At 36.7% G+C, this 72,089-nt stretch overlaps 4 protein-coding genes across 4 annotated transcripts; 3 read left to right on the forward strand and 1 right to left on the reverse strand.

The window, feature by feature from the left end:
• The first annotated feature begins 23,843 nt into the window (after nt 1–23,843).
• LOC139847448 (uncharacterized) lies at nt 23,844–27,979 on the forward strand. The gene is made up of 6 exons (XM_071837119.1): nt 23,844–24,152; nt 24,311–24,402; nt 24,630–24,729; nt 24,829–25,672; nt 25,896–26,029; nt 27,003–27,979. The coding sequence occupies exons 1-6, from the start codon at nt 24,058–24,060 to the stop codon at nt 27,238–27,240; spliced, it is 1,503 nt and encodes a 500-aa protein (XP_071693220.1). The 5' UTR covers nt 23,844–24,057; the 3' UTR covers nt 27,241–27,979.
• A 13,408-nt stretch (nt 27,980–41,387) lies between these two features.
• Nucleotides 41,388–42,326, forward strand: LOC139848844 (F-box/kelch-repeat protein At3g06240-like). The gene has a single exon (XM_071838533.1). It carries the CDS (start codon nt 41,388–41,390, stop codon nt 42,324–42,326), a length of 939 nt encoding a protein of 312 aa, XP_071694634.1.
• A 1,511-nt stretch (nt 42,327–43,837) lies between these two features.
• Nucleotides 43,838–47,151, reverse strand: LOC139848845 (uridine kinase-like protein 5). Its single transcript, XM_071838534.1, has 13 exons — nt 47,043–47,151; nt 46,855–46,946; nt 46,017–46,086; nt 45,790–45,905; nt 45,613–45,709; nt 45,363–45,442; nt 44,993–45,187; nt 44,807–44,890; nt 44,665–44,725; nt 44,508–44,568; nt 44,271–44,434; nt 44,108–44,190; nt 43,838–44,023 (listed from the first exon to the last, which is right to left on the reverse strand). The coding sequence occupies exons 1-13, from the start codon at nt 47,149–47,151 to the stop codon at nt 43,838–43,840; spliced, it is 1,398 nt and encodes a 465-aa protein (XP_071694635.1).
• Nucleotides 47,152–49,648: 2,497 nt separating this feature from the next.
• On the forward strand, nt 49,649–50,281 carry LOC139848847 (uncharacterized). The gene is made up of 2 exons (XM_071838535.1): nt 49,649–49,903; nt 49,994–50,281. Exons 1-2 carry the CDS (start codon nt 49,649–49,651, stop codon nt 50,279–50,281), a joined length of 543 nt encoding a protein of 180 aa, XP_071694636.1.
• Nucleotides 50,282–72,089: the final 21,808 nt, after the last annotated feature.

The raw sequence follows: 72,089 nt of genomic DNA on the forward strand, positions 1-72,089 counted from the left end.
TCTATTTCCTACTCTCTTTTCTTTTATTTCCATATAGTAAGGTACATTATAAATTGGTTGATAGCATGAATCCACTTCTATATTCAAGCGTAGTTGCATTCCTGTTCAATATACAAATTCAAATATTAATTAAAACCCGTTTAATTTGAAAACGAGTTTATGCTAGGAGATATGTTGCATTAACATATTTCAGAAAGCTTAAGGTGTTTTTTTTGAACACAAACTGCTTGTGTATATTTATGTTTATGAAACTTACTCATTATTATGCAATGTTCTTCCATGAACAAAGCCTGGCATGGTTGTCATGCGTTCTTGAGTTTTAGGACATGTGTGTAATATTGTATATATAGCGCCTAACGTTGTCCGTGAGTTGCGCTTAACCTAGAACACGCATCAGCTTACACTCATGAGTTGCATCATTATGGCTTCGTAGTTAGTCTCACAAGTTATGTTAGCGAGTTTGGTTTTCAAATAAGCTCATGTTTTTGTTGTCGTCATGATGATATGTAAAAAAAATTTCTTTACGATCATTTTTAGTGTAGCTTATTGCAGTGGGGGCTTCTATTGGCTTGCCGAGTTTTTGAAACTTGAGATGGATAGGGAGTACCGATGAAATGGTTAGGTTAGGAAGGTTTACCACTTAAACTCTTAAAATGGGTTAATTCTGATGTTTTGCCCAAAGTTTTTTATCTACATAAATCACTTTGAATAGCTAACGGGTGAAAACACTAGAGTTTTACACAGGTTAAGGAGAGCATTTTAAGAGGATTTTGTAAGACCCGAATATTTATTTTGTATACTTGTTTATTAAAGGCATATGAGATCGGGCTTCGTTGAATATTTATATATATTAAAATTGGAAAAGAGCTGAATCTGTCAATCTGCGCGCCGCGCAAAGCGGCCGCGCGCCGCGCAAACGCGCTGACAGAACCTATCTTGTTTTATTTATTTTAAATGAAGGGTATTTGGGTAATTTCACATGGGGCCGGATTTGTGGGCATTATCAGTTGGTTTAGATCCAACTTTGGATCATTTCACATCCATTCTTCATCCTCATCCATTCTTAGAGAGAGAGAGAGAGGTCTAGAGAGAGATTTGAGGTTTTGGGGAAGAAGAAGCTCGAATCGATCAAAGTCTCGGGTTTTAAAGTTGTTCCTTTCGTTCTCGGCTACGCGGTGATAGTATTGGTAAGCTCAAACTCCGAATTTCATTTATTTAATTTGATATTCAAGTTAGGGTTTTGAGTTAATTTGTTGTAATACCCTTTTAGGTGATGAAATGGGTTTAGTGATGCTAGTAATCGGGTTTATTGTTAATTGTTGGTGGATTTTGGGTTGGTGAACAAATTGGCCATGTTTAGAACTTGAAATTTAGTTTAATCACTTTAGTTAGCGATTATGGAAGTATTGGAACCCATTGGAGGTTGTTTGGTTGACTAACTTTGACTTTGAGTCAAATTAGGGTTTGGTGGTGACTATGACCCGATTGGCGATTTAATGAGGTTTATAAACTTAAAATGGATTAAGTTGAAGTATAGTACCGAGTTAAATGTGTTTTGGTGTCAAAACTTGTAAAGGATGAGATTTTGGCCTTTATGGGTCAAAATTAGGGTTTAAGTGTCAAAATGGGTATGACACGTGTTTAACACTTGAGTTCGGGTTTAATTGGCATATTATGACCATTCTCACTTGTGTTAGTGATTATTGGTTAATTTTGGGCGCGTTTTGTACTTGGAAGTGCATTTGGGTCAAATTTGCACTAAGTGTCAATTTGGGTTGATTTGTGAATCCATTCTAAGTGTATTGTTGTAATTATGATAATGGAATAGGTATTTTTCATTGGCGAGTTGCAGATTATTTGGAAGCTTTCATCAAGACTTCAAGGTGAGTGATAATATCCTATATGCATATGTATGTGTAGGATGGGTGCGGGTCGGGTGAGGTGATTCTCGGTTATAGAGCTCACTTCACATATAGGTGGATTTGAAGGACTTGTGTATGAGTCCAATTGGCACGTTTGTGCGTCTTGGTTGACCATCTTTGGCGAAGTACACGTTTGTGTGCACGTTATCACACTTGGTTGTGATTTGGTTGTTATAACCCTAATGGCGAAGGGTTGATATGGTTGTGTGGTGGATTTTATAATCCCGTGACCGTGGGTTTTAGTATTGTGAAATGAATCTCGGGTAGTGCGGATTCATGGTGACTCGGGTTGTTCGGTCACCTTATTGGAGGTAATGAATCTCGGGTAGTGCGGATTCATGATGACTCGGGTTGTTCGGTCATCTTATGGTTGAGAAGTGAATTTCGGGTTGTGCGAATTCACAAGGCTCGGGTTGTTCGGCCAATGTTCGTGTGTTTGAGGTTAAGGGGTTAACCTTGTTCGTTTATATTGTTATATATATATTAATGTGTTGTTGTGTTGTAGCTAACCCTCCGGGTGTAGCTATTTGGCGATGTTTACTTTGTCGTTGGTGGACTATCTTTTGTGTTGTATCTTTAGCTCGTTGCCTAGATCGTACGGTATGCTTAGTGTAGACGCTTTATACTTGGATGCTTCGGTATGCGGTATTTGTTTTGTGTGGCGTATTCATTTTATACATATATATGTATGTAGTATATTATCATTCACTAAGCACTAGCTTACCCTCTCGTTGTTGATTATTTTTATAGATTTCATGCGGACGGTGGCTCGGGTAAGTGCGAGGACTAGAAGACTTTCATAGCTTGCTTTAGAGACTTGCTTTTGGATCGTTTAGGATTGGGTAGCGTATCCCCGATCGCCATGCTCGGCTTTGTGTTGTATTAAAGTCTTAAAGTCGAAAATTGTATTTTGGTACTTAAGGTGGTAAAATGGGTCGATGTGGGACCCGCTTCGTAAACTTAATTTTATTAATTAAACGTGTTAGTTTTATATGTATGAATTCATGGTTAAAAGCGTTTTGGCTAAAAACGTCGGGAACGGGTCAAACATTTTGGCATTTTAAGTAAAACGGGACAGCGGGCTGCCAGACAGGTTCTGCGCGCCGCGCAACCTGTCGGCGCGCCGCGCAACCTGTCGGCGCGCCGCGCAAATGGGTCAGTCAGCAAAAAAAAATTTTTGTCATGAAATTTAACGGGGTTTTATACGCGGTATGGTTTGGGTTGTTACAAGTGGTATCAGAGCCTGGTCTAAGGGATTTAGGTGACTTGAGATAGGTGCCTAGACTTAGACTTTTGTGTGCGCGTAATTTATTGCGGGACTTGTAGGATTATGGGTCAGGAACGGGTTTAGTTAGTGCCTTGTTTATAGGTCGACTAACATTTATATTAGTAATGCGGATATTATTAATATATTATTTGTGTTGTGGTGTAAATCTCGCGTGTGCTTCTGTCGCGTAGAATTTTGTTTGTGTTTGTTTATAGCATCGAGCGAGGCGGTCGTTGTACTAACGAGTCGATGCGGCGTGCGTGCGTAATAAGAACTTGCAGACCTTATTACGGGTGCAAATCGTGTCTAACAAGTGATGTACGACGAGTGTTTAGCAAGATGGGGTGGTGTTGTGCGTGTCGTTTTATACGTGCGTGGACTAATCGTTTTGCATTCTTTAGAATGACGACGCGAAACGAGACCGAGACGAATGACACAGAATTTAACGCTAGAGTTGCGGCCGCCGTTGCGGAGCAAATGAGAGCGTTTCGAGAAGAAATGGATGGGAAGTATTCCGAATTCCAAAATAGGGGTGAAATGGAGCGTTGTCTTAAGAGCTTCATGAGGACTAGACCCCCGATGTATGATGGGAAACCGGATCCTTTGGTGAGTACGACTTGGGTTTCGGATGTCGAAGGGTGTTTTCGTACTATGGAATGCCCTCCCGAGAAAAAGACGAGACTCGCTACTAGTTTGTTGCGGGGTAGGTCGAAGGATTGGTTGGATGGCAAGATTGATCTTGTCGGTGGTGAGACGTTTATGGCATTATCATGGGACGAATTTAAGGAGGAATTCTTCGAGGAATTCCGAACTTCAGCCGATTTATCGGAATTGCGTTGTGAGTTGCGAAATTTGCAACAGGGTTCTATGGACTTGAATACTTTAAAGACGACTTTTATGTCGAAGGTTTGTTTTTGCCCGGAATATTTGGGGAACGATCGTTTGTTGATGGAGGATTTCTATCGAACTTTGAGCGATGACTTGAAAAGCAAAATTAGCCGGGGTTACGCGAAGTCGTTTGCGGAGTTATTTGCGGTGGCTAGAGGTTTCGAGTCTTATACACGATCGAAAAAGGACGAACCTTCAAGTGAGGGAAGGGTTGTTTCTTATGGTGCTCCGAGTAAGAGGACTAAGGGTCCGAGTGCGAGTACGAGTAAAGTGGTTGTAGCGACCCGACCAAAACCGTTATTGACGGCGCCGACTACTTAGGTCCCGTTACGTGGTCGTAGTCCCTATATGAGACTCGTTTGACCAAAATTATGTCGCATTCATTTGAAAAGTACAAGACTTACAAGTTTAGTTTACAAAACCGTTCGACAACAAGTCTAAGTTTACAAAAGTCATAAAGTATAAATGAAATAACTTGCGACATAATTAGTTTAAAAACACAGTTGCTATAAATAGCGTAAGTATGTAAACAATATGTTTGAATCCAAAGGTGCTATCACTAGCGTATGCATGTATGCTTGACTCCAAGCAAGAAATCAGAGTGTATGCATGTATGCTTGACCCCAAGCAAGTATGAATGTACGCGGAAGCATGTATCAAATAGCCAAGTATGAACCTGAGAAAACATATAGAAAACTGTCAACGAAAAACGTTGGTGAAATCATAGGTGTATTAATAAAAGTTATATTTTGAACCACAAGATTTAGTATTTCCATAAATTGTTCATCCAAAAGTTGCATTCCAAAAGTTGGTTCGCGAGCACCCAATTATCAAGACTTAACGTTTCCTTCCATAGAACCCCATCACAATAGTGTTAGAACATACACTGTTTCTCAAAAATATATTTCATCCGCATAACGGTAGCGAACCGTCCGAATGAGGGTTTGTCAAACCCGTATGGCCACACAATATAAGTTCTCGCTTACACCCTGCAAGTGTAACTAATGATAATCGAATTGAGGATTTTTGTTCTAACTCGCTGTGGAATGTTTGTTTTCCTTGTACTTGTGTTCAAAGTATAAAAGCAAGTAGTACAAAATGTAACAAAGTATATGTTTCTCAGCCCACAATTTAAAAGTATAAAAAGTTGTTGAAAAAGTGGGACTATGATCTCACCTCGAGTGCACGAGTATAAAAGTACTTCACAAAGTAACGTATGCATGAAAGTTGCTTAGCCTTGACCTAAACAAGTAAGTTATATCAATTAACCTGTTACGACACAAGGTCGGGTGAAATGTGTTCAATTAGTCCTATGGCTCGTTACGACTCGAATAGTATAGCATGTGAATCACGTTGTCAAGTTTCATGCAAGAATCAAGTATAAAAACATGTTAGAACGATTGTAATAAAGTTTGAGTTGACACTTCAAAACCTTACCATTAGAAAGGAAATCTTATTACGTTTCCAACGATATTTGATTCATCGAAAACGGAGTTACGGTCAAAAAGTTATGGCCAAAACAAGTTTGCTGAAGTTCGGATGAAACAGGCAATTGTCGCGGCGCGACAAATTGCTCCGCGGCGCGACAAATGCCTATTTTGAAGGTCAGAAAGCCTGAAAAACATGTTCTAAAATCACCCTTTGGGCCACGGCGCGACAAATTGCTCCGCGGCGCGACAAATAACGTGGTCTGGTGCCTGGTCAGTTTCAAAAGTTCAAGTCTTGGTCAAAACTTCAAACAACCATAAAACGCAAACCGTAAACAACTAGAAGACGTATCTTATACCGTTGGAAAGCTCTTTTGACAAGGAACACAACTAAGCACTTATCATCAAACAAAAACAACATTTTCCATAACCGATTTCTCGTCAAGTGATCGTTTAAAAGTCCATTTTCAAAGTTTCAAGTTCATCAATTGCATTTTAAGTTTCGGGAATCCAATTCACACATATGATATGCCGTTTTGAAGGTAATGAAGCATACATTACTACTAAACACTAACAATTAACATTCCATGGCATTTAAACATCCAAATGTTCATGTCAAGAACTATCAAACCCTAGTCAAACATCACAAAATCATTAATCGGGTTTTTGAAGTTTTCTTAATCAACCTACACATCCAAATGTGGCTAATGATACTAGTAACACAATTAAAACATGCACTTTAACAATTAAACAACATTTAATCATCCAAAATCAAGGATTAAGCAAACCCATTTCAAATGTTCAAACTAGTTACTCAAAACAACGAATCGAGCAAACAAAACATATATTCATGTTATACACGAGCCATAGACACTAACTAACACCATTTCAAGTCAAAAACACGAATTTATAGAAATCTAGAGTTTTTAGAAAGTTACCCAAATGAGATGAAGTTGGTATCAAATTGTAGAGGATGAAGAGAGGATTCCAAATATGTAATTTGTTTTGAAGTTTGCTTCCCGATCCGGATTTAGATGATGATTTATGTTTGTGTTCTTGAGAGAAAAAAAGAAAGAAAGAAAGAAGAAGAAATGGATGAATGAGGGGTGGAGGTGGTGAGTGGTTGACTAGTCAACTACTAGCCACCTCTTTGGTCAAGTGGCGGAACTAGTCCCTCAAGTTTCAGAGCGGGTGCGGGAATTAACCAAACGAATATTTTTAAAACGCTCGAGTAAACGGGTGATGTCAAAATTAAATAGCGGGAATATAATGAACGTTACTCACGGAAACTATTAATTTAAATACAAAAGATATTATTTAAAAAAAAAAAAAAAGACGGTGTTAAAAATAAATTTAACGGAAAAACGCGGGATGTTACATTATCCACACCTCAAAAGAAATTTCGTCCCGAAATTTAGTTGGAAGTAGTAGTTGTTGAATCTTCCTCGAGATCTTGCGTTGCCAATTCTACGAGTGAGGGAGAAGTACGTTCTAGGGTATTTCAACGAATTTTGACGGTCGGGACCATACGATGTTTTAAAGTTTGGCTTCACGATTTATGGTTTCAACCGGTCCTCCTAGGAAGTGAGGGTTATCGTCGATAGTGAGTTCATCAAAGGAGATAATAAGTTCTCGTTTCGCAAAACACGTCTTTGAGTTGATACATCGAATGTAGGATAAACGGAGACCCAAAATGAGTCGGAAAAGTCTAAACGGCTAGCGACGGGTCCAAAACACCCCAAGAATTTAAAGGATCGAAATATAGTGGATTTACATTCCTACGTTTCCCGAAACGGATTGCACCTTTCCAAGGTGCGACTCTTAACGTGACGCGGTTTCCCACGTGGAATTTGAAATGTTTACGTCTAACATCGGCGTAGCTCTTGGTGATTACGAGTCGCGTAGGGTTTTACCTGAATATGAATAAATTTTCTCGGTTGCTCATGAATAACCTCGGCCCCGGTGAATTGATCATCGTTTACTTGGTTCGACAAAGGAGAATGACGTTTTCGGTCACATGTGGTTTCAAAAGGAGTGACGTTAAAACTCGAATGAAAATCATTGTAGTACGAGGATTCGGTTAAAGGAAAATACTTTTCTCAAGTAAATTTGAAGTTAGTAATACAAATTCGTATTACGGTTTCCAAGGTTTGAATCATATGTTTGCTTGGTCCGTCGGTTTGTGGATGATACGCGGTACCCATGTCTAAACGCGGTCCCGAGGCTTTTTGTAAGGTACTCCAAAATCTAGAAGTGAAACGAGGATCTCGATCCGAAACGGGGTACATTTCCCTAAGGCATATAGAACAAGTTTGCTAGGAATTGAAAACGTTAGCTAGGACAAGTTTCTCAAGAAAATTCGCGTCGCGGAAGATTTATCGGTTTCCAAAAACGTTCGTCGGGGCAAGTTCTTATCGGGTTTTGAAAACGATTGTTAGGACTATCCACCCTCGCGGCGAATACTTGTATGACGTGAAGAGTCGCTCTCCATTGAGAATTTAGAATAAGGACCTCCTGAACCGGAAGTACGAGGGTGATGCAAAAGAAGTTTCCGCCCCGATGTGAGCATAACGAGTAAGTTGTAGTTAGTCAATAAGACTGTGCGAGGACGAGCTAGTATACCCGTGTGACATACGGTTGAAATCGAATGGAATCGGCAATTCATTCAGAAGCATAAATATAATTTGACAATAATTGAAGGTGTGTCCCCGGTATGGTTGTTATAAGTATTCTCGGAGTTTTCGGATGTCCAAACCTGAAAGGATGAAGTCATGTACGTGGCACATGGTGGTGTTTAGGTTGATCGAGTCTAACCACCATCACGCGTCACTAGAACTTTGGTATGTCTTACCGTAATATAACCACGTTGATCGAGTGTCGTTATATTACGCTAACTCATACCTCCATTCCCACATCACTCTATAGCTTCAAGTTCGTGTCATCGCGAAAATCTAAAATGAACAAAATGTAACGACGTCTCAAACGTGACTCGTATTAAATCGAAATAGTTTCTACAACACTAAGGAAGCGTTTCCCCGCGGGAAGTGTATAAATGATTGTTAACGTCAAATCGGTTCGATTCAAACAATAATGTATTTAGGTATGAAAAGAGTAACGAGTCATGATAACGAGTAGCACGCAACCGTAATGATAAATGTTGATGACGATACTCACCTAGAGTAGTGATGGTAGTAACACCAAAAAGTAGATAGTAAGAAACACCAGTGAGAAACCGAGAGTAAGTTGAAACGGTGGCAAATAACAATCCGGGAGACAGAGTTCCCGAACGAGTGTGACTAATGAAGTCGTCGTCATCCATACGTGTATGAATCATGAATTTACGTGTGTTACCAAAAAGTGGCGGAATACGAGTTCGTATGATGAAGGTTGGGTACCATTAAAAAGTTTGCCTAAGAATGATTCAAGTATAATGCACAAGTAGTCAAGTAAGTGCTATCTATAGCAAATGTATGTAAGAATGCAAATGCTAACTATCCGGTTGTAGTCTAGACTCACTAATGCGTCCTAACGACTCTGTTAGACACACTAATGCACGTCCTAGTTCCCTACAACCAACGCTCTGATACCACCTGTAGCGACCCGACCAAAACCGTTATTGACGGCGCCGACTACTTAGGTCCCGTTACGTGGTCGTAGTCCCTATATGAGACTCGTTTGACCAAAATTATGTCGCATTCATTTGAAAAGTACAAGACTTACAAGTTTAGTTTACAAAACCGTTCGACAACAAGTCTAAGTTTACAAAAGTCATAAAGTATAAATGAAATAACTTGCGACATAATTAGTTTAAAAACACAGTTGCTATAAATAGCGTAAGTATGTAAACAATATGTTTGAATCCAAAGGTGCTATCACTAGCGTATGCATGTATGCTTGACTCCAAGCAAGAAATCAGAGTGTATGCATGTATGCTTGACCCCAAGCAAGTATGAATGTACGCGGAAGCATGTATCAAATAGCCAAGTATGAACCTGAGAAAACATATAGAAAACTGTCAACGAAAAACGTTGGTGAAATCATAGGTGTATTAATAAAAGTTATATTTTGAACCACAAGATTTAGTATTTCCATAAATTGTTCATCCAAAAGTTGCATTCCAAAAGTTGGTTCGCGAGCACCCAATTATCAAGACTTAACGTTTCCTTCCATAGAACCCCATCACAATAGTGTTAGAACATACACTGTTTCTCAAAAATATATTTCATCCGCATAACGGTAGCGAACCGTCCGAATGAGGGTTTGTCAAACCCGTATGGCCACACAATATAAGTTCTCGCTTACACCCTGCAAGTGTAACTAATGATAATCGAATTGAGGATTTTTGTTCTAACTCGCTGTGGAATGTTTGTTTTCCTTGTACTTGTGTTCAAAGTATAAAAGCAAGTAGTACAAAATGTAACAAAGTATATGTTTCTCAGCCCACAATTTAAAAGTATAAAAAGTTGTTGAAAAAGTGGGACTATGATCTCACCTCGAGTGCACGAGTATAAAAGTACTTCACAAAGTAACGTATGCATGAAAGTTGCTTAGCCTTGACCTAAACAAGTAAGTTATATCAATTAACCTGTTACGACACAAGGTCGGGTGAAATGTGTTCAATTAGTCCTATGGCTCGTTACGACTCGAATAGTATAGCATGTGAATCACGTTGTCAAGTTTCATGCAAGAATCAAGTATAAAAACATGTTAGAACGATTGTAATAAAGTTTGAGTTGACACTTCAAAACCTTACCATTAGAAAGGAAATCTTATTACGTTTCCAACGATATTTGATTCATCGAAAACGGAGTTACGGTCAAAAAGTTATGGCCAAAACAAGTTTGCTGAAGTTCGGATGAAACAGGCAATTGTCGCGGCGCGACAAATTGCTCCGCGGCGCGACAAATGCCTATTTTGAAGGTCAGAAAGCCTGAAAAACATGTTCTAAAATCACCCTTTGGGCCACGGCGCGACAAATTGCTCCGCGGCGCGACAAATAACGTGGTCTGGTGCCTGGTCAGTTTCAAAAGTTCAAGTCTTGGTCAAAACTTCAAACAACCATAAAACGCAAACCGTAAACAACTAGAAGACGTATCTTATACCGTTGGAAAGCTCTTTTGACAAGGAACACAACTAAGCACTTATCATCAAACAAAAACAACATTTTCCATAACCGATTTCTCGTCAAGTGATCGTTTAAAAGTCCATTTTCAAAGTTTCAAGTTCATCAATTGCATTTTAAGTTTCGGGAATCCAATTCACACATATGATATGCCGTTTTGAAGGTAATGAAGCATACATTACTACTAAACACTAACAATTAACATTCCATGGCATTTAAACATCCAAATGTTCATGTCAAGAACTATCAAACCCTAGTCAAACATCACAAAATCATTAATCGGGTTTTTGAAGTTTTCTTAATCAACCTACACATCCAAATGTGGCTAATGATACTAGTAACACAATTAAAACATGCACTTTAACAATTAAACAACATTTAATCATCCAAAATCAAGGATTAAGCAAACCCATTTCAAATGTTCAAACTAGTTACTCAAAACAACGAATCGAGCAAACAAAACATATATTCATGTTATACACGAGCCATAGACACTAACTAACACCATTTCAAGTCAAAAACACGAATTTATAGAAATCTAGAGTTTTTAGAAAGTTACCCAAATGAGATGAAGTTGGTATCAAATTGTAGAGGATGAAGAGAGGATTCCAAATATGTAATTTGTTTTGAAGTTTGCTTCCCGATCCGGATTTAGATGATGATTTATGTTTGTGTTCTTGAAAGAAAAAAAGAAAGAAAGAAAGAAGAAGAAATGGATGAATGAGGGGTGGAGGTGGTGAGTGGTTGACTAGTCAACTACTAGCCACCTCTTTGGTCAAGTGGCGGAACTAGTCCCTCAAGTTTCAGAGCGGGTGCGGGAATTAACCAAACGAATATTTTTAAAACGCTCGAGTAAACGGGTGATGTCAAAATTAAATAGCGGGAATATAATGAACGTTACTCACGGAAACTATTAATTTAAATACAAAAGATATTATTTAAAAAAAAAAAAAAAGACGGTGTTAAAAATAAATTTAACGGAAAAACGCGGGATGTTACAGTGGTAAAGGGCGCGGTGGAATCTCGTGCGCCTAGATGTTTCAATTGTGGCGTTAGGGGTCACAAGTTGTGGGAATGCACGATGCCGAGAAGTGAAGGCGGAATGTGCTACTATTGTCATAAAGAGGGACATCGCAAGCCGGATTGTCCCGAGTTGGCGGCGGCGAATGCCGCAAGGAGACGTTGAGGTACGTTTCGTTTTGATAAATATGTCTTTGAATATTTATTTATGTGGCGTTTATGATCGGACTTGTTAATTGCATAGTGATTTGCATGTTATGGTTAAGGGTGACGTTCCTAACGGAAGTACCCTATGGTGATGTTTGGTTGTTGGACGAAGGGCGTAAGACTTGGTGTAACCAAGCATCCCTTAGTATTTGGGAAATGTTTCTACAAGCCACGGAAATGGTTTTGGTGTTCGATTGTTAAGCGCGTGTTCGCTTTTGGTGTTGAAGTGATGAACCATGAGGTTCGCCGGGTGATTGGAACCTTTGAGATCGAGTGTTTAAAATCTCGATGTGTGTTGGTAATGGAGTCTTTATGACGCGACATTAGGTGCCTCTTTTATACCTACTAGCGTGGTGTCGACTCCGATTGTGTTGTGGTTACATTGTACTTAGGGTCCCGGGAGAAACCCGTAGGTACATGAGTGACTAGGTGAAACTTGAAAAACTAAAGCAATTGGATAATTGCGAGGGTATGGTTTGTGTAATCGTGATACACTTTTCGTTCGAAGTGTTTAAGGATTGATTGAAATCCTTCGCGTGCTCAAGATTAGAGCAAGGTGTGGTGATGGGTCGTGTGTACCCAATTGTTGGTAAAGTCTACCTTTGGTAGCATCGTACGGGTGTACGAGTTGTGATATAGGAACGTGGTTCCAAGTGGGGGAGTCGCACTCCCGCACGAGGAAGTTTTAGTGTGATATTTCGGATGATGCTTTTGGTAGATCCGGACACTTTGTCGAGACCTAGTTTTGGTCGATTTGTGGTAGAGTACGATTTCGGATAAATTGTACTTATGGTTTAGATTGGAATTACCACCGAGGTGGTAATGTGGTAAACCTCGTTGAGAGATAATGGTCGTGTTTGGTGAGCAAGGTGAAATCCTTCGGTTAAGGAAGGTGTGTGTCGGGTTCTCTTTTGGAGAATTCTTGTTCGGTACCTATGTTTGATATAGGTGGTTCTTGCTCGATTATGGTATGTGGTTGATGAAGCATGACCTTCGGGGTCCGCTGACTTCATCGTAGTATTGTGGATTAATGAAGCATGACTTTCGGGTCCGCTGACTTCATTATAGTATGGTTACGTGATGGAGCATGATCTTTAGGGTCCGCTGACTTCATCATGGGAGTACGTGATTGATGGAGCATGATCTTTAGGGTCCGCTGACTTCGTCATGAGCGTGGTGTTGAGATCGGTGAGGCATGATCTTCGGGTCCGCTGACTTCATCCGGTATTGAGATTGGTGGAGCATGACCTTCGGGGTCCGCTGACTTCATCAAGAGAGTTGTGTTGTGGGACGTGAATATCGGGTTGTTCGTATTCACAATATTTCGGGTAGTACGATTGTCCCTGTTGGTTGGGCTCATAGTTTGAGGTAGTGAATGTCGGGTGGTTCGGATTCACTAAGGCTCGGGTTGTACGGCCATCCTCGGTTATACTATGTGGCGGTGGTAGTGAATATCGGTTTGCGCGTATTCACGATGACTCGGGTTGTGCGGACATTTCGTTGTGAGATATATGGATTGGGTTGGTGGATTTCGGGTTGTGCGAATTCACTAAGGTTCGGGTTGTTTCGACCATCCTCCATATGTGTTTTGGCTCGGGTTGTTTCGGCCATGTTGAGTTGTAATCTATTGGTTGTTTGATACACCAATGGTGGGGTCGTAAGGACCATGTTGTGGGAACTATCGGTCGTTTTATGCATCGATGGTGGGGTCGTGAGGACCACGTGGTATGATTAGTGATGCGATAGCCGTGTTTCGCTCACATGTTTGTTACGGGTGTGACGATGGACGATTTCGTACACCTTGGGATTTGTGTTCCCATAGCCGCTTTGGGCGCTATCGGTTTCTAACCGTGGATTGTGTTGTTACGGTAGTTGCGTATGGGTCGTATTGCGCACTACAATGGATGATTCGTGATTGGTGGTATCCGTAAGGATTCTTTTGGTTCGGTCTTCATTGTTTCGGGTCGTTGACCTTAGGTTGAGACTTGGTTGCTTTTAGAGTTGTACTCGGTATTAGTATGCTAAGGGATTGACATCCCGGTACGAGATTAGTTGAGTTTTCCCGATGTTAGGGTAAGAGCATGGTTTTAGTGCTCGGATTGTGGACTTGAGAAGTCGCGGGTGACGATTTAGTTGTGGAAGGCGATTCGTTGGAAAGAATTGCTTAGGAAGTCGGATTGAGACTTATGTCGAGGACCGTAGGGTGAGGTCTGTTTGGTTAAGTGATGAGGATCACGAGGACGTGATCGAGTTTAAGTGGGGGAGAGTTGTAAGACCCGAATATTTATTTTGTATACTTGTTTATTAAAGGCATATGAGATCGGGCTTCGTTGAATATTTATATATATTAAAATTGGAAAAGAGCTGAATCTGTCAATCTGCGCGCCGCGCAAAGCGGCCGCGCGCCGCGCAAACGCGCTGACAGAACCTATCTTGTTTTATTTATTTTAAATGAAGGGTATTTGGGTAATTTCACATGGGGCCGGATTTGTGGGCATTATCAGTTGGTTTAGATCCAACTTTGGATCATTTCACATCCATTCTTCATCCTCATCCATTCTTAGAGAGAGAGAGAGGTCTAGAGAGAGATTTGAGGTTTTGGGGAAGAAGAAGCTCGAGTTTAACTGTTTAGTTAATTGAAAAGTAATTGTATTCACCCCCCCTCTACAATACTCCTGTCGTTATTAAGGGACCAACAACCTATGTGAAATATTAGATTATTTTGGGGCGATGTGGGCCTTTTTCGGGGACTTTAATGAAATTAGATTCGTATCCGAAAGAAAGAATACCGAGTTTTGTGAAAGAAAAGCAAAGTTGTTCAACGAGTTCATCAAAAACAATTCATTGTTAGATTTACTGCTTGGTGGAAGAACTCATACGCGAATTAGTGATAATGGCAGAAAGTTCAGTAAACTCGACAGATTTCTAGTTTCAAAAAAAAATTTACACCAATGGCCGAACATTAATGTTACTGTTCTCGACAAAAACACACGCACATTGCCCGCTACTCCTAAAAGAAGGAAATGTGGACTTTGGTCATAAACCTACTAAAGTCTTCGACGAATGGTTAAATCGAAAGGGTTCTTACGATGTCATTAAAGTGGCTTGGGAGACAAACGTCAAAAGCAATAAACTTGATTGTATCTTTCGTGATAAGCTGAAAGTTGTCAAGCTTGAATTAAAAAAATGGTTCTCAACATCCCATGGTAAATTGAGTTCAGAAATAGAGGATTTAACGAACAGTGTGATTAATTGGGAGAAAACGGCTGAACATACTGATCTCTCGGAAGAACAATTTAAGACGTGGGTGACTGATCGTGAATTGCTTTTTCAAAAAGAAAAAAACACAAGTGGAGATGCTAAAATAGAAATCTAGATTTAAATGGGCCCTTGAAGGAGACGAGAATAGCAAGTTCTTCCATTCATATATCCGACGACGAAATCAGAAAAATAACATACACGGAATTCACGTCGGTGGGGGTATGGACTTCTAACCCTTCTAAAATTAAATCCGAAGCTTTTAATTTTTTTCAGGGTCTTTTCACAAGAAGCAACTCAGAAGCGTGGTTTCTTAATAATTGGGAGGGCCTTAAACTGGAAACCAATATGGCCGAAGCACTTGAAGCTCGATTTACGGAAACTGAAGTCTTTGATGCAATCAAGGGATGCGGGAAAAACAAAGCCCCGAACCCGGACGGTTTCAATCTTAAGTTTTACTCCAAATTCTGGGACATAATCAAAGACGACTTACTCAACGCACTTAATTGGTTCTGGGAAACGGGTACTATTTCTAATGGTTGTAATGCTTCTTTTATTACCCTTATCCCTAAGGTTAAAGACCCCCTTAACTTTTCCAACTTTCGGCCAATTAGCCTTATCAGAAGTTACTATAAAATTCTTTCAAAAGTGCTTGCAAATCGAATCAGAAAATATATTCCAAGGCTAATTGGCGATGAACATAGTGCCTTCATATCCAATAGATATATCTTAGATGGTGTTTTGATCGCACTTGAATCCATTGATGACCTTAAATCTAGAAACCAAAAAAGTTTTATTTTTAAAGTGGATTTTAAAAAGGCCTTTGATTGTATTGATTGGGACTTTCTTAGTTCTATTATGAAGTCTATGGGGTTTTGGGGTAAATGGGTCAAATGGATACTATCATGCCTAAACTCCACATCAATCTCCGTCCTTATAAATGGGTCACCCACAGATCAATTTTTCCCCAAGCGAGGTGTAAGGCAAGGAGATCTTCTCCCCCTTTTCCTCTTTATCATCGCGGGGGAAGGCTTAAACCAACTTTTAAAAGTAGCTTCTAGTAAAAAATTAATTAATGGGGTCGAGGTGGGAAACGATAAAGTTATAGTATCTCATTTGCAATACGCGGATGATACTATCATTTTCGAGAAATGGAACAAGGCCAAAGTGAGAAATATCCTAAAATTTTTAAAATGTTTTGAAGATTTATCGGGACTAAAAATAAATCTTTCTAAAAGTTGCGTTTATGGCATTGGAACGACAAAACACGAATTGAATAGTCTTGCAACTTGGTTTAGTTGCAAAGAAGGCACTTTCCCTTTTAATTATCTAGGTTTACCAATTGGTGCGAACATAAGGTCCCATTCAACTTGGTCCCCCATAAAAAACGACTTTCCGATTGGAAAGCTAAATCTATATCATATGGGGGCCGACTTACTCTCATCAAATCCATTCTAAGTAGCCTCCCACTCTACTATTTTTCCCTCTTTAAAGCTCCCGCAAGCGTAATAAAGGAACTTGAAGGTACACGTCGTGATTTTTTTGGGTGGTTCTTTTGATGAAAAAAAAATGGCTTGGGTCAAATGGAGTCAAATTCTTCTTCCCTACGAATTTGGTGGCCTAAATGTGTGTTCTTTAAAACTAAAAAAAAAAAATTCTTCTTCTATCCAAATGGTGGTGGAGATTCTATCAAATGAAAACGCTTTTTGGGTTCGCGTCATTAAAAGCATTTACGGGAAAAGTGGAGGCTTAAGTTGCATCACACCCTTACCCGACAACGTGTTGAAAAAAATTTCGGGGCGGGTTTGGGCGAACATTATTAAAATTGAACAACCCCTAACCTCGTTAGTGGTTAATCTTTCTAACGATTTTATTAAAAATGTAGGTAATGGTGTTGACACTAGCTTTTGGAACGATAAGTGGGCCGGTGACCTTATCCTTAAAGACGCTTACCCGAGACTGCACAGATTAGAAGCTGATAAAAGCGCATCGGTTGCTGATACAATTATTTTCGAGAACAATTCAGTGTCATTTTCCTGGAATTGGTGTACTGACCCGAAATGGAGAACCCTAGATGAACTCCTACGCTTAACTGAAAGACTAAAACAACTTAATTTTTCTCCTGATAAGCCTCCAACATGGACCTGGAAGCATAGTCCCAGCGGACTGTTTTCTACTGACAGCATGATGACCCAGTTAACTGATCACAGCGCCCATGTAACGTAGGTCAGCCCACTGACCTCAACCCATTTGTCCCGCATAAAATTGCTATTTTTATTTGGAGAGCGAAACAAAATAGACTTCCCGTTAGAACCGAATTAGATAAAAAAAATGCATTGATCTTCATTCAACAAGATGCCCAGTTTGTGATAAAGATATTGAAACACTTCATCACTCCCTCATTACGTGTGATTTCGCAAAATATATATGGGAAAGGGTTCGTAAATGGTGGAATCTTGACAACCTCCATATTCCGTGTCTGATTGACCTTGCAAAATGTCCTCATCCGCAATTAAATACAACCCTTGGAGCATCCTTATGGCAAGTAATAGTTTGAGTTTCTAGCTATTTCATTTGGCACCATCGGAACGATTGCACTTTCGGGTCTAAAAACATTAGTGCATCAAAGGCAATCTCGGATATTCAAAGTAAATGCTTTGAATGGATTAGTACCCGTTGGAAAAAAGGCTCCTTAAATTGGCTCAAGTGGATTTCAAATCCCCGATGGTTCGATGCAAATCATGCTAAAGTTGGTATTGGTTAAGGGTAGGTTTTTTATGCCGGATCCCTACAGTCTATTCATGGTCAGGGTCTAAGTGGTTGTTCGGTTCAGATGCTTTGTCGCTGTAGTGTTTCAGTACTGTGTCTTAATCGGCAACCGGCTTGTATAATCATGTTGACCACCCATGTTGAAGCCGGAAGGTGAAGGCTTTTTCCTACACAACTTAATCAATATACAAATAGATAGAATTTCACTCGAGTCATGTAAATTGTCTATATTTAGTGCTCCAGAGATTGTATGTTATTTAGTTGTCAAGTAAGAGCCCTAATTGCTCTTCCAGTTTGTAATCTCTTTTTTCTTTAATATAATTTTTTTGTTGGCTTTTCAAAAAAAAGGGAGCTCCCAACCATGATAGTACTTTCTCACCAAGACTAGCCGCCATATCAGTGTCACGTCATCACTTTTCACCAGGACTAACCTAGGTTAAACACTCTCGACCATAATATATTTCCTCATAAAAATTAAAGCTTACTATATTATTTATTTAATTAAATGTACAAGTATATAAGCAAAAAGTACTATTAAATATCCCATATCTCCCTCCTTTTCCTCGTCCTCCACAATGCGTGAAAAAGAAATAGATTAACGCGAAAGTGACAGGGCGGCCGGCAAGGCAGTTTATTGCCATTGGCGGCCGACAGGGCGGCGTGGAAGGCGGAGGTCATGACACAACCATTGAGAGCACTGAGAGCACTCTAATGATGATGGATGGTTTATGATCAATAGAATGTATGATACGGATTACGGATTATTATTTTATCAATGCAATTTTATTAGCATCATTTCCATCAAGTGGAACCCCTCATATCTTGTTAGTATATACATACGGGTCAAACAATATTGAATTTTCGCATTGCAATTTCAGTGCATGTACTTCCACACTTAGGGCAAATGGCCCGAAAGGGTCACCTATGTTGTCAAATTTGACAATCAAGGTAACCCCCAATTTCAGTAAGCCCAAAAAGGACTCAATTTTAATTTTTGCTCGCAAAAAGGACTCCGTGTTCAAATTTTTTAAAATTGAGGTAATACCAGACAATTTTTTTTTTTTAAAATCGCGAATTACTTCAAATTGAGACTTGAAACAGATTCCTAATGCTCTGAATTTCATTTTTTGTAAAGCAACTAGATCCAAAACATCACGAAAAGCAATGAATCGAGATGAACAAGTCGAGATGAAAAAGTCGATTCAACCTTTTTCGTGATGTTTTGGGTCTAATTGCTTCACAAAAAATGAAATTCAGAGCATTAAGAATCTGTTCCAAGTCTCAATTTGAAGTAATTTGCGATTTTTTTAAAAAAATTCTTCTGATATTACCTCAATTTTAAAAAATTTGAACACGCAGTCCTTTTTGCGAGCAAAAATTAAAATTGAGTCCTTTTTGGGCTTACTGAAATTGGGGGTTACCTTGATTGTCAAATTTGACAATATAGGTTACCCTTTCGGGCCATTTACCCCCACACTTAACGTCGTTGATACCAATGGTGATTTTATATAAGAATGAAACAAGTGTTTAGAATCGATGTTCTATTTTTATCCAAATAAACTAGTATGTCCAAAAACAACAAAAGAAAGGAAATACTTGAAGAACTTATAAATGTATCTATATATTCATAACATTCAAGTTACGAGTAGTACGTAAGGTTTTAATACGGAGTAATTAACAATGGAAGAACTAATTATTTGATTTACAAAACTGATCACTGTATGTATTTAGAGACGGAGCTAACGTCTATCCAATCAAGTTAGTAATATATACTCTGATAATTGTAACTTTACTATTACTATGACAATTGCTCCGTAGTAGCAAGTAGCAAGTAGCAATTAATTGTAATTTCGAATACATTCACTTATTAACTCATTGATTTTGCGATTAAAAAGGTTTTGATCAGAGGGGAGCTTTTATAATATATACATGTGACTTTAATAAATTGAATTTTACTCATGACAACCTTAAATTTATTGTTAACACGTTTAAAACATTTATATAAAGGAGTTAGTTATTATCTTTAATGTGACGATTACCTAAAAATACAAGTATTTTAAGTACGTTAATGACAATCCGTTAACGATAATCCTAATGACTATTGTTAGCAAAATCATAATAAATTATCATAAAACCTACTGAAGAAAAATGTTAAAATCGCAAGAATTGGTAGTTTAGGGTTCTTTTTGTCTATTTTCAAAAGTAAGAACGCAAATTATAACAATAAGACCCATTTCAGACATGAAAGGGAGGCGTCAAAATGACGTGTCATATTATGACGGAACTAACGCCTACTACGGGTTGTTAGTATTGACATACTTGGGCTTTAGTCACAAACTCGACGGGCGAAAATAAATTTAGATACCCAAACGATATCTGATATCTCAATTTTATTTTTTTCACTCAACATTCAATCATATCTTATCACTTCAATCAAAATATTCCTAAAATAATGACACTTAATTTTGACAGTCACAATAAGACTCGAATTTGACACTCACCAGTCGCTATAACACTTAATTTTGTCGTCAAAAGGCTCACCCTGGATTCCTTCTTTGGATAGCATCTTCCATCACGAATCATGTGGGGTTTTTTGTTGGGCTATATAACTTCAATACTTGTACATATAGGTTTAACACTTATAAACTAGTTTATTTAATTAATTTGATGATGTCAGGTTATGGTGAGGAGTATGTCATTATGTCAGTGTTCATGTTCTGGGGAGAAAATGAGGACAAAATGTTGATATGACGCTTTGTTCTTGAGAGAAAAGATGTTATTGTTGAGAGTGGTCTATATATAGGAAGAATTTTAGTATAAACTTTTTTTTTTTTTTTTTTTTTTTTTTTTTATAATTAAATGCATCCAAACTGACTCATCTGTTTACTTAAACACTCACAGTAAAAAGAAAAGAAAAATGCACTACTTCCCTGTTATACACCGCATCCAATGCTTGATCATTAAGCCAAAAACTAAACATAAGATTATTCTTGGCTAATATTGACACACCAATCATTTATGCAATTATGTCTTTAGATTATTATATTTGAAGTTAAATTGGTACCCAAAAAGGAAAACAGTAGTATTAAAAGGATTTAGTGTTGGCGTTACAGAAAAATTAAACAAAAAAAAGGGTATATGCACATTTGAATACAAAAGTTTTGGTCATGCATGTGTACAAAGCCACATGTGAGTTTGCTTTGGGTTGGTGTTTTGGAAGGATGGTGGGGTTAACAAGACAAATTATGTAAATTGTATGTCTTCAATTCAAACCTCTATTATTTTTGTTGGATTCAACAACAACATGCTAAGATCATGCTTCGCTGTTTAATCATTTCTCTATAACTCAATGACGAGTTGTAGTTTCAGGCCCATTATCCATCAAGTGACCGCATCCGCATGGTCTATTTGTTATTCGGGTTAACAACTTCATGTCGTATGAGTTATAGTTTCTAGCCCAAAGTTACCAATTTTTTTATATTTGTTTTGCACTTGGCATTGCAAAGTACTTGGACAAGCGCCAAAGGCCAAACCCTCAAGTTATTTTTAACGATGCAATGGAAACACAAAAAGTAATAATATTAATCAATAACATGAATTATCATAAGTCGCAAAAACAAGACGGACTCAGTTCCTCTCACAAGTCACAACTCTTAGATCAACATATATGCGCCTTTATCCGCCTCTGGAGCTTGGGCACGAAAAATGCCTAATGAGACCCTGAACGGTTCAGCGGCACCACCCAAATCCCAATGCACAAAGCGTATGTCCTTCGATTGGTTTAGTAAACTCCTGAAGCATACCGATTTCTTCCAATTTCACATTTTCTACCTTCAATCTTTCAATTATGTAAGTTATCAAAATGAGTTATCTGCTTTGGTTGTACGGTTGTGAACCATCGATCTCCATGTCTCCATGCTAAAGAAGCGTTATGTGGAAAAAAGGTATGCGCTTCATGAGTAAATTTTTATTATTAAATAAGTATTATGCAGTTAGTTCTAATTAGTTGTATGAATATGAAATATGAGATATAATAAAAAGAACTTGATATATCCACAATTATTTTTATACATCCATCATAAATATATGATGTACATATGATGTACGTCATTTTAATGCATATGCTAAGGTAGACGTATCAAAATGAATGATTAGATATAGCATTTTAATAACATGGGTTAGTCATTGATCCACTTCTCATGACGAAGATTTGTATTAAGAATAATACTAAATTAGTAGTTAACATCAAATACAAAGTAAAATACATCATTCACAACACCCATCTTCACAGCCACCGACTACTCACCGATGATCGTATTTCCCTATTTTGTCTCGCATTTTCTTTTCATCTCACTCCTCTCCTAACTTTTTCACCGACGTTGACATCTTTTAATGAACGATTTCTTTCTCCGGTTTAAACATTGGTGAAGAAGAGAGAACATTCTCACATGTGTTCTTTCAATTTTTTCGCCGTAAATGAATGATTTCTTTCTCTGGTTTCAACATTGGTGAAGAAGTGAGAACAAACTCACATGCGTTCTTTCAATTTTTTCTTTGTCTTTGTTTTTTTGGTGATTCTATTTAGGTTTTTTTACGCATCGTCGCCTCCCTCCTCGTCGTTTGGACTTTGGTATATACGAGGTTAGTGATTCTGGTGGTTGTGATGTCGTTTGTTCGATTTTTTAAGGATTCTCTCGGATTCGTGTGACGTTGGAATTCAAGTGAAGACGTTATGTCATCGAGCTAGGACTTCGCATGTTTAAACTCTTCAAAGTTTGCTGTTGGCGGGACTTGGAGGTCATCGATGCTTCTCTAAACCCTACTCGATAAGCCATGTTCCCCGATTTACTTTATCACCTTTTGTTGGTTCTTCTTGTCGTTGATCCTTCTCCGGCGACTTCTTCTTGTAGCGCAACCCCTCTGCCTAGACACTATTCACTTCTTGGACTTTTCTTAGTGTTTTCCATTTGGTTAGTGGTCGTGGTTTTAAGGATGTTGTGGCATCCATTTACGACTTTTTGACGGCGACAACCAATATATATTTGGTTAGTAACCCACTGATTTTCTTCCTACTAGTGTTGAGAGGGTTGTGCTGGTGGTCTGGTGTTTATGAGGTGTAGTTTGGTTGACTCTTTGCGTAGGTTCTGGTTGCGATTGCGATTGTTTAGCAATTTGAGGTTCAACCGTTTTTTCGGTTGATTTAGGATCTTCGTTTTTATAGGGATATCGATTTGGTAGAGTTTGGAGATTTGGATGTTGTTAAGTGTGTTTAACGTGTTGGTTTGTTCAATTGATGTACATTAGTTTTGTAGAAGCAATATTGGTTTTCATTGGTTGATTTTGTGTTTATTAATGCACTAGTTAAATGTAATGAGATAGTATTAGGGTCCAGGTCATCAGATATAACAAACATCGTTCGAGTCTTTAAATCAGACGCCTCGAATCAACTATAACACAACTAGATCTTCCTACCGACTTCGATTTTAGTTCATGTTTTTTTAGAAAAGACGAAACATAAGTAAATAATACTTTTAATCGTAAAAGAGTCATAACTCATAAGATTCACACTTTTTTGAAATGACCTATGTTCGGTAGTTTTTTTTATGAAAGAATAGAAATAAAATAAAAGTGAAATAGAATGAATTGAGATATTTTGATTTAAAAGGAAAGATTGAAAAAAAAAACATTAAAATCATCCGTCCAGTTTCTTTTCATTCTAAAAATAGAAAATAGATAGATCGTTTGAAACTCTAGCACCTAGTAATTTTTCATAGATCAAATAGTTATGCTTTTTCTAATTAAAAAAAAAAATGTTCTATTAAAAGGTTCGGCAAAGTTATTATATCAGGGTCTGAACTTGTATATGTTATAATTACGAGGGTGCCTAAGTAAATTGTACCAGACGTATAAATAGGCGCTAAAATTTTCACAACACGAAGAGTGGAAACAGTAGTCAACGGTGGAAAACGCCCCGTTTAGTTGAAACCTTAGAATACCCAATTTCGTCACTAAAACCAAATTTTTTCTTTTTCATTTCGTTTTTAAATTCGGTAAATTAATTCAATAAATGATAATTACGTAATTATCGCAATCCAAGCATCTAAACAAGGAGTAGCAGATCCAAACATTTCACATACGAATATCTGAAGAAAACTCGCCGGCGATTCGAGATCACCGATGGATTCATCGCCGGAAACTGACGTAAAGAAACCGAAACACCGACCGATAATTCGTATCGGTATGTTCATCATTGCTCACAGCTTCATAGTTAGGTATTACTCATCTCACCTTCATTCACTGATACTATTTGCTCTTAGCTGTACATGTAATATCTAAGTCTTTAATTGAGTTATTTATCATTTTAATTGAGTTATTTAGCATTTTAATTGAGTTAATTGAGTTATTTAGCTTATTGTTATGTTGTATGTAGTGCTGTTTGCTGTACTGCTGGGATTTTGGCTCTACTACTGCTACCTGTTCTTGCGAAGAAAACCTACGTTTCCGAAAATGCCCTAATGCCTGGTGATTGATTTCTTCATATTTAGCTATCAATTGCTAATTGTTATTAGTATTAATATTATAGTAGTTAAAATATAATACAATGTCATTCTGATATTAATATTAATAGCTTGATTATATTGTTATGATTATGAATTGGTCATTTATTTACTGTTGATATTTCTATGGAAAGTGTACTGATAGTTTAATAATGAGGGGTGTAGTTAAATGATTATGTTATCCTCTAACAGGTTCTGCAACTCCAATGATCTCCGATCAGATTGTTTATGGGGCTAATATGTTTATCGACGAACTAAATAATCTGAATTTGAAGTCTTACAGCACTGGCATGTATGTGAGATGTTTTCAGTTACTATTTTATAAGGTCACAAATCATGATTTAGTCTGATTATAAGGAAATATGTTTCGTTTTTTTCTTAATGAATGTAGGGAAATTCCAGAATTAATAGCGATTAATATGGCAAACTTGGGTGGAGAAGTCAGTTACCATAAGTTTCAAAGTCAACCTAACAAATTCCATCCTCTTCATTTCTTTATTAGTCCTGATGCAGAAGCCAACAATGGAAACGGGACTTGTGAATCATATGGTACTAATACTGTAGGGATTATTAGGGCCCCACGTGGCGATGGGAAAGAAGCTATTGTGCTTGTGACTCCTTACAACCCTTTAAATCTTAGTCAAAACGAGGCTCTATCTTTAGGGATTGTGCATGCAGCGTTTTCATTATTGAATCAAGTTAGTTGGTTAGCTAAAGATATTATATGGCTAGCCGCAGACTCACGGTATGGTCAATATAACTCGGTTGCTTCTTGGTTAAGAGATTATCATACTCCTTCTTTTAGTGGATATGGGAAGATTCATGATGGTAACTGTTATGGAACAAAGTTGGATATGATTATTGAAACTGAAATATCTGATACTTTTCGACGTGGTGGGACCATGGCTGCTGCTCTTGTGTTTAAGGTTGCACATACAGATGAAAAGGGTGAACAGGATGTGTTGAATATATATGCTGAGGCATCTAATGGGCAAATGCCTAATCTTGACCTTATAAATGTTGTGAGCTATCTAGCAGTACATGGACAGGGTCTTCGAGTAAAGATGGAAAAGGTTGTGTCATTACTTGATTCAAAATTGTTGAAATTCATTGGTGAGTTGTTTGAATCGGTAGGAAAAATTGCTAGAAGGTTGAATCCTCAATGGAAGTTTGGTATCCCGGTAAGGGAGTATGTTGAAGGCAGTGCTACTCTTGTCAGTTCACTCTATAACCAGGTTAGTTGTCCTTTTGACCTTTTTATAAGGTTTTTGGCATGATTTTAGAATACAAAAAAAGAAAAAGAAAAATGGTAGAAAGGAGCGGAAGGAGGAAAACAAAAAAGATCAAGATGGGAATAAAAAAAAATAAAACAAACTAAATGTACATTACTTATATGAAACTGGTGACATACACCAAAACTACGTTTCGATTAATATATTTCTTTGTTTATTGTGTCAGGCATTGGGCATCCCAACTGGTTCCCATGGTGCTTTCCGCGATTATCAAGTTGATGCAGTTACCATGGAGATTTCAATTGAACCATCAACTACTAATAAGGGCAAACAAAGAGAGTTCTTGTTTCGAGGGGGCAGGTAAACACTTCAAACGCTGGTTGATTTTTATCTGATGGTTTATACCATGTTGCAAGCTCGTGTGTGTGTGTGTGTGTGTGTGTGTGTGTGTGTGTGTGTATTATTCATTGCAAAAAAAGTTACAGAGTACTATTTCAGGATCAAATACATATTGCAGCCGATCTTCAAGAACTATACTTTGTTATCGATTAATCTTCTTTTTCAGTCCTTAAAAGTTTGACCACTATGATAGGATTAGATTCTTATTTCAGGGAGTTAGAAATCCTTAGCAAATAGATTGTCTGGAATATCATAATATCATAACCCAAAACAGTACAAATTAAGGAACTTGGTATCTGACATGAATTATCATTATTTCGTTTTAGAGAGCAAAACCCCTGGAGACTAGTTCCATGTATAATGTAACAGTCAAAGTTAACGGAAATACCGTCATTACTTGGAGACAAGTTGATATCTTAATTTTTACTCTTTAGAATACTTGGTTTATGTCAAGTTATAACACTTAGCTCTTAGCAGACTGGATCCTCTGAATTATAGTGTAATAGTGGTGGTCTGTATCTTGTTCTTACCTAGTAGTTGGTATAGATTGACCTAGAGGCATGAGTTACATTATTCGTTCATTAAGACCAGCATAAGAGAGATTGCTACAACTGGAGCAATAGAGCGATATGAGAAATTGGGCCAGTGACCTTTTGACATGTGTCAAAAGGTACACCCATTACATATATGAATAGTATCAGTAATTATCTGCTTGCAGGATTAAGGCTTTTCTTTGCTGTGTGATCATTTCTGCACCAAGCAGTTTCTGTTTAAGTTAGCAATTGCCATAGTACTGCAACATTGCCTTCCAAAAAATAAAAAATAAATAGTACTGCAACAATCTCATGAACAGGGGTTTTCGTCAAATGAAATATTGTGTACGAAAATAGTGAAACGTTGCAGCTCTTATATTATTTTTCATGTTTAAATGCAGGTTGATTGAAGGAGTTGTACGGTCAATCAATAACCTTCTAGAGAAGTTTCACCAATCCTTCTTTTTGTACCTACTAACATCATCAAACAAGTTCATATCCGTCGGAGTCTACATGATTGCGTTCTTACTTCTTGTCGCTCCTCTCCCAGTACTCGCCGCCTCTCTGTTTTCCGATTCCACTAAATCGGAAAACAATAAATCGTCTCCCGATTCCATCTCACCCAAATCTTGGAAATGACTTTATCCAACAAAAACAATATTTCTCATTCATTTATGGGGAGTCATCGTATCATTACTTCCTTATTTCATATCTCAAATACCCAACTCTCAACCAACATCTTACCTTCTTATCTGGGCTTCACTTTCAAGCTTTATCCTAACTGCTCTACAACTGTTTTTCGGGTCCCCTACCACGCATCTTCAAGAATGGCTTCTTTTGAAATCGGTAACGGTTTCAGCTGCGTTTATTGGGCTGTGTTTGATGTCAGTTATAAACTTTGCGACTGCTGAAATTGGAGCTCTACTATTGGTCCCAATGTGTTTGATGGTTAAGCCATTGCGGGTAACAGGTAAAGTTCACTCTGCTATAAATTTGGTTTTGATGGCTCTCGCATTTCCTGGTGCCGCGTTTTTTATGGTGAGAAGTGCATTCGGGGGTCAAAACGGGCCTAGTTTAGTTGAGTTCTGGTACTGGGTTGAGTCTCTATGGGCATGGAATAGTGCCACTTACATTTATATGTGTATGGTCCATCTTCCCTGTTGGGTTTTGTGTATCTTTATTTTGCTACATCCATGTTAGATTTGATTACTTCAAACGTTATGTTTTCCTTTTGTTTTTCAATGGAGTAGACATACCAGTAGTGAATAGGTGTAGGGTGTTTTTTTATCCATTTTAATTAGAAGGGTCTAAACTCATTGATTAGAAGGGTCTAAACTCATTGATCTTTGTATGATCTTCCATGTTATAATTAGTTGATTGGGCTTCATTTTCATAATTGTTGCATTAGCTTAGATGTACACGTATGATAAGTTTGCACGTCAGGAGATCGCAGGTATAATTTCGGTAGGAAAGCTGAAGCTGAAAGCAGGGTTGTAGAACCAAGTAAAACTCGGAGTACTCGCCGAGCTCTCTGTTGTGAGATATGTCCGAGTACTCGGTCAACCTCGGTCAAAAATGGGGAACTTGGTCAAAACTTGGTTAAACTCGGGAATACTCATATAATTGGTCAAAACTTCGGACGAAATCAGTCAAACTCAAATTAGAAATTATGAATCTGCAAGTGAATTCTATCTAGTAGATACATAAAACTTTAATTGATACTCCAACTTATACTATACTAGTTAAAGGTGTTCTCTGAAAATTGGTTATCTCAAGTCAAACAGTTTAATTTTGATATATTTTTTAATTTTAAATTTTGAAATGAAATTGATTGGCTAAGTTATAATTGGGCAGACTTTGGTTTCCATTTTAATTCCAATAGCTCTCAATAGAATTTGTAGTTCATAATATCATCATTCTAGTGGTTCGCGATCAGGTTTTAATGCATACAGTACAATGACATGATGCATAAAGAATGAAGGTTATGGTCAATAGAACAGAGTACAGGCTACAAATTTTGATTGCTTTCTATAATTGAAAAGATGATGAACCCTAGTTCTTGATTGAATCAATCAAGATGAAGCACCTTTAAAGATACGGAAACTGAGTCTCTCCATTGAGAAATAGATAAAAGACCCTTTTGAGTGAGTGAAGAAGCTACTAAAATTTGAATCCACCACACATTGACATCCACCACCATTAATAATTTCAAATTCAAGTAATTTTATCAAAATCCCACTAATTAACTTGAAAATTTTAATACAGGAAAAAAAATCATTAAGCAAAAAAGATACCTTCTTAATATATGCAGCAATGGAAGTGGAGTCAACATCATAAGAGCACGAGATCACGAGGTGTTCGTGTTCATTTTTTGGTGTCCATTTTAAGGTTAAAAATGGACCTTGAAATTGATTAAAGTGTGGTGTTGTTCGGTATCCTTAGTTCAAAGTCTCGGTGAAAAAAATATGACGTTGACCAATAAGAAAATAGAGAAAAGACTACCGTCGGTATACCGACCTCGGGCAACAGACACCGGAATAGACACCAACTGACGGTGGGCCGGTATCCATTTCAAGCGACGGTCGGTTGTGGACGGTCATATTGACGAGGGGCACCGAGTGCTCTAAAGATTAAGATCTTGAGATGCATAATCCATTGCATGAATATGCATTTTCACTGGCATATCTTCACTGGCGTATCAATATCTTTCTCATATTCTTTCCCTTCTAACCGTCTTTCTTCGTTTAGCAACTTTCTTGATTCTTGATTAAACTGTCTTACAAAAAAAAATTATTCTTTGTATCCTTAGTTTTCTTGATTATACCTATAAAAACCAAGATTCTTTGTATTTATAGTAGCTAGCAATTCATAGAAACATTGAATTTTTCAAACTTGGAAAAGGATGTGATTGTAGATGAGAAGCTAATTATCGAAAAAATCGAAAATCGAACTGATGAACAACCCCTAGTTGACAGTTGAGGTTGATTTTTTGTTGGAAATCGGTGTTCGGGTTCGTTCAATATTCAAGTGAGAGATTGTTAAGTTTTGTGAAGTTTGAACAATAAGTGCTTGAGCCTTTACTCGCGCAAGAAGCCGAATTGCTTTAGGAAAGAATTTATCTGGTTTGCGCCCGTTGACTAAAACTCTTATCAATTTGTTCTGAGTTAGAAATTACCACGTAAAATGCTACGTCGTTTACGTTTTTATTTATTGTTTGCTTTATTTAACGGTTTGTTGTGTGATTTGTGATTGGTTTTCAATCACATGTCTCATGTCCATAAGTCTCCAATTTTTAAATTTTGAAACAAAAGTACAATAAGTCTAATCTGATTTTTATATAAAACTTACTCCGTAATAATATAATATCTATATCTATAATCTATATCTATCTATAATCTATAATCTATCTATAATATCTTATAAATTTGTAAAATAGTGATGTCGTTTTTGATGATGTGGCAAATTTTCATGATAAGTTATGCCTTTTACTTATCTCATATATCTTAAATTATAAATTTTTATAATAATTCATAATTCAAATTGTAGAATGATGTGTTTAATTAAAAAATTCGAGCATGTATTGGTTTTGTGCATTTAGCTACGGGCCTGCAGACATATTATTACTTCGAAAGCATGCTTCATTTGAATCTCTACAAAATTAAATAGGAACAACTTCCCATACTACCTTTCAAATTCAATTAATTTTCTTCCGAATCTTCTTCAATACTCATCCCACCTTTTCTATTTCCTACTCTCTTTTCTTTTATTTCCATATAGTAAGGTACATTATAAATTGGTTGATAGCATGAATCCACTTCTATATTCAAGCGTAGTTGCATTCCTGTTCAATATACAAATTCAAATATTAATTAAAACCCGTTTAATTTGAAAACGAGTTTATGCTAGGAGATATGTTGCATTAACATATTTCAGAAAGCTTAAGGTGTTTTTTTTTGAACACAAACTGCTTGTGTATATTTATGTTTATGAAACTTACTCATTATTATGCAATGTTCTTCCATGAACAAAGCCTGGCATGGTTGTCATGCGTTCTTGAGTTTTAGGACATGTGTGTAATATTGTATATATAGCGCCTAACGTTGTCCGTGAGTTGCGCTTAACCTAGAACACGCATCAGCTTACACTCATGAGTTGCATCATTATGGCTTCGTAGTTAGTCTCACAAGTTATGTTAGCGAGTTTGGTTTTCAAATAAGCTCATGTTTTTGTTGTCGTCATGATGATATGTAAAAAAAATTTCTTTACGATCTTTTTTAGTGTAGCTTATTGCAGTGGGGGCTTCTATTGGCTTGCCGAGTTTTTGAAACTTGAGATGGATAGGGAGTACCGATGAAATGGTTAGGTTAGGAAGGTTTACCACTTAAACTCTTAAAATGGGTTAATTCTGATGTTTTGCCCAAAGTTTTTTATCTACATAAATCACTTTGAATAGCTAACGGGTGAAAACACTAGAGTTTTACACAGGTTAAGGAGAGCATTTTAAGAGGATTTTGTAAGACCCGAATATTTATTTTGTATACTTGTTTATTAAAGGCATATGAGATCGGGCTTCGTTGAATATTTATATATATTAAAATTGGAAAAGAGCTGAATCTGTCAATCTGCGCGCCGCGCAAAGCGGCCGCGCGCCGCGCAAACGCGCTGACAGAACCTATCTTGTTTTATTTATTTTAAATGAAGGGTATTTGGGTAATTTCACATGGGGCCGGATTTGTGGGCATTATCAGTTGGTTTAGATCCAACTTTGGATCATTTCACATCCATTCTTCATCCTCATCCATTCTTAGAGAGAGAGAGAGAGGTCTAGAGAGAGATTTGAGGTTTTGGGGAAGAAGAAGCTCGAATCGATCAAAGTCTCGGGTTTTAAAGTTGTTCCTTTCGTTCTCGGCTACGCGGTGATAGTATTGGTAAGCTCAAACTCCGAATTTCATTTATTTAATTTGATATTCAAGTTAGGGTTTTGAGTTAATTTGTTGTAATACCCTTTTAGGTGATGAAATGGGTTTAGTGATGCTAGTAATCGGGTTTATTGTTAATTGTTGGTGGATTTTGGGTTGGTGAACAAATTGGCCATGTTTAGAACTTGAAATTTAGTTTAATCACTTTAGTTAGCGATTATGGAAGTATTGGAACCCATTGGAGGTTGTTTGGTTGACTAACTTTGACTTTGAGTCAAATTAGGGTTTGGTGGTGACTATGACCCGATTGGCGATTTAATGAGGTTTATAAACTTAAAATGGATTAAGTTGAAGTATAGTACCGAGTTAAATGTGTTTTGGTGTCAAAACTTGTAAAGGATGAGATTTTGGCCTTTATGGGTCAAAATTAGGGTTTAAGTGTCAAAATGGGTATGACACGTGTTTAACACTTGAGTTCGGGTTTAATTGGCATATTATGACCATTCTCACTTGTGTTAGTGATTATTGGTTAATTTTGGGCGCGTTTTGTACTTGGAAGTGCATTTGGGTCAAATTTGCACTAAGTGTCAATTTGGGTTGATTTGTGAATCCATTCTAAGTGTATTGTTGTAATTATGATAATGGAATAGGTATTTTTCATTGGCGAGTTGCAGATTATTTGGAAGCTTTCATCAAGACTTCAAGGTGAGTGATAATATCCTATATGCATATGTATGTGTAGGATGGGTGCGGGTCGGGTGAGGTGATTCTCGGTTATAGAGCTCACTTCACATATAGGTGGATTTGAAGGACTTGTGTATGAGTCCAATTGGCACGTTTGTGCGTCTTGGTTGACCATCTTTGGCGAAGTACACGTTTGTGTGCACGTTATCACACTTGGTTGTGATTTGGTTGTTATAACCCTAATGGCGAAGGGTTGATATGGTTGTGTGGTGGATTTTATAATCCCGTGACCGTGGGTTTTAGTATTGTGAAATGAATCTCGGGTAGTGCGGATTCATGGTGACTCGGGTTGTTCGGTCACCTTATTGGAGGTAATGAATCTCGGGTAGTGCGGATTCATGATGACTCGGGTTGTTCGGTCATCTTATGGTTGAGAAGTGAATTTCGGGTTGTGCGAATTCACAAGGCTCGGGTTGTTCGGCCAATGTTCGTGTGTTTGAGGTTAAGGGGTTAACCTTGTTCGTTTATATTGTTATATATATATTAATGTGTTGTTGTGTTGTAGCTAACCCTCCGGGTGTAGCTATTTGGTGATGTTTACTTTGTCGTTGGTGGACTATCTTTTGTGTTGTATCTTTAGCTCGTTGCCTAGATCGTATGGTATGCTTAGTGTAGACGCTTTATACTTGGATGCTTCGGTATGCGGTATTTGTTTTGTGTGGCGTATTCATTTTATACATATATATGTATGTAGTATATTATCATTCACTAAGCACTAGCTTACCCTCTCGTTGTTGATTATTTTTATAGATTTCATGCGGACGGTGGCTCGGGTAAGTGCGAGGACTAGAAGACTTTCATAGCTTGCTTTAGAGACTTGCTTTTGGATCGTTTAGGATTGGGTAGCGTATCCCCGATCGCCATGCTCGGCTTTGTGTTGTATTAAAGTCTTAAAGTCGAAAATTGTATTTTGGTACTTAAGGTGGTAAAATGGGTCGATGTGGGACCCGCTTCGTAAACTTAATTTTATTAATTAAACGTGTTAGTTTTATATGTATGAATTCATGGTTAAAAGCGTTTTGGCTAAAAACGTCGGGAACGGGTCAAACATTTTGGCATTTTAAGTAAAACGGGACAGCGGGCTGCCAGACAGGTTCTGCGCGCCGCGCAACCTGTCGGCGCGCCGCGCAACCTGTCGGCGCGCCGCGCAACCTGTCGGCGCGCCGCGCAAATGGGTCAGTCAGCAAAAAAAATTTTTTGTCATGAAATTTAACGGGGTTTTATACGCGGTATGGTTTGGGTTGTTACAAGTGGTATCAGAGCCTGGTCTAAGGGATTTAGGTGACTTGAGATAGGTGCCTAGACTTAGACTTTTGTGTGCGCGTAATTTATTGCGGGACTTGTAGGATTATGGGTCAGGAACGGGTTTAGTTAGTGCCTTGTTTATAGGTCGACTAACATTTATATTAGTAATGCGGATATTATTAATATATTATTTGTGTTGTGGTGTAAATCTCGCGTGTGCTTCTGTCGCGTAGAATTTTGTTTGTGTTTGTTTATAGCATCGAGCGAGGCGGTCGTTGTACTAACGAGTCGATGCGGCGTGCGTGCGTAATAAGAACTTGCAGACCTTATTACGGGTGCAAATCGTGTCTAACAAGTGATGTACGACGAGTGTTTAGCAAGATGGGGTGGTGTTGTGCGTGTCGTTTTATACGTGCGTGGACTAATCGTTTTGCATTCTTTAGAATGACGACGCGAAACGAGACCGAGACGAATGACACAGAATTTAACGCTAGAGTTGCGGCCGCCGTTGCGGAGCAAATGAGAGCGTTTCGAGAAGAAATGGATGGGAAGTATTCCGAATTCCAAAATAGGGGTGAAATGGAGCGTTGTCTTAAGAGCTTCATGAGGACTAGACCCCCGATGTATGATGGGAAACCGGATCCTTTGGTGAGTACGACTTGGGTTTCGGATGTCGAAGGGTGTTTTCGTACTATGGAATGCCCTCCCGAGAAAAAGACGAGACTCGCTACTAGTTTGTTGCGGGGTAGGTCGAAGGATTGGTTGGATGGCAAGATTGATCTTGTCGGTGGTGAGACGTTTATGGCATTATCATGGGACGAATTTAAGGAGGAATTCTTCGAGGAATTCCGAACTTCAGCCGATTTATCGGAATTGCGTTGTGAGTTGCGAAATTTGCAACAGGGTTCTATGGACTTGAATACTTTAAAGACGACTTTTATGTCGAAGGTTTGTTTTTGCCCGGAATATTTGGGGAACGATCGTTTGTTGATGGAGGATTTCTATCGAACTTTGAGCGATGACTTGAAAAGCAAAATTAGCCGGGGTTACGCGAAGTCGTTTGCGGAGTTATTTGCGGTGGCTAGAGGTTTCGAGTCTTATACACGATCGAAAAAGGACGAACCTTCAAGTGAGGGAAGGGTTGTTTCTTATGGTGCTCCGAGTAAGAGGACTAAGGGTCCGAGTGTGAGTACGAGTAAAGTGGTAAAGGGCGCGGTGGAATCTCGTGCGCCTAGATGTTTCAATTGTGGCGTTAGGGGTCACAAGTTGTGGGAATGCACGATGCCGAGAAGTGAAGGCGGAATGTGCTACTATTGTCATAAAGAGGGACATCGCAAGCCGGATTGTCCCGAGTTGGCGGCGGCGAATGCCGCAAGGAGACGTTGAGGTACGTTTCGTTTTGATAAATATGTCTTTGAATATTTATTTATGTGGCGTTTATGATCGGACTTGTTAATTGCATAGTGATTTGCATGTTATGGTTAAGGGTGACGTTCCTAACGGAAGTACCCTATGGTGATGTTTGGTTGTTGGACGAAGGGCGTAAGACTTGGTGTAACCAAGCATCCCTTAGTATTTGGGAAATGTTTCTACAAGCCACGGAAATGGTTTTGGTGTTCGATTGTTAAGCGCGTGTTCGCTTTTGGTGTTGAAGTGATGAACCATGAGGTTCGCCGGGTGATTGGAACCTTTGAGATCGAGTGTTTAAAATCTCGATGTGTGTTGGTAACGGAGTCTTTATGACGCGACATTAGGTGCCTCTTTTATACCTACTAGCGTGGTGTCGACTCCGATTGTGTTGTGGTTACATTGTACTTAGGGTCCCGGGAGAAACCCGTAGGTACATGAGTGACTAGGTGAAACTTGACAAACTAAAGCAATTGGATAATTGCGAGGGTATGGTTTGTGTAATCGTGATACACTTTTCGTTCGAAGTGTTTAAGGATTGATTGAAATCCTTCGCGTGCTCAAGATTAGAGCAAGGTGTGGTGATGGGTCGTGTGTACCCAATTGTTGGTAAAGTCTACCTTTGGTAGCATCGTACGGGTGTACGAGTTGTGATATAGGAACGTGGTTCCAAGTGGGGGAGTCGCACTCCCGCACGAGGAAGTTTTAGTGTGATATTTCGGATGATGCTTTTGGTAGATCCGGACACTTTGTCGAGACCTAGTTTTGGTCGATTTGTGGTAGAGTACGATTTCGGATAAATTGTACTTATGGTTTAGATTGGAATTACCACCGAGGTGGTAATGTGGTAAACCTCGTTGAGAGATAATGGTCGTGTTTGGTGAGCAAGGTGAAATCCTTCGGTTAAGGAAGGTGTGTGTCGGGTTCTCTTTTGGAGAATTCTTGTTCGGTACCTATGTTTGATATAGGTGGTTCTTGCTCGATTATGGTATGTGGTTGATGAAGCATGACCTTCGGGGTCCGCTGACTTCATCGTAGTATTGTGGATTAATGAAGCATGACTTTCGGGTCCGCTGACTTCATTATAGTATGGTTACGTGATGGAGCATGATCTTTAGGGTCCGCTGACTTCATCATGGGAGTACGTGATTGATGGAGCATGATCTTTAGGGTCCGCTGACTTCGTCATGAGCGTGGTGTTGAGATCGGTGAGGCATGATCTTCGGGTCCGCTGACTTCATCCGGTATTGAGATTGGTGGAGCATGACCTTCGGGGTCCGCTGACTTCATCAAGAGAGTTGTGTTGTGGGACGTGAATATCGGGTTGTTCGTATTCACAATATTTCGGGTAGTACGATTGTCCCTGTTGGTTGGGCTCATAGTTTGAGGTAGTGAATGTCGGGTGGTTCGGATTCACTAAGGCTCGGGTTGTACGGCCATCCTCGGTTATACTATGTGGCGGTGGTAGTGAATATCGGTTTGCGCGTATTCACGATGACTCGGGTTGTGCGGACATTTCGTTGTGAGATATATGGATTGGGTTGGTGGATTTCGGGTTGTGCGAATTCACTAAGGTTCGGGTTGTTTCGACCATCCTCCATATGTGTTTTGGCTCGGGTTGTTTCGGCCATGTTGAGTTGTAATCTATTGGTTGTTTGATACACCAATGGTGGGGTCGTAAGGACCATGTTGTGGGAACTATCGGTCGTTTTATGCGTCGATGGTGGGGTCGTGAGGACCACGTGGTATGATTAGTGATGCGATAGCCGTGTTTCGCTCACATGTTTGTTACGGGTGTGACGATGGACGATTTCGTACACCTTGGGATTTGTGTTCCCATAGCCGCTTTGGGCGCTATCGGTTTCTAACCGTGGATTGTGTTGTTACGGTAGTTGCGTATGGGTCGTATTGCGCACTACAATGGATGATTCGTGATTGGTGGTATCCGTAAGGATTCTTTTGGTTCGGTCTTCATTGTTTCGGGTCGTTGACCTTAGGTTGAGACTTGGTTGCTTTTAGAGTTGTACTCGGTATTAGTATGCTAAGGGATTGACATCCCGGTACGAGATTAGTTGAGTTTTCCCGATGTTAGGGTAAGAGCATGGTTTTAGTGCTCGGATTGTGGACTTGAGAAGTCGCGGGTGACGATTTAGTTGTGGAAGGCGATTCGTTGGAAAGAATTGCTTAGGAAGTCGGATTGAGACTTATGTCGAGGACCGTAGGGTGAGGTCTGTTTGGTTAAGTGATGAGGATCACGAGGACGTGATCGAGTTTAAGTGGGGGAGAGTTGTAAGACCCGAATATTTATTTTGTATACTTGTTTATTAAAGGCATATGAGATCGGGCTTCGTTGAATATTTATATATATTAAAATTGGAAAAGAGCTGAATCTGTCAATCTGCGCGCCGCGCAAAGCGGCCGCGCGCCGCGCAAACGCGCTGACAGAACCTATCTTGTTTTATTTATTTTAAATGAAGGGTATTTGGGTAATTTCACATGGGGCCGGATTTGTGGGCATTATCAGTTGGTTTAGATCCAACTTTGGATCATTTCACATCCATTCTTCATCCTCATCCATTCTTAGAGAGAGAGAGAGGTCTAGAGAGAGATTTGAGGTTTTGGGGAAGAAGAAGCTCGAATCGATCAAAGTCTCGGGTTTTAAAGTTGTTCCTTTCGTTCTCGGCTACGCGGTGATAGTATTGGTAAGCTCAAACTCCGAATTTCATTTATTTAATTTGATATTCAAGTTAGGGTTTTGAGTTAATTTGTTGTAATACCCTTTTAGGTGATGAAATGGGTTTAGTGATGCTAGTAATCGGGTTTATTGTTAATTGTTGGTGGATTTTGGGTTGGTGAACAAATTGGCCATGTTTAGAACTTGAAATTTAGTTTAATCACTTTAGTTAGCGATTATGGAAGTATTGGAACCCATTGGAGGTTGTTTGGTTGACTAACTTTGACTTTGAGTCAAATTAGGGTTTGGTGGTGACTATGACCCGATTGGCGATTTAATGAGGTTTATAAACTTAAAATGGATTAAGTTGAAGTATAGAACCGAGTTAAATGTGTTTTGGTGTCAAAACTTGTAAAGGATGAGATTTTGGCCTTTATGGGTCAAAATTAGGGTTTAAGTGTCAAAATGGGTATGACACGTGTTTAACACTTGAGTTCGGGTTTAATTGGCATATTATGACCATTCTCACTTGTGTTAGTGATTATTGGTTAATTTTGGGCGCGTTTTGTACTTGGAAGTGCATTTGGGTCAAATTTGCACTAAGTGTCAATTTGGGTTGATTTGTGAATCCATTCTAAGTGTATTGTTGTAATTATGATAATGGAATAGGTATTTTTCATTGGCGAGTTGCAGATTATTTGGAAGCTTTCATCAAGACTTCAAGGTGAGTGATAATATCCTATATGCATATGTATGTGTAGGATGGGTGCGGGTCGGGTGAGGTGATTCTCGGTTATAGAGCTCACTTCACATATAGGTGGATTTGAAGGACTTGTGTATGAGTCCAATTGGCACGTTTGTGCGTCTTGGTTGACCATCTTTGGCGAAGTACACGTTTGTGTGCACGTTATCACACTTGGTTGTGATTTGGTTGTTATAACCCTAATGGCGAAGGGTTGATATGGTTGTGTGGTGGATTTTATAATCCCGTGACCGTGGGTTTTAGTATTGTGAAATGAATCTCGGGTAGTGCGGATTCATGGTGACTCGGGTTGTTCGGTCACCTTATTGGAGGTAATGAATCTCGGGTAGTGCGGATTCATGATGACTCGGGTTGTTCGGTCATCTTATGGTTGAGAAGTGAATTTCGGGTTGTGCGAATTCACAAGGCTCGGGTTGTTCGGCCAATGTTCGTGTGTTTGAGGTTAAGGGGTTAACCTTGTTCGTTTATATTGTTATATATATATTAATGTGTTGTTGTGTTGTAGCTAACCCTCCGGGTGTAGCTATTTGGCGATGTTTACTTTGTCGTTGGTGGACTATCTTTTGTGTTGTATCTTTAGCTCGTTGCCTAGATCGTACGGTATGCTTAGTGTAGACGCTTTATACTTGGATGCTTCGGTATGCGGTATTTGTTTTGTGTGGCGTATTCATTTTATACATATATATGTATGTAGTATATTATCATTCACTAAGCACTAGCTTACCCTCTCGTTGTTGATTATTTTTATAGATTTCATGCGGACGGTGGCTCGGGTAAGTGCGAGGACTAGAAGACTTTCATAGCTTGCTTTAGAGACTTGCTTTTGGATCGTTTAGGATTGGGTAGCGTATCCCCGATCGCCATGCTCGGCTTTGTGTTGTATTAAAGTCTTAAAGTCGAAAATTGTATTTTGGTACTTAAGGTGGTAAAATGGGTCGATGTGGGACCCGCTTCGTAAACTTAATTTTATTAATTAAACGTGTTAGTTTTATATGTATGAATTCATGGTTAAAAGCGTTTTGGCTAAAAACGTCGGGAACGGGTCAAACATTTTGGCATTTTAAGTAAAACGGGACAGCGGGCTGCCAGACAGGTTCTGCGCGCCGCGCAACCTGTCGGCGCGCCGCGCAAATGGGTCAGTCAGCAAAAAATTTTTTTTGTCATGAAATTTAACGGGGTTTTATACGCGGTATGGTTTGGGTTGTTACAGATTTATTGCCCCTCAGTTTTGCACAGGTAAAGATGGTTTCTTGGTCTTTTTTTGCAATTTTTTACATATGTATGCTAGGTGTTTGATGAAATGTCAAAATGAGTAGTGGGGATTTATTTAATTTTGGGCTATAATGCAGATGTAACAACTATGCCATGTTTTCATTTTCTAGATGTAAATGTTGTGAATCTCTATGTTTTACTACATACAACATGTAGTGAATCTCTACGGAATTTATTTGAAGGGAGCGTTTTATACTCTTTCCGTATAATAACCGTTGTACTTCTAAAATGTCATTATTTTATTTATGCTTTCTTTTTGTTCTAATCTCATATCTCTTTTTTTTTTTGGGTTAGTTTGTTTGCAGTTCTGATTTTTGGCCAGTTGAAATGAAAATAGTTGTTATGTTTTGTATGTGTTGCTTCTTAAGCATGTACATTAGTATACTATAGTATGTTGACGGTGTCACTAGAAATGGGGATTTTAATGTGAATTGTGATACAAACCGAGTTCAATTAGATGCATACTACCTATTGGTTGTTGACATTTAGTTGGTAATCACTTCTTTAACATTCCTAGAAGATGTTTCTTTATAGATTTAGCTGTTAAAAAATTTTATAAGTTTATTCACGTAGCTCAGTTGCTATTTTGTTGTTTGAGGCATGCGTTTGGTAATATTCATCATTTTTCATATCTATTTAGTGTCCCATGTATGTTTTTGTATCTATTTGGTTTTGGAATTGATACCTGACGCTGATACTGGGAAGCAAATGAACGAAGAGTATGACGTTTTTTTTTTTTTTTTTCTTTTTTCAGAAAGCTAAATCTTATAAAAGGCCCACAAGGTTTGCGAGCAACCAAGGCCATTACAAGACACTCCATACAAAATCAAGAGAGACAGCAATCTTGAAACAACAAAACCATCCATGAATAACAACCACAAAAAATAAAAATTTAGACAATGATGTTAGTTATGTTATTATTCCTTCTTTATGTAACCTTAAATTTGTAATTGCATAATTTCATGAAATTTGAGTAAAATCTAAATATGGTATAGTATGTGAGAACTTTGCTCAATATACGCAATCTGTTTTCTTCACGTTGAGTCATTTTATATATAATTTTAATTAAACCCGTGAATTTACGAGTTTTTAGATTGCATCATTTTATATATATACTTTTAAACAACCCGTAAATTCACGGGTCTTTAAACTAGTTAAGAATAATTAGATAAGAAAATTTTCAACACTATTTACGATGACATTTCACTATTCACGATGGTATTACTGTGAACACTTTCAACTTCGAGGGTAATTTGGTAATCCAACATTTTTTTTCCTTTTTTAAGAAACTTTTCTTCTAACAAATTTTCCTATATTTTTTAAACATCTTATTAACCGATGACTAACTGATTAAAACCACTGACCTTTAATCGATGAATACACCCCGCGAAGCGCGAGTTTGTTTTACTTGTACTATGTTATGAAAATAATTTCTGATACTGAAGTGCCACGATTTTCTCTACAGATATACAGTATGAAAATAAATAAATATAAATATAAAATATAAAATATAAAATATAAAATATAAATAATACTTCAGATTTTATCGTGGTCTACACAGCTCTAAAACCCTAGCCAATTTTACGATTCGGGCATCTCTCATCTTCTTCTCAATCGGACTCCAGTCCTCCATTTCCATGGTCTGTTGTTAGAGCTACTCTGTCTCCATCCCTGAATTCATTCAAGTAAGTATTCTTATTCATCATCGTTTTCTTACAATTGTCACCGATTATTATTTTCTTCCCAATCAATCAATCAATCAATGTCTGCCCTAAATTACACCAAAAACAACCCTAACCCTAACCCCACCCACCTGATTTTACGTCTTGATGATGATTGGGATGATGATCCACACTACTCACTCGATTTGAAACAAATCAACACCCGAACCACACCTAAACTCCTGAAAAACCTTACAATTGATGAGATACATGGGTCTTGCAATGGGCTTATTTTGGCCAATGATAGCGATAATAATAACCTATGTTTAATTAATCCAACCACAAGAAAGATTTTGAAAATTCCAGATTCTGTTGGAGAAAGTAGTGATAACGAAAAATATGTAGTTGGTTATGATTCGTCTACGGATGATTATAAAGTAATCTACATTTCTTATCTGGGCATTCCAGATTTTGTTCCTGACAGCGCAGTTGCTCGCGTGTATAGTTTACGTAACAATTCATGGAACATTTTACCTAATTTTCCTTACCAACACGACGATTATTATCTTCCATGGGTACTATTGAACGATAATCTTCACTGGGTAGTAACAAGCAGACACTCAACAAAGATGGCTATTGCTGTCTTTAGTTTAGCTGATGAAGAGTTTCATGAAATTGAGTTTCCCAATTCAGTTGATCATGATCGAGCTACGTGTTCCGGGCTATGTGTTCTTGGTGGAAAATTAGCTGCTTTTATAGATGAATTCGAAGATGGATTATGGGTGATGGATCAGTATGGTGTTCCTAAGTCTTGGACGAAACTTTGTATCATTGAAGACAACGTTTATCCAAATTTTGAGTTCTTTGCTCAACTCAGCACTCGGGATATTTTGTTGGGCAATAATCATGCGAATGAAATTTCTATATACAATATGGATGAAAAAAGATTCACGAGGGTAACAGTTGAAGGGTGCCAAGAAGGATTCACTGTTTATGGTACGTATGTTGAAAGCCTTGAATCATTTGAGCGTTTTCGTTAGAGCAATACTTGTCTCTACATCTTGACCTTTGTATAAGGTATTACTCAGTAGTAGTTAAATTATGTTGTCTTAGGTATAAATTTCAGTGTGATTAAAGTTTCAAACATGTCTGGTATTTCATATGTATGATGTATGGTATTCATTGTGTTGGATTTTAGTTGAGTGTTCTATTTCCTTGTTTCTTTTCCTTATCCTAGCTGAATATTGAGTATAATCTTTCTTTGCCCATAATGTATGTGAAAAAAGCTCGAGTTATCTAATAACATCCTGATAAGAATTACAAAAATATGGTTTATACTTTATACTGTGCCATGTAACTGTAACTGTAACTGTGAAAGAACAGAGATTCAATTCAATTCATTTACTAAAAGGTAGTGCCAGAATTGATATGATATCTGAAGGTTCTAGACATGGATTTGAAGATAGTCCCTATTTTCAGTCATGTGCAGATTCAACATTGACACTAAATTATTTGTTATTTGTGCTCCTTAATGACAGTTGTTTATCTTTCTTGGTTTGATCTAACTGAATCATACAGTAAGTTTATGTTCTATTGAAGATAAATGCCTACTCATTTAGATTTAGAATGATGATACCTAATATATATGCGTGAATCTTATATGCTTATTGATGAGTGTTACTATGTATGTATGCGTGAGAGAATCTTATCTTTTTTGAATCCATGACGAGCAATGCAACAACTTAAACACCACGAAGAATGTCGTGTATAAAGAGGTCTTAGAGTCCATGACATCCTCCACATAACAGGGTAATAAATGATCCATCTTGCCACGTTTTATAGCACTAGCGCAAGAAGGTTGAACCAGTTGAGAGGAAAGCAAAAAGGGGTTTTACAGAGAGAAAGGGTTTTGTTCTATATGTTTTCATTTGATTTAATGAGTTACGGAGTATTAATTATGCTTTAATTGCTACAGAAATTATCACCTCCCCCGTCTATATGAGCGTGTGAACTAACATGAGCAAAAAGTAATTTGATTTGGTTTGAGTAGAAATTATTAGTTATCACCTGACCCGTCTTTACCACATGTTTTCATACATTATCACCTGAGCAGATTTTTTTTATTTTTATTTTATTTTTTTTGCTTTGAACAAATTATATATATGTAATGTCATGTTTATATGGTATCAGTTGAACTTTAGTCATCACATACAAGCACTTGAGCTGTAATACTTGATGCCATAAATTGAAATAGAACATATTATATTTGTCGAGAAGTCCAAAATCGCATGTTCTATTTTAATTTGTGTAGAGTTAATTTGCTGAGATTGGAGCTCTGCTATTAGTTGATTTGGCTTCATTTTTATACTTGTAGCATTAGCTTAATTTCGATAGGTATAATTTCGGTAGGCAACTAGGCATGCTGAAGCTGAAAGAACGTGCTCATAGTTACTAACTATAAACCAATTTACAAGAATTACAATAATATGGTTTACAGCCATGTATTTGTAACTGTGAAGGAAACAGAGATTATGATAAACCTCGAGTGTTGTTAACATTTATTATTCTTTTGTAAGAAAGGCATAGAAACGTAGCCACCAGTACCGAAGTAACGATCTCCAAAGTCACCCATGCCTGGAATCACTGTTGACTGCTCGTTTAGTCCTTCATCGATCTCAGACGTAACTATTTTCAGCCTTGGATACTGCTTACAAACTGCATATATCCCTTCAGGTGCCTGTTTCACAAACACCCAACTTTTCACCATTCCAATTTCTAAACATGCACTTTAATTGTGAAATATTATATTACTCGAGCTTACCGCTATCAGGTTAAGAAATATGATGTTGGATTCAGATACACCCTTGTTCAGCAACAAGGAAATTGCCTCCACAGCAGAATCACCTAATTATAATGATTTTCATAACAATGATATCATATGGAAAACATGGTTGGTTGGTTAAAAGTTTTGAAGTGTATCAAACCTGAAGCTAGCACCGGATCAAGCAATAAAACTTGGCGACATGCGATATCTTTAGGTAGCTTTTCATAGATCAATTTCCGCCCATTGCCTTGGCGTTGAATAAGGACTTTACCAATTTTGATTCCTTTACAACATGCTCTTAGTGCATTTTCCATGCTTTCCCCACTGAATTAAATTAACAAATTTAGACGACCGTTAACTTTTGGTACAACATGTAACAAAGTAAACAGATTTGTACCTTCTTATGACTGAAACGCCACACAAACTTTTGCAGAATACCACTCCAGTGTAGATGGATTCTGCAAGTGATAACAAAAACCTCCAATAAACTAAAAAATAAGGTTGTGATATGTAACAAAAAAAAAAAAAAAAAAAAAATATGACAATTAACTTACCTGTTGGAGTGGTGATCTGTTTTTCTGTAAAAGGAAGATGGCCTAAACCATGCTCCACAACCTAAAACATAATTCAAACCTATTTTAGGTCAAATAACTTTTAAATCAATGAAAAATAAGTTATCATCTTTGATGCCCATACCAAGCGAATAAGACGGTCTGCATAAAAAACAAAATCATGTTTTCTTGTTTTAGCATCTCGTATAAGTGTATGCATTCCGCGTAGCTGCAGGAACATAGATCGTAGTAAGATAACAGCCGCCACATAAACATCACGTTACACGTAACAAATTAAGGAATGCGTATTAAATGTAGTATACGATTATACCTGGAATGTGGATGGTATAACGAAAAGGTTGTGATAAATTTTACAAAGATCATGTTGACCGAGCTTTGTACGAATATGTTGAAGTATCAAATCTATGGCAACATCATTATCAGATCCTCTAGGGATGATAACATCTGCATGTTTTTTTGATGGAAGAATAAACTCCTCAAAACTAGGTTTCACATGTTTATCATACTGCAAATAAGAGCCAAAAAATATATAAGAATATATACAAAAACAGTGACTAAATCCAGATATCTTGTAAACCACTTACATATATAAAAAAGTTTAAAACTCCTGAATCTTTATACAAATATATGTTAAAGTTATACTCCGTATCACTTATTAACTGAAAAAGAGATTTACTAACTTGGTCAAGCACATATTGAATATTTCTGCCCCTCTCGACTGTATCGCGTTTAATCCTTCTTCCCAACCGCACATCCGAATCTGTATATTTGTGAGTTTTTTTTTATAGAATGGGATCATCATGAAAAATAATAACAGACACCTGGATGAGTCATTTATAATCAGTTGTAAACATTTGTGGACACATAACATACTACATATAAAAATGTCATCTTTGAACACATTAGAACATATTGTGACTAGTGATGAACCTGAATCAACAAAGATCTTCATGTTCATCAAATCTCTGATTCGCTCATCATGAAGGACTAAAATTCCTTCCAAAATGATGACATCCGATGGGTTTACCTACAGATATAATCGATTCGAAGATCAGGATCTTTTATTTATTAAATTATATAAAAAATGCTAACAAATTCAGTACGTACCATGCGTCCTGGTCCACTATTCTTGTGGATCTTATAATCGTAACAAGGAACGTTAAAAGGGTGTCCGTTTTTCAATGTTTCCATACATGACAGAAGTAGCTCCATATCGAAAGAATCTAAAACGACAGCATGACGTAACATCATGTACATAAGTTCATTTGTACATATTCAATTAACAAGACTGTACTGTTATGAATTTAAAAAGAAAAAAAAAAAAACATATTTACCAGGGTGATCAAAATTGTAGTCTTGGGGATTTGCTGATTGTTGATCATTCAATGAATGATAAAATGAATCCTACAATAATTAATCCTAGTTTAACATTATTAGCATTGACCTGTTGATGATGCAGTAATATGTATAAATTATAATTATAATATCCGTACCATAATAAACTGTACTGATTAATATCCATACCATAATAAACTGTATAAATCTATAAGATTGTACTTGATTAAATTATGATGAAATAAAACTTCAAGGTGTTAGTGTCTTGGTGGTGACCCGACTTTCTATGAGGGAGGTTATGGGTTCGACTCCCATGCACCGCAAAATATTTTCCTTGAGTTTACCAGAGGCGATTCTATGTTAATGGGTGTGGGGTCAAAGGATCCCACTACTTTGGAAAATTTTTACACTACGTAGTCTTCAAATTGTACAGGACACCACTAAATTTAAGTATAGGACCCCATATTTTTAAAAATTTAAGGTTTTTTATAGGTAAATAACCACTAAAATACTCTTCAAATATAATTTTATTTGAAAATTTTTTTGGGACCCCATTGAGTTTCCATCCTGGAGTCGCCACTGGAGGTTACCTGCCCATTTCATGGGTCTCGGAGGTTTCAGACGTCTATGCATTTGAGCCTCAGCTGAGGGGTTTTACCATACACGCGATGCCCGTATGGATTCGTCGTGGGGTTTCCTCCTGAGGAGCGGTAGGACTGTATTGATTCGTCCATGGAAATGATCGGGTGGGTGGGGTCCGACATCGCGTTCGGACCCCATCAGTGACTCTAACCGCCATTCAAAAAGAATTATGATGAAATAAAGTTGAAGTCTTACTAGATTGATAAGAACAACCCTTTGATCATGAAGTCGTGATATGATGACATTGCAGACAGTTGTTTTCCCAGATGCCGTTCCACCAGCTACGCCTAAATATAGATTTAAATGATGAAGTTAATAAAAATGTAAACTTTGTTTCATAACTATGACATAAACATTATAATCTAGCATATGAAAAACTTCACCAATGATGAATGGCACTTTATTTCTTTTTTGTTCATGGACAACATTAGGTTGAGATGAACACTGATCCTTCACATTTTCTTCGATTTTAGCATAAATTTCACCATCCATCATTGGTTTGAGCCTCTGATATCAATCAAAACACTCAATAATTAAAAAACCACAAAAGTTATTAAATCTGTAAACAATCTGTCAATGGAACATCATAAAATAAAATGTAAAATTATTCAATACTTTACAAAAATGAAGGAAATGCATACCGTATAGGCGTATTAACGCCCAGATTTTCAACCAGGTTTCAAACGAATCGACAATTGTGAACCATGTTGAAACAAATTATTGAAATCAGAACAATGCTTAACTAAATCAATGGGATCAAGTGAATTTTAACGTGTTTTATGGAGTTCGATTGTTTTCTTGATATACCTAATTGTAAGCCAAGTCCTTTTTTTTAACATACTAATGAAATTTCATGCTAACTAGAAAAGTGGCCCGCGCGATGCCGCGGTGCCTTTCGGGTTACATAATCATAGTTAACGTAGCGTTATGTATTTACGGAAATAAAAACGCTTTGCTATGGGTGTTTTTGGATACACGTCGTTAGTACCTAGTATACCTAATGACATATGTATTTTTAACGTCATGACGATTGTGTAAAAAATGAAAACATCACTATCGATATGATGTAGGTAGTTTGAGTAGTTTATTATAAGTGTATGTATATGTATTGAAGATAGCCCGATGTGTTTAACGTTTTTTTGAGAAGTGTCCGTTTCGCGTATAGTTAGTCCCGTTGGGTTCGTTAGATTTTTTCGAGTTGAATGGTGGTCTCGGAAAAATTTAACTCACACCGAGCGAGAAGATAGAGCCCGTTATAAATTCGGATGGAATTAGTTTCTTTTATTTTAATAAAATTATATATTTACACTTTCTACCCCTGGAAAAGTGTACACTTGAGGGACCGTTGTGTAAATTGAGCCGAAGTTGAGGGACCGATTGCAGTGTGAACGCAAACTCAAAACGACAATCCATAACAACTAAAGCGACGAGAATTCGGGTTCGTTTTAGTATATAGGTATAAAAGTTGAGGGACCGATTGCAGTGTGAACGCAAACTCAAAACGACAATCCATAACAACTAAAGCGACGAGAATTCGGGTTCGTTTTAGTATATAGGTATAATATAATATAATATAATAATATAATATAATATAATATAATATAATATAATATAATATAATATAATATAATATAATATAATATAATATACTACTTCATTTTAAATACATTATAATGGATTAGCATAAAACTCAACCCAAAGTATATAAAACTGATTAATTGATTATAATTTTTTTTAAAGACAATGGAGATATTAACTTTAACGAGACATGATCTTAATTCCTGGAAAATACAGACCAGGAAAACTATTATTAAGGACCATTAATGCAATAGAAATTTGATGAAGAACCGGGTTCGGAAGTTATCCATATCTCAAGGTAGAGTTATGTAATTTAAAATCCAAGCAAATAAGGAGACAAAGGGTCCCCTTGTCTTAACCCTCGTTTTCCCGAAAAGTAGCCATGGTTATGGAGGTCTTAACGTTGATGTTGATTAGGAAAGCTTCTCAAAGAGATGAGTTTCGATATCATCCCAAGTGTGACCAAATGAAGATTATTAATCTTTGTTTTGCAGACGATCTTTTTCTTTTTGCAGCTGCAGACAAGTGCTCGGTAAAGGTTTTTCGAGATGCTCTCGAGGAATTCAAAGCTTGCTCAGGTTTGACTCCTAGTCTCCCTAAGAGCACTGCTTTCTTCGCTAATGTTCCTCATAATCTTAAGGAGGCGATTCTTTCTATTTTACCTTTTGAAGAAGGGCACCTCCCTGTGAGATATTTGGGTGTCCCTCTTGTTTCTTCTCGTCTTATGTATCGGGATTGTAAAGTTCTTGTGGAGAAAGTTAAGCGAAAAATTGAAGATTGGAAGAATAAGTTTCTCTTTTTTGCTGGGAGAGTTCAACTTATTATTTCGGTTTTAACTACTATGCATGTATATTGGGCTTCGGTTTTCACATTACCGGAAGCAATCATCAAAGATATCGAAAAGTTGTTACGGGGCTTTCTATGGTGTCATGGGGATATGAAAAGAGGGAAAGCTAAAGTTAAATGGGATGTTTTATGTCTCCCGAAGGTGGAAGAGGGTCTTGGAATTAAAAGGTTAAAATATTGGAACGTTGCTTTAATCTCTTCTCACATATGGAATATTCTCTCTCACAAAGAATCCTTGTGGGTCAAATGGGTTCATGCTTATCATCTCGGAAATCATTCTTTCTGGGATGCCCCAATTAAGCAAGATGCTAGTTGGAGTTGGAGGAATTTATTGAGATGTAGAGATATCATTCATAAACACGTGGTGATTAAGATTGGTGATGGATCGACGACTTTAGCTTGGTTTGATAATTGGAGTAGTTGTGGCATGTTAATTGATATTGTTTCTTGTAGAGACATAAATGGTGCGGCTTTTGGTAGATATGCCCGAGTTAATAATCTACTTCAGGAGAATTCATGGACTTGACCAGATTTTTGGGAATCAAAATATCCGGTGCTTGGTATTATGCAAATACCTGATTTGTCTAATACTAGTGATCAACTTCAGTGGCATGGCAGAGATGGGACAGTGCAGAACTTTTCTGTTAGCCAAGTATACGAGGCTATACGCCCAGTTGGGAATACTGTTTATTGGTTCGAGTTGGTTTGGTATTCTAATTGCATTCCTAGACACGCATTTGTTCTTTGGCTTTTATTGAAACAGAAATTAAAAACTCAAGATAAGTTCAAAGTTTGGGAGATTCGCCAAGGTCAGGCTCTTGTTTGTCCGTTATGTTTGGAGTGTCAAGATTCTCACAACCATTTATTCTTTGAGTGTCGATACTCTAGAAGTGTGTGAAAATCTATCCAGCACCTCGCTCCTGGGTTGCAAAATCTTGAGTGGTCGCTGGTGGTGATGGATATCACTGGTTTATCTGTGAAGAAGAGTGCAAGTGTTCTCGTGGCTAAGTTATTATTTGCAGCTGCGGTGTACTTTATTTGGCAAGAAAGGAACGCAAGGTTATTCAATTCAAAAAGACGCTCGGCTAAGGAGTTGTTCAGAGTGATTTATGCTTATGTTCGGTTAAAGCTGTTATCAGTTCGGTTTAAGGAGTCCCATCAGATTAACTTTCTTCGAATCGCTTGGAAGTTAGAGTGAAGGCTGTTGGCTTATGTTTTTTTTTTAGGTGTTTTTTTTTGTTTGCCTTTGGTTTTTTGGCTTGCTTGTTTGCTTGGCTTTAGTCTTCCTCTAAAGCAGCTGTGCTTCGTTGTTATGTAATCCTTTCTTTTATTTTTTTCTAATAAAAGTTCATCGGGGTAACCCTTTACAAAAAAAAAAAAAATTTAAAATCCAAGTATTTTAGAGTTTAGAATAGTGGATTGGGCCTATATAAATTAGGCCGGTTCTTGTTCCAAAGATTATTAGCAATACAACAATTGACCTATTTTCATTTTGTATATAATATATTTTTATTTTGTTATTTTAGTGTATAAGTAAATATGTAATGTATGTATGTATGTATACTTAAGAGTACCGAGTACGCATATTTTAATATTTCATAAGTGACCGAATATGAATTATTTTACAAGAGATTTACATATTAACTAATAGACAAAAGTTATGAATAGTATCAGGGGTATGTTCGACTTTTCACCTTTTTTTTAAGACAAAAGTTATAAATAGTACCAGGGGCATTTTACGACTTTTCACCTTTTTTTTTATTTTTAATTAAATTTCATTTTACCAACAAAGGCCCCCACACTTTTTTGAAAAATTCAAATCGACCCCCCAAACAGGGAGGTAAAGTGTCAACTAACCATTTTCATAAAAAATCTTAAATAAACTCCACCCAAATATTCAACGGGTCATATCTTCTCGCTCGCAACGAGTTAAATTTTTCCGACACCATCGTTAAACTCGAAATAATTTTAGGAACACAATGTCACTAGCTATATGCAAAATGGACGTTTTTTTAAAAATGCTAAATATTTGGGGTACTTTTCATACACGTTGATTTTGCGTTAAATTTTTAAAAGTCGACAATTTCATAGCGAAACGCGGAGATGCACATATATTGTTAATTTAAAATAATATTTAAATCTCTCACGGGTTATACCTTTTAGTTCGACTCGAGTTGTGCTTCAACGACATCATCGTTAGCCATATAACGACCCGTCCTAATCCATCTGGACGAATACATTATATTTGGTTACATCGCGAGGTACTTGACCTCTATATGATACATTTTACAAACATTGCATTCGTTTTTTAAAAAGACAAACTTTCATTATATCGAAAGTTGACGGCATGCATATCATTTCATAATTTATCCAACTATAATTGACTTGATAATAATCTTGATGAACTCGATGACTCGAATGCAACGTCTTTTGAAATATGTCATGAATGACTCCAAGTAATATCTCTAAAATGAGCAAATGCACAGCGGAAGATTTCTTTCATACCTGAGAATAAACATGCTTTCAAGTGTCAACCAAAAGGTTGGTGAGTTCATTAGTTTAACATAAATAATCATTTCCATCATTTTAATAGACCACAAGATTTCATATATTGTCACGCGTAACTCGCTAATTAAAATTCATTTATATGGATTGAACACCTGGTAACCGACCTTAACAGGATGCATATAGAATATACCCATCATTCCGGGACTCTCATCGGACATGATAAATCGAAGTACTAAAGCAGTTCAAATTCTCTGACTGGGGCTTGTTAGTGTCCATAGATCTATCTTTAGGATTCGCGTCAATTGGTGGCAATTATAATAAACACCAATTCTTAGGCTACCAAGCTAAAAAGGGGCATATTCGGTTCGATAATCCAATCATAGAATGTAGTTTCGATCACTTGTGTCTATTTCGTAAAGCATTTATAAAAGCAGCGCATGTATTCTCAGTCCCAAAAATATATATTGCAAAAGCATTTAAAAAGGGAGCAAATGAAACTCACCATACTGTATTTTGTAATAAAAATACATATGACGATATTGAACAATGCAGTGTTGGCCTCGGATTCACGAACCTATATCAATTATATTTATTAAAATATATAATGAAAATCACATAATTTCCTTTATTAGTATTTGTTATTTATATATTTTTAGTTATATAGAATTTATTATAAATTCCATTTAAATATTTACTTATTTTATATCTTAAATTATATGTTATATATATTTATTTGTATATATACTTAAAATGATTAATATCTATATATATATATATATATATATATATATATATATATATATATATATATATATATATATAGTTGTATTAATATATATCTATATATATTTTATATGATCAGTATTATATTTAAAATCATTTGTGGGTTATATGTAAGTATTTATATAACAACTATTAATATGTTTGATATATTGTACATGAATATTAATATATTTTTAGTATAGGTGGGAAGTATATTTTACATACGAAATATTTATCTGTTAAAAATGATAGTTTTGATAATAATGTTTTACTAAATAAAATAATAGTAATTTTATTGATAATGATAATATTAATAATAGTAATGATATTGTTAACAATAATACTTAGGTTAATAATAACAGTAATAATACTAATAATTCCATAAATGATACTTATACTTATTTTAGCATTACTATTAATAACAATTATATTACTTGTAATAATAATAATAGTATCTAATAATAACAATACTAGTAACAAATAATAATATTTAGTAGTGATAATCATACTAATAATATTGAGTGTTAATTAATAATACTAATAATTATAATACTACTAATAATGATAATAATCAATTTAATGATAATCCTAATGATAATAACTAGAAAAATGAGCCCGCGCGATGCCGCAGGGCCTTTGAGTTGCGTATTCATAGTTAACGGAGCGTGTTATAGGTGTGTATATGTATTGAATATAGTCCGAGGTATTGAGCGTTTTTTTAAGTGTCCGTTTCGCGCATACTTAGTCCCGTTGTGTTCGTGTGATTTTTTTGAGTTGAACGGTGGGCTCGGAAAAATTTAACTCGCGCCGAGCGAAAAGATAGGACCCGTTAAAAATTCGGGTGGAAGTAGTTTCTTTTATTTTAATAAAATTGTATATTTACATTTTTTACCCCTGAAAAGAGGTAAAGTTGAGGGGTCGTTGTGTAAAGTGAGGCAAAGATGAGGGGCCGATTGCAGTGTGAACGCAAACTAAAAAGTACAACACTTTTGTATTGAAACTACAAAATTCTTGGTGGCTATTAGTATATAGGGGTAATTATAACAATAATAATAATAACAATAATCATAACAATATGACTAATAACAATAATCATCATAATCATAGTAAATAATAATAATAATAATAATAATAATAATAATAATAATAATAATAATAATAATAATAATAATAATAATAATAAATAGAAATGAGAAAACTACCTCATAGTGTTTTTTTTTAAAGCGCCTGGATACAGGCTCGAACTCACGACCATCAGCTCACATAACACACCCCTCTACCATTCTACCATGTCTGCTTTTCTGATTATTTCACAGTCTGTTTATTTTTAAATGTAACTTTTCTGTTTCCTTTCTTCTTCATTCCCTTCTACAATTTAAGTCGACCAAAACAAATCACAATTTTTAACAAGCTGTAATTCGTTTACTTTATAATAATTAAATGAAACAGATTTAACAAAATTGTTGCTTTTTAATTGACAGAAAAACTTTTAAAAATCAGAAATATATTTCTGCTGTATCGTAAAAAAAAATATTAAGAACATAAAATCGAATTTCGACATAGAGCTGTTTTGAGACCTCAAATCTTTCATGAAACATTTTCTAAATCACCATTAAAAGTTGTCTGAACCATCAATTGAACCTATAACATCAACATATATACGAATTTCCTCATGAACATAAGTTTGACTTTTTGTAAAAATTAACTATGACCCTAAAATTAAAATTCAATACTAAGAATTGGATCTTCAACTTTTGCAGAAAGATTAAATATTAAATTCCTAACAGAACTACATTAACATAATTTGAAGTTTATTACGAATTTGTTCTGATTGAATTACGAAGTGAAAACAGAGCCGTACCTGTTTGTTCTTCAATTTTTTTGATAAATTTCGATTAATTAAAGGTTGTTTAGGTTATTTGAAATTGATATATAGTAGTGTAAGGTCGTAATGTAATATCTAACAACTGTATTCAATTAGTTATATAGAGAGATGGTTCGACAAGAATTAATCTTCCAGTACAGAAATATATATAAAAAAATATAAAAGAAGAAATCACAACTAACTGATTTTGTTGTTTATCCAAGTCTATATTCGATTTATAACCAGTTAGGGGACTACAAACAAAATCAATTACAGTTGAATGTGATGTGAAACTGTATTGGAATATATTTGTACCATTTTGATTATATTATCATTATAAATATAAATATAAATATATTAATAATAATAATAATACTTTTAGTATTATTAAATAAAAATAATAATAATGTAAATAACGAAAATAATGATTTTTGTTAATAATAATGTTAATATTAACATTAATGATCATAATAACATTAATGATAATTATAGTAAGTTTGTAAAAAAAAAAATTACAATACTTATAATAATTTTAATAATATCATTAATATTGATAATGATATTAATAATATTAATATTGTAAAAAAAATACTGATATTATAACAAGTTATGCGTATCAATTTTATATATAAATATTTATATCTCATTTTAAAATTTATAATATTAATAATACAAATTTATCATAATAATATAATAGTAATAGTAATAGCACTAATGATAATGATAATGACTACTTTAAAATATATACCATAATATTGTTAATAATGATGATACTTAATAATACCTATATTAATAATAACAATAATCTTAATAATAATAATACTATATCAATCTATATATATATATATATATATATATATATATATATATATATATATATCATGTTCGCATTTATGGATTATAAATAACAATACTGTTGATATTAGTATAATATTATTATAATAATTATATTTATACTTGTATTATATATTATTAGTTATGTAATATCATACAATATATTATATAATAACTTTTATTGAATATCTAATAATCATAAATTTTATATATATAACAATATGCATATAATAATAATTATACATGGAAATCTTATAGATATTCATTTTAATTATAACCTATATTATTTTTACATTTTTAGTTCTAATTTGGTTAAAGTGTATTTTATTAATTCAAAATATTATATATACACTTATGTTTATATATTTATATCAATTTATTTACACACAGTTGTTCGTGAATCATTGAGCACAGTCAAAGGGTATTAATGAATCTACGTAAACAGTTCAAAATTTTTAAACTCGATTTAACAGACTTTGCTTATCGTGTCGAATCGAATAAGGATTCAAGTTTAAATTTGGTCGGAAATTTCCGGGTCGTCACAGTACCTACCCGTTAAAAAAATTTCGTCCGAAATTTGAGTGAGGTGGTCATGGCTAACAATAAAAATGTTTTCATGATAAATATGAGTTGATAAATGGAGTTTTATCATTATTGACTAATATAGATAAAATGATTCGATTAAGTGAAGCGTATGAATGAAGCTTTCACAACAGATTTAGATAGAGATTTACAAAATCTAGAAGATTTGATTCTTCGGTGAATAAGGAAATTAAGATCTCTATAATTAAATATGGTGATCTGCCTCGATTACTCTGTCTGATATTTTCCATTATAAATTAAACTCTTCCGTTTCATTATTCTTACCATTCCTATACTTTCTTTCTTAGTTCATACATCCAAAAGATTGTGAAAATGCTTAATCCCGTTCTAATCCTTGATATTCTTCTAATTATCATTTCTGTCATCCTTCTTTTCAATCTTCCACCGGAAAAATCTGTTTACTTCTACTATTACCTTGGGGTGATACTATTCTTAATTCTACCGTGTCTTTATATTGCTATTCGTATTAATATCCACGGGTTGTAACCTCCGTGTTGTTATTGGGCTTTATATTTTCTCTTATATTTTGGAGCTCTTTGCCTTTTTATTCTTTTCTCGACCTCTAGTAAAGTGGATAATGGTCCAGAATTCGTAGGCATGGAGTTTCGAATGAACTTTATGTTCTAAACAAGAAAGAACGTAATAGCACGATTTGGTTTGTCGAATTACCAGAATTCAAGAGAAAAGATAGAACTATCAGGAAGACATGTTCCTGATATGTTTATAGATTAGACAGAATGTAAGAGTCGTGTAACATGGCACATGATGATGTTATGGTCTGTGAATCATCAAGTTCCATTAGAAAATCAGCATGACTTACTGTAATATAATCACGTTGATCAAGTGTCATTATATTATACTAACTCATGCTTAAATTCCTTTACATTTCTCCAGAATTCATTCATAAATTAAACTTAGATTTTACAGAAGTTTCCAATATAATGAAACACAAGAAATACGAAGAGGTATATAATTTCGGACGAGAATATTTATGAAAATATCCTCAGAAATATCGAAGATATTTATGATGATATTTTGGGATTTCTAAATTCGATGGTTGACGAAGAAAGATTTTTTCGCAAGATTTTAACATGAGTACGGAGCAAGATATTCGTTGAAGGTTTCATCGGATCCAGAATTACATGGATTCTTTGAATATATGGTATGGTCCTTGTATTTATCCTTGGTCTCCTTCGTGGTTAGCTCAATCCGTTTTCCAGTTCCAACTTTTCTAAGTTTTTCCAACATAATATTCTTTATCATCAAACTTTCGATGATTAAGGTCGTTTACGCTTGTCTACGGTTTCTGCTGCTTCATTCAGCTTTTTCAACATTCAGAGTATTGATTTGTAGACTTAGTACTTTTCAGAATTTCAGAATGAAAGATCATAATTCTAAGAGATAAATGTTATACATATAACTGTTGATATAGATATGCTGTGAGTTTTCAAAGTACTGATTGCTGATTCCCGATAATTGGTATGGCAATTATTGTTACAAGATGTAGATGAGTACATGATAGAGTTTCAACGAACAATAATGACTTTTAGGAAAGTCAAAGGTTAATGGAGTTGCTGGTAAGTTTACTGCTAATGTGGTGAAATATAAACGATTCTCCGTTAACGACAACGAAGGGCGAACTTATATATCAAAGTTATAATAGAGTTTATTCGAATGAAAAGTCGAAATTGATTTGCTGAAGCTGTGACAAAATTGACTACTTTGGAAAGAGATTGTAAAGTTATTTTCGGTAATAACAACGCCAAAGGAGCTAGCACAGATATGTTTTAAGCGTTTACTCAGGTTCAAAGTGTTTTCAGGTGCATAACTATATGCATAAATCTTTCCTTTCATAGATGAAGTGCGGTTGGTTCATCCTCTTGATTGAGGTGTTTTCAAGAATCATGAAGGGTTTGAACGCAGATTGTAATCGTCAAGATACAAATGAGGTTTAAGATGAAATCAAGTGGCAAACTTGAAGAAATGTTTAGTTTCATATGTTATAATCAATATTTTAATTCATTTTAATTGTCCAATGTTATTAGTCCACAGTCGGTAGTCCACAGTTAACAGTCCAATAATTCATATATAGTTTAATATATAATATTCGAATTAATTAATACGTATCGTGACCCGTGTACATGTCTTAGACTCGATCACACCTCAAAGTATATATATCATTTGAGAATCAACCTCAACCCTGTATAGCTAACTCTAGCATTATTGCGTATAGAGTGTCTATGGTGATTCCAGATAATATATATAGATGCGTCGATATGATATGTCAAAACCTTGTATACGTGTCCCTATATTTAAAATGCGTAAATAAGAGTATTTAAATGATAATAAATAAAGTGCGTAAAATAAATAACAGAAATTAAATGACGATAAATAAAATTGCGAGAATTAAAATTACGATAAATAAAATGTAATCAGTTAGCTAGGAATAGTTAGCTAGGAACAGTTAACGTGGATTCTTAACAAAATTTTTAATAGTTAATTTGTTTGTTTCTAATAAATTTTATTTCCTCAAATGTTTTCTTCATTATGCCACTTGTTAGATTCTGATAGATCAAAATCCAAATATGAAATTGAATAAAAGGGTTATTTTGTGATGAACGGATACGTATATCGATGGATGTATTTCTTTATAGATGAAGACGTTGAGTAAGGGGGGCGGAGCTTGAAGAGCGAAGCGAGTAGAATAGTAAATGACTGTTGAATCAGCTTCGAAGAATGTACAGTGTAACTTATTAAGGTGAAATCTAAATATTCCTCGGGTATTACCTACCCGTTAAAATATTTTTTATCATTAACAGTTTGTACGAAAGAATTTCTAATTACCATCTTTATGAAAACATATATATATATATATATATATATATATATATATATATATATACATATATATTTTCTTCAGATATAATCATGGATTTTATGAGTTAATATGATATTAAGCTCATTTGATTTTCGGTTAGAACTAGAATACATAATCTCAAAACATTAGAGATTACATAATCGTCATGAAGAACGAAGATAGATGAGGTATAACGATACGTAGAATGAGGATAATCGATGTAGAATGTCATGTAGTACGATGATTATGCTGGAGGTACAGAATGAGATGTTGAGGCGAGTGGTGTTGAAACTTGGGTTGTTGGTGGTACTGGTGTTGCCGGTGCTGTTGCTGGAACTGTTAGGTTTTGCACCATGTTTTCCAAATTGATTACTCGAGCGCGAAGCTCGTTGACTTCTTCCATTACTCCAGGATGATTGTCGGTCGGAACGAGCGGATGAATAAGGTTTAGAATTGTGGATAGAATATAATCGTGTCGAGCTACTCTGGAAATGAGGCTGAAAATGGTGTTTCAGATAGGTTCGCCGGTAAGTGCTTTAGGTTCATCGCCAAGAGGTGAATCGGTTGGTGAAAGGGATCGCCTTCTTCGTGTCTCCATTGATCGAGTCGACTACGAACCCATTCCTAATTCATCCAGAATTGATGATGGCTAAATGGTTGATTCATTCCGGTCTTACTGCTTTCGGAGCTTAGGTGAAACTCCATATCGGAATAGCTGTCAGAATCCGAGGAATTCGAACTGGTTGAGGGATTCATCTCGTACGATCAGATGAAGGATTTTTCGATAAGAAATAGATTATAGAATGTAGATTAGTACCCTGCAATACATAATTTACATATGCATATATAATACTAAAATCCCATAAGTTACGGAGAAATCTACGGAAGCTGTCAGGCAAAGGTAACAATAACAGATACGCTAAGATATGAATTTATCTATACACAGTCTATGCAATAGAGGCTGTAAGACGTGTCTAGGCTTTAAGGATGATAAGCAAATAATTTTCGACACTAAATGATAAGCAAAACTTTTGACATGCAGACACGGTCGAAGTCCAGACTCACTAATGCATCTAAACAACTATCAGTTTGTAACAACCCAACCCGTTAACCAACCAAAAACGCGGAATAAAAAAAATTTAAAACTGATCTGGAGGGTGCGCGGCGCGCACCACTGCCTGTGCACGGCGCGCACAAGGCCTGAGACAGTTCTGATCAAAATGTCCATTTTTCGCGAAAAGATCTTCGACTTCCCGACACTTTTAGACTTAACGCTTTTCACAACAAACTTATATATGTAAAACTAACACGAATCAAACATAAAAATGACGTTTTACAAGCGGGGCCCACACGACCCAAAATACAAGTTTAGAGTTTTGACCACCAAAAAGTTTAAGTTCCAAACTACACAATGAGCATGGCATTTGGGATTAAACTACCCAACTACCGGTCAAACTCCAAGAGCTACTAAAGCCAAAAGCGTCCCCTAGCATCAAGCGGGATCTCTAGTCCAATACGATGCCCTTACCCTTGTCCAAAACCGAATACAACCTGCAAACGTGCTAGCAACACAATTAGCTTATCGTCACATTAACAAGCTATAATCTCCAATACCACAAGCTAGCAACAACCGCATAATAATATAACTCGAAATGATATAATATGCTTACAACACAAGTAACCATGGTTAACCAATAGTACAAGGGAACGGCGCTCGCGAAAACGCCATCGGTGTTCACAACATCCGTTAGGGCACTTAACACCTCGCACCACTAACCCCTAGGGTGGCACCTTAACACCTCGGCACATCACCCCGAGTGGCATCTTAACACCTCGATGCAACACTCATTATTTTACGGAGTGGTGTCTTAACACCTCGACACTACACTCCTAGGTGGCATCTTAACACCTCGATGCTACACCCGAGTGGCATCTTAAAACCTCGATGCTACACTCTTCACGTGAAACGTGGTGTCTTAACACCTCGACACTACACCTTTCATGCTACAACAAATAGATACATTATATACATACGCATATAATTATTCCACTCACCTTAACAATTAGATGACGATTTCAACCTCCACAAGCTTCAAAGGAAAGTACCTAATATAATAAGCACTTGATCAACACACAAGCTAAGTGGACTCAATACTAACACTTACACATGAGCATTTAATGACTTAATGTATTAAATCCCCCATTTATACCAAAACCGCCCAATTAAAGTCAAGACCACCACTAATCACTTAAAAGCTAGTGATTAAGGTCCAACAACACCAACTAATACATAATTAGGGTAATTCATACCCATCTTTCCAAACTAGGTCAATTTATTACCCAAATAACCATTTTAAGACAACACACCCATTTCGGGTCATCCACTAACTAACCAACACCCATTTACTAAATAACTAGGTGTGTTAGCAATTAACTCACCAATTAGGGTTCATAAACATCATTTAATACTTTGAAACCCTAGACTAGTCACCAATTAGTATTCAAGACTCAATTTTACCCAAGAACACCCAAAATCACCAATAATGGGTTTTGTGTTCATCATTTACTCAAACCCTAACCCTTACACTAAATCAAAGTAAGGAAAATAAAATTAGAACATACCACAACTACCACAACGAAGCTAGAGATAAGATGAACGACTTTAATGCTTGAACTTTAACCCAAAACAAGCTCCTTCCTCTTGGATTTAAGCTTTCTCTCTCAAAAATCACAATCTCTCTCTAGAATCAAAGTTAAAGTGATAAGGTTGTTGATAATGGAGTAATGGTGCTCCATAAACTGACCTATCTGTCTTTAACCCGTCCATAAGTGAATTTACCAAAATGCCCATCAAAATATCTGATTTAAAAAGCTGGAACCCGGCTACAGTAAGGGGTGCGCGGCGCGCTCCCTTTAGTGTGCGCGGCGCGCACTAGGATCAGCTCACTCAGTGACTTCTGTTTAACTGCACAACATCACCCACACTCTATGTAACATATTTACACTGCTGTACAAACTGATTAGGGTCTTACAACTCCCCCCCACTTATTCGGATTGCGCCCTCGCAATCCAAGCCGCATGACAAGAGGGAAGATAAACCAACACGAATTCTTAGGGCTCCCAAGTAAACTCGGAACCATTACTACGACGCCATTGAGCTTTAAAAGTCCTAACCTCTTTATGCCTCAACCTTTTGACCTTCTCATCGAGTATGGCAATCGGCTCCTCAATATACTCTAACTTATTGTTTAGCTCAATTTCGTCTAACGGCACCCATGATGAATCATCCGCAAGACACTTACGGAGATGGGAAACATGAAATGTATTATGAATCCCCGCAAGCTCTTCGGGTAATTCCAAACGATACGTGACTTCACCAACACGAGCTAAAACTTTAAAGGGACCAATAAACCGAGGAGCTAACTTTCCCCGTTTTCGAAATCGAATAATACCCTTCCATGGCAAAACCTTAAGCATCACCATATCGCCTTCTTGAAATTTGATCGTTCGTCTACGTTTGTCGGCATACGACTTTTGTCTATCTTGAGCCTTTCTCAAATGTTCCCGAATAATATCAATCTTGTTATTCGTCTCTAAAACCAAATCGGTACTCCCGATTTCTCTTTGACCCACTTCTCCCCAACAAATGGGAGTTCGACACCTCCGCCCATATAGCATCTCATAAGGTGGCATCCCGATACTAGTGTGATAACTATTATTGTACGAGAATTCCACCAAAGGCAAATGCTCGTCCCAACAACCACCGAAATCAATAATGCACGCCCGTAACATATCTTCCAAAGTTTGATTCGTACGTTCGGTTTGACCATCCGTTTGAGGATGATACGTCGTGCTCAACTTCAATTGTGTACCCATATCCTCATGAAACTTTTCCCAAAATCGAGATGTAAAACGGGTATCTCGATCCGAAATAATAGATATAGGAACCCCATGTCGAGCGACCACTTCCTTGATAAACAACTTAGCCAAGGTCTCCGACGATATCGCTTCTTTAATGGGAAGAAACAAAGCACTTTTCGTCAACCGGTCAACTATCACCCAAATCGTATCGAATTGGGTTCTCGCCGTCTTAGGTAACTTTGTTATGAAATCCATGGTAATGTGCTCCCATTTCCATTTCGGAATTTCTAACGGTTGCAATTTACCATACGGCTTTTGGTGTTCGGCTTTTACTTGCAAACACGTAACGCATTGCTCAACATACTTCACAACATCACGCTTCATGCCCGGCCACCAATAATCTTTCTTCAAGTCAAGATACATTTTCGTCGTGCCTGGATGAATGGAATATTTTAACTTATGTGCTTCATCAAGTAGCACTCGTCGGTAATCACCCATCGGTGCCCTTCCTTGGAAAGACAACAAACCACGCGGACCCATAGTAATAAACACCGATTGGCCCACGATTCGCTCCGTATGCTTGTTGTGAACATAAGCCTCTATTTGAATCTCACCAAGCTTTTCAAGAAAATCGTTGGTAATAATCAAACGTAACGATCCAACTCGTATCGCCGGATGTTGACTCTTTCGACTCAACGCATCCGCGACCACATTCGCCTTACCCGGATGATAAAGTATTTCACAATCGTAGTCTTTCACCACATCCATCCACCTACGTTGGCGATAATTCAAATCTCGTTGATTAAAGAGATGTTTCAAACTCTTATGATCCGAATAAATCGTACACTTGACACCATACACGTAATGGCGCCAAATTTTCAACGTATGCACTACCGCCGCCAACTCAAGATCATGAGTCGGATACCTCATTTCACGTTCCTTTAATTGTCGAGAGGCATAAGCGATGACTTTACCTCTTTGCATTAGAACACACCCGAGCCCATTTAGCGAAGCATCACAATAAACCGTCATATCTTCGACACCTTCCGGTAATACTAACACCGGAGCTTGGCACAACTTCTCTTTTAACAATTGAAAAGCAATTTCTTGTTCGTTCTCCCAATTAAACTTAGCATTCTTTCTCGTCAACTTCGTTAATGGAGAAGCAATCTTGGAAAAGTCTTGGATAAACCGACGATAATAACCGGCCAATCCGAGAAAACTTCGGATTTCCGTAGGCATAGTCGGTCGTCCCCAACTCTTCACCGTCTCTATCTTCCCCGGATCTACTTGAATACCGTCTTTGTTCACAATATGACCAAGGAATTGGACTTCCCTTAGCCAAAATTCACATTTGGAGAACTTAGCATACAACTTCTCCTTTTGTAAAGTCTTCAATACTTCACGCAATTGACGTTCATGTTCGTTCATACTTTTCGAGTAGACTAGTATGTCGTCAATGAACACGATCACCGACTTGTCCAACATAGGTTGGCACACTCGGTTCATAAGATCCATGAATGCCACCGGTGCATTCGTAAGACCAAAGGGCACAATTACAAACTCATAATGCCCGTAACGCGTTCGAAAAGCCATTTTCTCTATGTCTTCCTCACGGACCCGCATTTGGTGATAGCCGGGCCGTAGGTCGATCTTAGAGAAATACGTTGCACCTTGAAGTTGATCAAATAAATCGTAAATCCTAGGTAATGGATAACGATTCTTGATCATCACTTTATTCAACTCACGGTAATTAATGCACATACGCATACTACCATCTTTCTTCTTCACAAATAACACCGGAGCGCCCCATGGCGAAGCACTCGGTCGAATAAAACCCTTCTCGAGCAACTCTTGGGTTTGATTTAACAACTTTTGCATTTCCGTTGGTGCTAAACGATAAGGAGTTTTAGCAATGGGAGTAGCTCCCGGAACCAACTCAATACGAAACTCAACTTGTCTTTCCGCCGGAACACCCGGTAATTCGTCCGGAAAAACGTCTTCGAATTCACTAACAACCGGAATTTCACGAATAGGTGGTGGCTCATTGCGAGTATCAACAACATGAGCAAGGAAAGCCATGCCACCGGTAACAACAAAACGACGTGCCCGTGCAAAAGTGCATATCGGCACCGGTCTCCTTCGCTTATCACCATGAATAATTAACTCTCCCCCACTTAGGGTCTTCACACGAATAAACTTATCATGGCATGCAATATCGGATCTATAAGGATCGAGCCAATCCATACCAACGACAATATCAAAGTCGCCCAAGGTCATTGGAATAAGATCAATTTTAAAGGTTTCGGCACCAAAAACAACATCACAATTTTCACACACATCAACCACTAGCACCGTCTTGCCGTCCGCTATTTCAACTTCTATCGGACGACTTAACTTAGCTAACGGTCTATTAAATTTAGGCACAAATTTAGGAGACACAAACGACAAATTTGCACCGCTATCGAAAAGAATCCTCGCCGGATTAGAATTAACCATGAAAGTACCTGAGACAACTTCGTTTGATTTTTGGCTTCATCATTAGTCATCAAGTAGTTGCGACCCATAGCCGTACCCGCCACCTTCTCTAACCGCTTCACATTGTCGTTTCGCAAGTCGGGACACTCCGGCTTCTTATGCCCTTCTTTGCCGCAATTAAAACAAGTGACTTTGTTTCCGGAAGATGGTTTCGGACACTCACGAGCCATATGACCCGGTTGCCCACAATTGTAGCACGTATAAGAAAACCCACCGGTAGTGCCCTTCTTTGCACTATTGACACTATCGGCCCCCCTCTTGCTCTTGCTCTTCTTGCTTGAGGCGTTAGAGTAACTAAAACCTTCAAACTTTCTTTTGGAAAACATGAAATCACTCTTTCTTGGAACCTCCGGCTCAAAACCCCGAGCCAACTCGAACAATTCATCAAAAGACTTAGCCATACCCAGACTAATCTTCCCCTTGTACTCATCATTCAAAGTACGGTAGAAATCCTTCATGAGCTTATGATCATCACCAACATATTCCGGGCAAAAATGAGTCTTTGCCAAGAATGTAGACTTGAGGGTAACCAAATCCATGGAACCTTGTTGCAAATGGTGCAACTCGTCCCGGATTCTATCGAGGTCGGAAGAAGTTCGGTATTCTTTGAAAAACTCTTTCTTGAAGTCTTCCCAAGTCAAACCCATACATTGTTCTTCACCATACAAGTTGATTTTATCGTCCCACCACAACTTAGCTTCTTCGCGTAACATGCTAGAACCATACCTCGTCTTCTTTTCGGGAGGACATTCCGCGGTACGGAAAGCTCCCTCAATATCGGAGATCCAACATGTACTTTTTAAAGGATCCCGCACCCCATTAAACATCGGGGGTTGAGCATCCTTGAAGTTCTTGTAGTGGAAGTCCCGCCTTCCTTCGCCTCCTTCATCGCGAGGATAGATATTCCTAGCGTCAAGGGCCTCTTCGATAGTGGCCTTCATTCGTTCATTAATTAGATCGGTTATTTGCTCATCAACCGAATCTTGAAAGACCTTTCGAACGTCCGCAAGAAAATCCGCTTTTAACTTCTTAAAGACAGCCTCGACCTTGGTTGAGAACTCGGCGTCCCCGCTTGTACTTCCGTTATCATGTTTGGGACCGTTTCTCGTCTTCATTCTATAAAACGAATTAGGTTAAACCACAAAACAAAAGGACAAATTTACATAAATACATACATATACGCCACACTACCCCATCTTGCTCAACAATCGTCGTACATTGCTGGTTTGACCCGATTTGCACTCGTAGTAATGGTAGCTAGTCATTACTTCGCGAGCACGTCGCGCTAACTCGCTAGTACAACGTCCATCTCGCTTGATGATTGCTAAACACAACACAAACAAATAGCGCATGATTAGTTCACATAAACCTATGCACTAACCATGCCGATCCGACCCAAAGTCCTACAAGTCCCGCATACACGCGCACACAAAAGTCTAAGTCTAGGCGCCTATCTCAAGTCACCTAAATCCCTTAGACCATGCTCTAATACCACTTGTAACAACCCAACCCGTTAACCAACCAAAAACGCAGAATAAAAAAAATTTAAAACTGATCTGGAGGGTGCGCGGCTGATGTCAAAGCTAAGGTTTACGAAATAGTTTATATTTTACTAGGAAAAACTATTAAATACGATACAATTTTACACAAGATATTTATTTATTTAGAGAATGGATATACTTAAACCTTGCTACAACACTTATAGGCAGTGTACCTAATCGTACAGTAGTGTAGTTTTTAGTAAGTCCGGTTCGTTCCACAGGGAATCTTTTTTAAACAAAGCTCAACGCTATATTAGTTTACTTTTATAAAAATACAAATATATATATAAGTAATATTATTATTATAAAGGGGGGTTTTTTACCATTTAATGACCGGTTTGTCGATTTTAAAACTTTAGTCGCAGTTAAAACCAAATGTAAAATATTAAATAAATAAAAGACTTAATTTAAAGCGTAAAATAAATAACGATAATGAAATTGCAATAAAAGTGCGATAAAATAAAATTGCGATAATTAAAAAGGACGATAATTAAAAGTGCAATTAAATAACAATAAATAAAAGTGCGATAATTAGAAGTGCAATTAAATATAAAATAAAGGAAATTAAATATGAAATAAAAGAATTATGCTTATTTAAACTTCCGTAATCATGATGTTTGACGTGTTGATTTTAGTTTTATGCCCATGGGTTAATTGTCCTTTGTCCTGGATTATTTAATATGTCCGTCTGGTTTTTGTCCATAACAGTCCATCAGTCATAAATATAAAGTGCGAGTGTCCTCGTCAAATTATTCTTATACCCGAAGTTAAATATTCCAACTAATTGGGGATTCGAATTGTAACAAGGTTTTAATACTTTGTTTAATGAATACACCAGGTTATCGACTGCGTGTAAACCAAGGTTTTACTACTTTGTTAACAATTACACCAATTACCCTTGAATGTAATTTCACCCCTGTTTTAATTATTCTAGTGGCTATTAATCCATTCCCGTGTCCGGTTAAATGAACAATTATTCGTACATATAAATACCCCGCCCATCGTGTCCGATTGAGTGTATATGGTAATTTATAGGGACGCCCAATTGTAAATCTTTATATTAACATTAACAAACTATCATTTAGTTAAACAAATATAAAGCCCAATAATAGCCCATAGTCTAATTTCCACAAGTGTCGTTCTTTTGTCCAAACCCCAATTATGGTACAAAGCCCAATTACCCAATTTTAGTAATTAGCCCAACATCATGATTACTTCGTTTTAAATAAGCATAATAATAACTTAGCTACGAGACATTAATGTAAAAAGGTTGAACATAACTTACAATGATTAAAAATAGCGTAGCGTTACACGGACAGAATTTCGACTTACACCCTTACAACATTCGCTAACATACCCTTATTATTAGAATTATAATTAAAATTAAAATATAAATTATAAATATAAATATAAATTTTACGTATGATAAGAAGAAGAAAAAGATTGATTTTTACGATCAGAATTCGGTTGGCTTTATAGGCAGAATTTCATTTTGGGGCTCCGCGACTCGCGGCATTTTTGCCTTCAAACTCCGCGAGTCGCGGAGAATGAAATTACAGCTCAGTCCCTTGGAGTCTTTCTCTGCCGACGGTTTTTATTTATAAATATAATATATATATAATTAATATAATTAATTATATATTATATTATATTTATATACATAGTTAACTTGTAATTTTTAGTCCGTTGCGTCGAGCGTTAAGAGTTGACTCTGGTCCCGGTTCCGGATTTTCGAACGTCCTTGCGTACAATTTAATATCTTGTACTTTGCGTTTTGAATCTTGTACTCTTGTATTTTCGAGACGTTTCTTATCAATAATTGGAACCTTTTTGATTGTCTTTTGTACTTTTGAGCTTTTTGGTCGTTTGCATCTTCAATTCATCGAATCTGTCTTTTGTCTTCACCTTTTATTATTTAAACGAATATCACTTGTAAATAGAACAATTGCAACTAAAAGCTTGTCTTTCTTGAGGAATAATGCTATGAAATATATGTTCGTTTTTAGCATTATCAAATATTCCCACACTTGAGCGTTGCTTGTCCTCAAGCAATATTGTCTTGAAATACTAGAATCACTTCTTTATTCTTCACACTTTGTACATCAGTGATTTCTATACGGCGGTATAAACAATGGTAGTAACGATATGGTTTACAGTCCCACATGACTATAAAAATTTAGATCCATTAAGGAAATTGGATCTTTATGAAAACATTTGATCTTTTGAAAATTAAATCTAGTTTTTACCCTAGATAAGTTTTCCGGGATAACCCTTTACCGGTGTTTGCAAAATATTTTTGTGGGTTTGGTGGGTTTCAGATTTGAAAATTTTAGCTCAAAACTTGCGGTTTTGTGTCACCCACTTGCTAACCTTGTATTTGGAAAGCAACACGTCCAGTTCACTTGTCCCGTATATTACCTTTCGGTAAACTACCGTCCGGTTGTAAAGGAAAGCGTTGAACAAGCAACTGTTAAGGCAATGTCCCCTGACATGCTTTTAATTATGGTCTATAACGTGTCAGACGCAATTACTATCCTTTGTAGGAGCAATAGTAAAGCTCACCCTTATGATTTTTCGGTATGGCACAAGGTCCTGTCTTTGACCACTATGCAACCACCGTTCTTACGGTTGACACCCGATTTGGTTCAGGTGACCTAATGAATTCCAGGTGAATTCCTAGGATTTTACGTTCAATGGTAATGAACGCATTGAAAATAGGGTTTTCAGAAAACAAATCGGTTTGTAATTTTGATCAAAATATTTTCTCGTTCAAGCTCGAGTTTAGATATCATCGAATTCCATGAGTTTGTAATTCTCAATCTTTAAAGTCAATCTCAAGGATTGAGTAATATCAGTCTTAAAAGCTGATTTTTAATCTTTAAAAGGAGATTATCCTTTCTGGGGATCTAATTCATTAGTCTTATCCAGCTAATTTGCATGGTGCCCCCCCATTTTACAAGATAAATCCTTCTCATGGTTAGGATAAATCTGACCACATGGCGACCCTGTTTGATTGTGAGGTCCGTGGATTTCCTGCTGATTTTAGAGATGACTTTTCTAGATTTTTCGTCAACCTACAGCTGGTCTGAACGAAAACTTCTTGACCTAAATCAAGAAGCGCGTTTCTTTTTCGGAAGACTTTACTTCCTTTTAATGATGGAATTGATTCATCGTGTAGATCCATCTCTTCTTTTCTTTCATCGGGTAAAACTGTTTAGTTTAGTCCAAAGCAAAAGTATTTTCAGTTATTTGTTACAGATATATGTGACATATGTTTAAGATAACTTGGTAAATTTTCCCACACTTGGCTTTTATTTTCCTTTTTATCGTCCTCTATTCCATTTTAAATGAATTTTAATATTTTAGTTTGTTTCTCAATTTATGTCCTTTCCGAGGTAACAATAATTTCGGTGTTAAAACCTAGTTTTATCGTTCATAAATATGTATAAACATGATTTTGAGTTCATTTAGTTGAAATTTTTTAAAAATTTTACTAGAATTGGGTAGTTAGTATATAAGACTAGGGCTGTTCTTTTTTTATCAGAGAGCACTAGATTCTAATACAACTACTGCTTTACTAGTATTTTTAATGGTAACCAAGTGTTTAAGATAAAAATTTTAAAATCCGAAAGAATTTAACCCCTTCCCACACTTAAGATCTTGCAATGCCCTCATTTGCAAGAAATCAGTAACAATTTAAATTATTGAGGGTGATTTGTGTGAAAATGATTAAATTTTTACCAAAGTTTCCAAATATATTGGCGTTTGTTTGCTGAATGATAAATGGTGCACATCATTTGTTCATTCCGTCTTGTCGTTATTTCACATATATTTTGCATCTTGTCGTCAAAATTAGTTGCTTTTGCTGAACTTAATGCTAGTCTTTGAAAATGCGTTGTTTTACCCTGTTGTGTACATAAGATAAACTGCAAACATATATACATATTTTTGAAGTTTGGTATATTACCCCACATTCAAAAATTATTAAAATCTAAGAATAAAAGTTAGATAATTATAAAAATGATTACAATATTAACAAAAGTATTAAACGTATCAATAATTACAAATTACAAAATAAAAAAAAATAATAAGTAAACTAAGGATGATATTGGTACCAATAGGGGTTCCAGGCATAACCATAGGTGCTATAGAATGCTTCGGCAGGGTCATACGTAGGATATGGTGGCTGCATCTCTATAGACCAAGGAGGGAAGATGGGTTTCGGTGTAGGAATATAGTTTCTACCTATATGTTGGCAATGAGCTATGATTTGGTTCTGATGAACTTGCCAATCTTCAAATGCTCTCTGTCTAGCATTTTCGTATTCCTGAGAAGCTATAAACCTTTGCATTTCTTGCATCTCATTCCCCCCTCCTACATTACCTTGCTGTTGGTTTCTCTCCACCTGTGGATGTCTACCATGGTATCGTACTGCGGTGTTATTTCGCCTCTTCAAAACTTTCGCACCATGGTATACATTTAAACCTATAGTATCGCGGGGTTCTGGTTCTTCTACTAATAATCCCCCCCGACTTATATCCACACCGAGATATTCACCAATCAAAGTAATAAAAATACCACCTCCTATTATGCTATGCGGTCGCATCCCCCGAACCATAGCTGATAAATAATAACCCACACAATACGGTATACTTAGAGCGCTTTGTGGGTCTCGAATACACATATGGTAAAACAAATCCTGTTCATTTACTTTTTCCTTGTTCTTACCCCTTTGTGTAATCGAATTAGCTAAAAACCTATGTATCACTCTTAATTCGGCTCTATCTATATCCAAATAAGAGTAATTTCCCCCTTTGAAACGGTGATGGCTTGTCATTTGACTCCACACACCGTGTGTATCAAAATTTTCATCTATCTTTCTACCGTTTAGTATCAATCCTCTACAATCGGCAGAGGCTAACTCCTCAGGCGTATATATACGTAAAGCCTGAGCCATGTCCATTAGAAACATGTGGCGCATCGAACCGCCTAACAAAAATCTAATAAAAGAACGATCGGTTAAACTAGCTACCCGATCATTCAACTCTATACTACATAACAATTCTTCACACCATACTTTATATACAGTTCTACGCATGGTGAATAAACTTACCTAGTCAGTAAAAGAAGAGTTACCATACCTCTGTACAAGTAATTCCCTAATCGGCCCGGCCAATTCTACAGCTTCTAAGGGTCCCCATTCTATGACCCTCGGTACCTCAACAACCTTAGAATGAAGAGTATGCAAACCCCTTTGATATTTTGGATAATCTATCCAAAGTCTGTCAAATCTCAGGTTCGGGTGCAATTCTTCCAAGTGCATATCAGAAAAGGTCATGACTGGATGAGGTATATCCTGCTTGTAGTAGTTATCCACCTCCTGTTGTTCCAAATTCTCAGCAGGAGCATTGCGGGCTTGGGATGAAGATTCACCCCTTTCATTCTGCAAAACACATCAAACACAATTTTTGTGCATCCAAATATGCATTAGTGTCAGCAAAATCATCAATCAAAATAATTACAATGACATTATCAATTTATATCAAACTTAAGCTTATTTTCATATTTTCATCAAATCTACACTTTTTCAAATAAGCATATACGAAAATGTACGCCTAGTTCATAGTCATTCAACTCA

Source organism: Rutidosis leptorrhynchoides, chromosome 5 (genome assembly GCF_046630445.1).
Source record: "Rutidosis leptorrhynchoides isolate AG116_Rl617_1_P2 chromosome 5, CSIRO_AGI_Rlap_v1, whole genome shotgun sequence".
In the NCBI taxonomy this organism is placed as follows: Eukaryota; Viridiplantae; Streptophyta; class Magnoliopsida; order Asterales; family Asteraceae; genus Rutidosis; species Rutidosis leptorrhynchoides.

Excerpts from the sequence above, each read along its gene's own strand:
- LOC139847448 (XM_071837119.1), top strand. The coding sequence starts at position 24,058 with ATGGATTCATCGCCGGAAACTGACGTAAAGAAACCGAAACACCGACCG. Across the intron at positions 24,153-24,310 it reads GCTCACAGCTTCATAGTTAG|TGCTGTTTGCTGTACTGCTG; the intron begins GTATTACTCATC and ends TGTTGTATGTAG. Across the intron at positions 26,030-27,002 it reads TTCTTGTTTCGAGGGGGCAG|GTTGATTGAAGGAGTTGTAC; the intron begins GTAAACACTTCA and ends GTTTAAATGCAG.
- LOC139848844 (XM_071838533.1), top strand. The coding sequence starts at position 41,388 with ATGTCTGCCCTAAATTACACCAAAAACAACCCTAACCCTAACCCCACC.
- LOC139848845 (XM_071838534.1), bottom strand. The coding sequence starts at position 47,151 with ATGGATGGTGAAATTTATGCTAAAATCGAAGAAAATGTGAAGGATCAG. Across the intron at positions 46,087-46,854 it reads GGGTTGTTCTTATCAATCTA|GATTCATTTTATCATTCATT; the intron begins GTAAGACTTCAA and ends TAATTATTGTAG. Across the intron at positions 44,435-44,507 it reads GGCGTTTCAGTCATAAGAAG|TGGGGAAAGCATGGAAAATG; the intron begins GTACAAATCTGT and ends AATTTAATTCAG.
- LOC139848847 (XM_071838535.1), top strand. The coding sequence starts at position 49,649 with ATGCAAATACCTGATTTGTCTAATACTAGTGATCAACTTCAGTGGCAT. Across the intron at positions 49,904-49,993 it reads TTCGCCAAGGTCAGGCTCTT|CACCTCGCTCCTGGGTTGCA; the intron begins GTTTGTCCGTTA and ends AAATCTATCCAG.